The sequence below is a fragment of the Tamandua tetradactyla genome, chromosome Y (assembly GCF_023851605.1).
Source record: "Tamandua tetradactyla isolate mTamTet1 chromosome Y, mTamTet1.pri, whole genome shotgun sequence".
In the NCBI taxonomy this organism is placed as follows: Eukaryota; Metazoa; Chordata; class Mammalia; order Pilosa; family Myrmecophagidae; genus Tamandua; species Tamandua tetradactyla.
In genome coordinates this window covers 2,069,365-2,141,453 of record NC_135354.1, presented here as the reverse complement: position 1 = coordinate 2,141,453, position 72,089 = coordinate 2,069,365, and the positions used below count along the sequence as shown (strand labels likewise).

The 72,089-nt window shown below is 42.2% G+C and overlaps 1 long non-coding RNA gene and 1 pseudogene across 1 annotated transcript; one reads left to right on the top strand and one right to left on the bottom strand.

Annotated features, from left to right (window-relative positions):
* Positions 1-14,836: 14,836 nt before the first annotated feature.
* On the bottom strand, positions 14,837-30,129 carry LOC143672575 (uncharacterized). The gene is made up of 3 exons (XR_013169903.1): positions 30,032-30,129; positions 24,944-25,029; positions 14,837-14,940 (listed from the first exon to the last, which is right to left on the bottom strand). It is a non-coding gene; the product is annotated as an uncharacterized LOC143672575 (long non-coding RNA).
* A 6,428-nt stretch (positions 30,130-36,557) lies between these two features.
* LOC143672477 (acetoacetyl-CoA synthetase-like) lies at positions 36,558-59,041 on the top strand (annotated as a pseudogene).
* The last annotated feature ends 13,048 nt before the right edge of the window (positions 59,042-72,089 follow it).

The following is a 72,089-nucleotide window of genomic DNA, read 5'->3' as shown; positions in this document are numbered from 1 at the left end:
CTCAGAATTTAAAGATAGCAAAGTTTACAATATAAGGTCTAACTTTTATAAGTATTCTTTAAAGAAGCTATTTTTAGGGCTAAATCATTGGACAGTTGTTTTAACAAATCATAGTAGAGGTTTTGTTCTGTTTCACTTTTACACAATTACCAGACTTGAGTTCATTAAAAGAAAAGTATACTTTATATACTTATCTTGCTTCTTTCAATGGCTTTTCTTTTCACAGATGGATCTCTGAACATAGTTGATTACATACATTTTTAGATATGTATTAGAGCAAAGCAGTGCAACTGACAATTTGGCAGTTTTTCTGATTTGTCATTTTAAAGAATAGTTAAAACTATGGCTAACAACATCATATCACTGTTTAACATCATACTGATTAATATCAGGCTATAACATGGACTGTGGGAATGTTGTTAAATTTTTAGCTTTTTATACATTTTCTGAACATATTAATAATATTATTTTAGCTAAACATATTTAACCAACAGGATAGAAAATTTCTTTTAACCACTGTAATACTTCCCATATACTTCTTATGTAATAGATTAAGTTACTTTAGCACCTTACTTATATAAGGTGAAGGAATGAATTGCTTGTAATATTTTTCCGTAGCCATGAGAGGACTTGTCCACTGAAATAAAGGATAATGACAATGTAAACATTAACAAGGATATTTTCCTGATGTAAAATATCTTAGGTACAGTGGGGACTGGTTTGAGGTTGCCTTAAGTGGTGGAGTGCTGACAGATGGAACATATTTTAGTGATATGCTGGGGCTCTGTGCAAAGGTTGGGATAACTTATGGTTTGAGATAGGAGATTAATTAGTGGCTTGGTGCCAGTATTAAACTGGTCATACAGTCAGTTAAAATTTTCCATGCCTGCTGTTGAGGCAAGATTACTTAATCATTTAGGTGAAATCATCCCTCATTGAGGGTGGCATCAAGCTGGGCCAAGTTTATTTGCTCTATTTGGAGTAAGCAGATGTTAGAGTCAGCATTGCTAGCAGCTGAGTAGAGGTTTGGGCCTGTCTTTTTGCTTCCTCATCCACAATGTTGCTACCTATTGAGATTGTATCCTTTCCACTTTGATGACTCTTATAGTGAATAACTGCTACCTGCACAGGCGTTTGTGCTGCCTCAAGGGTTTAAGTTAAGAAATGGCCAAGTAACCAAAGGTGAGATTCTTTGAAATTCAGGTAACCAGAGTTATAAAAACCTATTTATATTTTTATTAAAAAAATGAATTCCTTAAATGGAATATTTGAAGCATTAACATATTTTAAATTTTATTATACTGAAGTTCCAACATTACTAGGTGCATTGCTCAGTTTATGCGACCTGTTAGGCTACTTTAAGAGGAATTTTGAGAATGTACTTATAATATTAGCTTGTTTTTTAATAAGCTTATTTAAATTTAAGGAGAACATACCTATGCAGAATAAAATTGCATTTCTTGAATTCAAAAATTCATCAATTAATTCTTTCTATTGTTCTTAAATTCTATTGTTCTAAAATTTGAAGAACTTTAAAAGTGCATTGACAATTAAGTTTTGGAAAATGTATCAAACTCATTAAATTTGTCCCAAGTCTAAATTTAGGAAAGCTTCTTAATTGGTTGTGTAAACAGAAAGATATCAGGCTGCTTCAGTTTGGAAGTTTTAGATAAAGGTCACAGAATTTTGAGAGTTTTTATGCTTTTCTTTTAACTATTTCTAATTATTAGATTTATTAGAAGTTGTGACCAGGACCATCAGAAAAGGTCCTTGTTTTTTCCAGAGGTAACTCTTTTAGCAGTTTCCTGCTGCTTTTGGGAAATTCTATGGGCAGGAGGGAAATTCCAGTGGCAGTTTCTTTTTGATGTCCCCCTTTCTTTACAGTAATTACAAGACTAAAGTTTTGAATCCTGCCACTTAGAATTTTTTCTTTTATTTAATTTATGCATTTATATCAAGCACCTAATTATTTTCAAGCAATTCAAATAAAGCTCATTAAGGATTTTCTTATTAATTTGCTCTTACTATCCAGAGGTATGAGACTATACATTGAAAATGCATACAGACACAAAGAGGAAATTCATTATTTAAAAAGAAAAACAGAAACACAAATATTTTTGTGAGGGATAAATAAAACATTGAATATATTATTTCATCCCATTTTTACTTTTTTGCAGAAGAATTTTAACTGTAATAACTTTAACTTTCTTGCATGTGTGTATGTGTGTATAAATTCCCTTTCTACCACTCCCCTACATATCTAATAGAAAGCTTGAATCCTCATGAGACACACCACAAAGTTATCAATGATTCTATTTAACCCTACAATTCCATACTGGATGTGTGCCTGTAAGGGGATATTTGTCCCAAATCTCCCACCTTTAAGATTCATTCGCATGAAGGCCCATAATTCACAAGTTGTTTGAAAGGAATTTTATATTTTCTATATTGCAAACCAATAAGAAAAGGGATTGATTTTGGAGCAGTCTGAGTACAAATTTCAGCTCAGACAAATACCAGCATTGTGACCAGGGATAAATTATTTAATATTGTAGTGCAAAAACCAGGAATGAGGCTGCAGCCTCCAGGAACATTTCATGAAGTTAGAACAGGCTGAGACTAAGGATCTATAGTTTCAGGAAGCAGGTTTTATTTGCTATGGCCATAGGTCTCAGGCAGTAACTGTAAAGAAGGATTTTATAAAACTTAACAGTAGCTAACTTTTCTTATGTAAAGAAGGATTTTATAAAGAAAAGAGTTATGGGCCCCATCAGGCTAAAACAACCCGGGACTTCCCAGGGGCGGTTATCTGCTGCCTTTGTTATGCAAGGTTTTCTGCTGCCTTGGTTATGCAAGGTTGTAACTGCCAGAGAAAGTTTATCTAAGAATGCAACTGAGAAGGTTGAGTAAGGGAGTTTTGCACGAGACAGCTGCTTCTTGCAAGAAGCAGCTCCCATGACTCATGCGCGAAAAATGTTTGTTATCTGCTTCTTGCAAAATGTTCGTTATCTACTTCCTGCATAAAGCAGAACCTGTAACTAATGTTCAACCCTCAAACCCCACACCCTTATCCTGGCCCTCAAAAGGCTTCCCAAAACCCAGGTTCGGGGCTCTCTGTTCCTGCGTGTTCAGTGAGCCCCATGCATGTGTGGTAAATAAACCCCTTGCGTGTTGCATGAGAGAACGTCTCTTGGAGTCCTCCTTTGCGCGGCAAAACTCTCAAATTCTTACATAACCTCTGAAAGTCTGAGCCCTGAACAAAGTGCAACCTTAGCTTTTCTAGACTCTTTGGCATGTTAAAGGCAAGGTACACAATTGGCTGATTTGAGAATGGCCCAAAACTGAACCATTAAGGGAGGGGTCCCCACCCCAGAATGTCTTATCTTTCCTACTTGCAGCTTCACCAGTTCCTGAAGGCTAGGGGAGGGGTTTCTATCCCAGGAATGTGTCTTATCTCACTTGCCTGTAGTTTTATCCATTCCTGAAGGTCAGGAGAGGGGGTTTGAGGACTTTTCACAGAGAGCACAGCTGAACTAGAAAGAGGGGAAGTCCTGCCTGCTACAATATCAGTTTGATTAATTGACAGTTTGCGTTTACTCATTGGATCATTATTCTGATTCAGTTAAATAATGCTCTTAAACTATCTAGCACAATTCTCTGACAAAAGAGCACATTTCCCCATTTTTTTCTTTATGCCAGTAATAGGAAAAAAACAGGAAAAACTTTTAAATGGACAAAAAAGTACAAATATTTAAGAATCCTGCCTAGTGCACTGGGTTATGTTTGCCTTTTACAGTATTTAAACTATTTTTAAAATTCTGAAACTTTTAGAAAGCTGTTAATACAAATAATTAGTTTCCATAGAAATACAAATCAGATATTTTCTGGTGTATTTCAGTGGATTATTGCTTTGTATATAGACACATTTTACATCTATTTGGAAATTCATTCTGTCCCTCTTACCTGCCTTTAAATGTGTAGTAGTTTGATTTCTAATCTAAATGAAGTTGCTCTCAGTAATTAAAGAATTAAAACTGTAGCAGGCAGACTTTCCCCTCTTTCTGGTTCAGCTATGCTCTCTGTGGAAAATCCCCAAACCCCCTCTCCTGACATTCAGGAACAGGTAAAACTGCAGGCAAACAAGATAAGACACATTCCTGGAATAGAAACCCCCTCCCCTAGCCTTCAGGAACTGGTGAAACTGCAAGTAGGCAAGATAAGACATTCCTGGGGTGGGACCCCCCCTTAACAGTTCAGCTTTGGGCCATTCTCAACTTAAATCAGTCAAATTGTTTACCTTGTCTTTAACATGTCATACAGTCTATAAAAGCTAAGGTTGCCTTTTGTTCAGGGCTCAGACTTTAAGAGGCTGCTGGGCTGAGCCCTATGGCCATACAAAAGAAAACCTACTTCCTCTAACTTTTGAGCCTCAGCCTGGTTTATTCTATTTCTATATAATATTCCAGGAGCCTTAAAGATATGTATCTGCTTATGCACAACAAAACCATTTAATGTATTTGTTTATATTTCTATGAGAGTTGTGATTTTGTTCTTTTTTTAAAAAGCATCCTTTAGTAAATCACATAGAGAGTAATCCCTAAACCTTAGGGTCAATTTTTGTGAAAGGATCTAAGATATCTTAGTTAATATATTTAGGCAATTTTATTAGTGGCATAAACAACAGAAATCTTCCAGATGTTCTTTATCATTTTATTGCATTATGCTTTCTTTGACAATAAATAAAAAATAAAGCAAATGATCCCAATTTTAGTAGTTATTTCTAAGTAGAATTGACTATTTCAATTGTGCAGTGAAACACTCACATGTATTTCCTTGGCAGTAGTTGTTTTTACCTTCTCATTGAATTTTCTGATACTGTATCAATGATTTTTAACCAAATCTTTGACTTAATTACTTGGCTAATAAAGACTCCAGATCCCCAGGTGCTTGCTGGGTTTTCTTTTCTACCTAGAATTTATCCTGCTGCCCTTAACCTTTACCATCCTGCATATTGTCACCATTCTTAATGCACATCATTTACAGAGCTGAAAGTAGTAAATATTCCCTTTGTTTCCTAATGGTCTTTTCTCTTCTCACCTTTTTTTTTTTTTTTTTTTTTTTTTTAAAGGAAAGACAGAGAGAAGGAAGGAAGGAAGGAAGAAAGGGAAACATCTCTCTTGCTTTATTGTATTTTGTTTCTTTTGTTTTTGTTACATGGGCTGGGGCCGGGAATCGAACCGAGGCCCTCCGGCATAGTAGGCAAGCACCCTGCCCGCTGAGCCACCGCGGCCCCCCCATCACCTTTTTGTATACTCCTCTCTGGTCTTGGAGGAAGGGTGGAGTCCATCTACATAAATTTATAGTGCAGTATTGCACCTCAGAAACACAAATAACATTGTTCACTAAAACTCATTTAATTTACATATATTACCTGGTACTAGCTGATAGAGGATCCCATTATGTAGCTACGTCAAATAGGAGGAATTTGCCTGTATTTCAGAGACCTAATCTTGCAACTGTTTGCTCCATGAATGCAGCAATTAGTTTTTCCTGAAATGTATTACTGATTTTCAGTCTAAGCTTTTAGTCTTGTTCTTGATACAATTTCTGCATCTGAGAACCTGCTTTCTCAGTTTTATGACCCTCTTCTGTAGTTTAAACACCAACATTCTCATAATCAGGCACAAATTCTGATTTTGCTACAGCAAAAGCATTGATGTAGATTATGTATAACTGTGTATGAAGCAGGATACAATAGGACAACTGTAAGTCCCTGATTTCTTACTCAACTCTGAAAGAGTTAGCAGATAACTGCACATACCTTTTTTCTTATCTAGCTCCAAAGGAACTAATACAGAGCTGCAAACTTCTTGGAACAAAACAATTCTCTAAAGCCTCCAAACTCTCCAAGCCATTAAGACATCCCCAAAACATAAGATCTTGTAAAATTCTGGGCCCAAAGCAAAGTCTTGGTTAATAACAGGGAGCTTAGGGTCATAAAAATTGTTAATCATTTGCCCAAAGACAAATTTCAGGTATGTGATGACAATCCATGAATTCTGCATGCTATCTCCCCCTAGAACAAAGAAGACACCTAGTATTTAAAGGTCACAATGGAAACCTGTCAGTGGCAAAACCTTCTTATAAAACAAGCTGGCCCATTCCACTCAGTGCATGTCCCTCCTCTGTCTCTGTTACATGGCTATATATTATCCATTAAAGAAAATCTTAGTCAGAGTGACTAAGGCACAGCAAGTCCTGATTTAGGTGGAGTAAGTACCAGGTTACCCCTGCCTGCTGCTTCTTAGAAATGAGGAGTCATAAAAAATCCTAAGAAGTTAATAGCTTAGTCATAGGAGGTAAGAGTTTTCTAGTGCATTTGAGTTTTCCTAATCTGAACAAATCTCAGGTTAGTGATTTTTTAGTGTATCAAGTTGGAATTTAGTCATGCCCATGATTTCTAGTCTTAACAAGTCTGAGTTTAGCCAGGCCTGGGACTTCAAAGACTGGATGAATGCAAATTCTTAGTCATGGTATGTTTCTTGATGGTCAAATGAGTATGGGTTTAGCCATACCTGGAAGATTTTAGTTGTAGCAAATTCCAGTTTCACAGCAGCAGCCCTACTTTAGCTATGCTTGTGATATTTAACTCAAGTAGAAGTCAGGTCACAGGGGCAAAGGTAATATCCTAGTTTTTTTTAAAGTTTGGGTTGAACAATAACAAGTCTCTCTTGAGTTATGCTTTCATTTTGAACTCTCCTATGTCAGGTCTCAGAAAATCAAACTTGACATACAAAATGGATTCTTTGGCATGGTGGCTCCTTCAGTTTCTCTCCCTCAGCAGCTTCTTTGGCAGGACCTGATGTGCTGGCAAGATAGATGAACATGAACAGTCAATGCCCCACCTTCCAGAGGCCAGACAAATAACCATGAGCATGAAGTCATTATCTGCACCAGCCTGATATCTCCCAGTGATGCCTGCAGCTGTACAACACCCCACAACCCTCTTGCTGTGTTTTCTCCTTTAAAACCACAAGCTGTCAGAAAGAGAGTTGGAGCCATTTTTCCTTTCCTTTCACTGGCAGGTTTGCTGGCTCCCATCTGCCTCCTCTTCTCTTACTCTCACTCTGTTGCTTTCTCTGTCAATAAATCTGTTAAGCTTTAACTTGCTGTCTTATGTGGAATTGTAGCAGGCAGGCCTTCCCCTCTTTCTAGTTTAGCTGTGCTCTCTGTGGGAAATCCCCAAACCCCCTCTCCTTGCAGGCAAGTGAGATAAGACATATTTCCTGGTATAGAAACCCCCTCCCCTAGCCTTCAGGAACTGGTAAAAATGCACATAGACAAAAGAAGACATTCCTTGGGTGTGGGCCCCTCAGCAGTTCAGCTCTGGGCCATTCTCAACTTAAATCAGCACCAATTGTGTACCTTGTCTTTAACATGTCAAAGAGTCTATGAAAGCTAAGTTTGCCTTTTGTTCCGGGCTCAGACTTTTGAGGTGACTCATCTTGGCCCTCATGCACATGAGCTAATAAAACCTGCTTCCCAAAACTACAGATCCTTAGTCTCAGCCTGTTCTAACTTCGTGGAACATTCCTGGAAGCCTGTGGCCTCAATCCTGGTTTTTGCACTGCAGAATCCTTACAGACTCTGTGCCTAACATAAATCCTTACAGATTCTGTGCCTAACTAACATAAATGGTGCAAAAATCCTGGGACAGAGGGTTGAATAAGGCTTAGACTTTACAACCCCTTGGGGCTATGTGACCACCTTCCAGTCAGCCCTGTTTGGAGATGGGACTGAGGTTTAAGTTTCTGGCCCCTAAGGGCTATGGGAGCAGCTTTCCAGTCATTCCATTCCACAAACAAGTATGGTCACAATGGTTTCCATGTGATTGACAGCTTGAGTTTCTGTCTCAGACCATCTTAATATGATGCCAGCTCACATCCATGGCATTCAAATAACTACAAATAATTTGGCCCTAGGTAGGTGATGTCTTTCTGCCCATATCTTCCCTTTGAGAGTTTTGTTTGATGTCCCAGGGACACCCCAACCAATATCAGTGTGAAATTTATGTTCATATTATAGAGAACCCAGATTCAGCACTTACAAAATCTGAGTACTCAGTCACAACTCTCCCATGCTCAGGTAGCATGACATTCAGGGAGCATGAAACTCAGGGAGCATTTTTCCCCATGCAGCAGTCAAAACAACTTGGGAGACACCTTAAGTGAATGACTGCATGTGCTTTCCTGGTCTCTGATGATAAACCAGGGATACCTACTTTGTCATCATGAAGGATCATGGTGGTTAGCCTCACTTAAGGTGCCCACCTCAGTGTCCCAGTGACACCCCAAACTGGCATTTGCCTTGGTGCATCTAAGGCACCCCAACCTGCTTTAATATTGCATCTGTTTGGTCCATCACAGCACAGTACCCCACCCGACATCTACTTCAGTATCCCTATGGCACTCCAACCTGCTTTAGTGCAGTGTTTACTTCAGCCCACTTAGCTGTAGTGCCCCAACTCACTTTAATGTGGCATCTACTCTAGCAATCATGGGCAATGTCCTATCAATTCCTAAGTCCATTCTCAGTATACTCCAACTAAAAAGATAATAATAATAAAACCAAAAAACTGAATTTTCTCTGAAAATTGGCTTGGCCACAATACATTTAAAACAAAAATGTTGGCCACAACATGGCACTCTCAATTAACAAATGGTCTGAAAGTTCCTACTCCCCAGCTTAATGAATTTATTCTATTGCATAAGTTTCATGTCTGTTTAATTGTTAACTAATATATTAAGTATGCCAAATATTTAATGCCAAGTGTGGGCCATGGTGGCTCAGCAGGCAGAGTTCTTGCCTGCCATGCTGGAGACCCAGGTTTGATTCCTGGTGCCTCCCCATACAAATAATAACAATAATAATGCCTGTTTGCTAGCTAATGTGTTCAGACTAATTATTAATTGGTGTGTCCTCACATTTATATTAGTCAAAGGTTTATAACTGGTTACTAATTACAGGAATTCTTTTAAAAAGGAACCTTTACTATATTGAAAATTAAAAGCATTTTAGTTATGAATCTATAAAAAGATTTTATTTCTATAACATAATCTGACCTCACTATAAAATGAAAATACTACTACAAGGGAAAAATTGAGTGTGTTATTTCATTCCATTTTTACAAAAAATGAAAATGGGATGAGATTGCATATTCAATCCTTTATTTAACCCTCTCAAAAATATCACTGTGTTTCTGATTTTATTTTCAAATAATAAATTTCCTATTTATGTCTGTGTGCATTTTCAATGAATAGTCTCATATTTCTGGGTAGTAAGAGCATATTAATAAGAATATTTTTAAGCCTAATATCTTTCTATCTGTGCAGCCAATTTAAAAGTTTTCCCACATTTAAACTTAGAACACATTCAATGAGCTCAATATAGTTCCAAGATCTTCATAGTCAATATACTTCTAAAGTTCTTTGTAATTATAGAAGATCATAAAAACAATAGAAGAAATTAAATAATGAATCTTTCGATTAAATAAATACAATTTTATTCAGCTTAAGCATGTTCTCCTTAAATTTAAATAAACTTACTAATAAATAAACTAATATTATAAGCACAATCTCAAAATTCCTCTTAAAGTAGCCTAACAGGTTGCATAATCTGAGCAATATACTTAATAATAATAGCACACACAAAATAATAATATTTAAAATATGTTGATACTTCAAATATTCTATATAAGGAATCAATTAGTTTAATAAAAAAATAAATGGAATTTTTATAACTTTATCTAAATTTTTAAAAAATCTAACTTTTCTTACTTAACAATTTGTTACATCAAAATATGTAAAAAATTTGGACTATAATAACTTTATTAATGCCAGTCTGCCATAAGTTAAAAAAAACATAAATCTTACCTTCTAAGGGTTTATAATCTAGTTATACTATGCACCTATTAAGGCTTTATATATGACAAAGAAATAAAAATACTGAAAGAATTTAAAAAGCAGGGAAATAATATGTGCTCAGCCTTAAAATAAAAGTTAAATGAATATATATATATCATATTTAACTATTAAATAATGTAATTCTGGTAAATGTATAAAAATACAATAAAACAAAATCTCTGCTATGATTTCTTAATATAAAATAACTGTCTAATATTTTCATTTTTGAAAAATGTCCATTTAATATATCTATAAAGAGTAAAACTCAGATTGTAAGCATCAACTACTATCTTTAAATTTTGAAATGCTTTAATTTTTATATAGCCAAGTAATTCCTTGAAACTTTAAGTGTCATTATGACATCTAAAATTACATTTAGTTCTCCAGCTCTGAAAGTTAGCATGACTCCACACAGGAACAATTAAAAAACTAGAAGAGATCAAACTCCAATTGAAGATGTGATGAAACTAATATAATTAAATTTAGGATAAATCCATATACAAGGTAAAAATAATATTGTCTGTATTTCAAAGCTTTAACTTTTGTGTGAGATCAAAGAAAAATAATTATTTCATCCAAAATATGTACTATATAATTTAATATGTTTAGTTAATTAAACAATCTAATTCAAGTTTATTTAGTATAGAACCTGGAATAAGGAACAAAATCTCAATGTTTTGTACACTCTGCATTTCAAAGTATTTAGGGTAAAAAATTTAAAAAGTGTCTGCAAAGTCCCTTAATGGACTGGGAAAAATAAAACTATTAGGAATTCCCCAGGTAGCCAAGGCCTCAATTTTAAGGCTTGCCCTTATGAAACTCGTTTTTATAATAGTAAACTAAACCTACTTAGAATTAATGCCTAAGAACCATGTCCAGAAGATCTCTCCAGCCAAACTCTGAACTTCCCCTCAACATGGGACAAAACTTCTTGGGATACAAACCTGGCACTGGCAGCATGAAATATAATTAGCCTTGGCAACACAGAACATAGCTGTTCCTGGCATTGTGAGACATAAGCTCCAAAGATAAGTCTGGCCCTGACATGGTTGAACTGACCAAAAGGGGGACAAGAAATAGAGTTTCAATTGCTAAGCTATTTCAAATCAAGTCAAAGGTTATTCTTGCAAACTGCCACAATATGGCAAACCCCAACCAACAATGTTCCTAAATCCTCTAAAGAATATCTAATGCTCTGTAAAATTTTACTTACTAAGTTTATTTTTCAGAAACTTAAAACCTTCAAATTGTTCCAGTGCCAAAAAGCTTTAAAACCTGAAAATGCTGAACTCTCATGAATAACCAATTTCATGAACTCATCCCTTTGCCCCTTAAATCTTAATAAAATTGTTCCTTCTTGATTATCCTCCTATTAATTTTCCTCCTAAACCCCTGCCTCTCACAATGTCTACCTAAGTTTTTTCACAGGTCAACAGCAACCATAACTAACCAGTAGGCAGGTGGGAGCCAGAAAAACCTGCCAGCAAAAGGGAAAATACACTCCTGCTACAACAAAATTTAGAAAATGTACTTCTGTTGTAGCAAAAGCATCACTATCAGCCAGTTCCAGCAGAAGAAACCCCCAAACCCAATTAATAATGCCCCAACTCAACTTGAAACAATTTCCTTCCCCAACTTCACCCAGATACAGCAGGAAGTAGTCATAAAAAGAACACGGCATCCCTACTCCTTCTAAAAATTGCTTCAAACTGAGCTTAGGCATCCCCCCCAAACCTTATCCCAGTTCTGGTCAATTTTATTAAAATGAGAAGTCAGGAATTTCAGGTCTCAGAAAATAAAACTTGACATACAAAATGGATTCTGTGTTATGTGGCCCCTTCAGTTTCTCTCCCTCAGCAGCTTCTCTGACAGAACTGATGAGCTGGCAAGAGAGATGAGCACGAATGTGCCAACATCCTACCTGCCAGAGACAAGACCAGATAACCATGAGCATGAAGTCATGATCTACACCAGCCTGATATCTCCTGGTGATGCCTGTAGCTGCACATCACCCTGCACCCCTCTTGGTGGTGGCATTATTTTCCTTTAAAACCACAAGCTTTCAGAAAGAGAGTTGGAAAAATTTTTTCTTTTCCTTCACTGGCAGGTTTCTCTGGCTCCCACCTGCTTTCTCTACCCTTGCTCTAACTCTTTTGCTTTCTCCCTCAATAAAACTATTAAGCTTTAACTTACTGTCTCATGTGCAATCCTTAATGACTCTTTGCCTAACATCCTGGAAGTAGGGGTATGTCTGGGAATGCCATTTTATAAGTGCAGCAAGTAAAGGTTTAATCAGGCCTACCATTTTTTAGTGTAAAAAGTTCCAGTTCAGGTATCTCAGGTCTGGGTTTAGGTGTGACAGCTATACAATAACTCTATGTTTGCACTGTTTAGAAGTGTTGGCCTTGAAGGGTTAGTCATCAGAATTTTTTTTATTTTCAGATTTTCTTTTGGCATGTTTTGCTGAGATCTATATATTCAGTGTGTTTTATTTTGGTTCTATTTGCATTTCACAGTTTTCAAAAATTTTATGTAAACTTTATTATTTACCTTATGCTGCTATTCTTGAATTTGTTTTCACTCTCTTTATGATATGTTGCTTACAACCATTGTGGACCATTTTAATATTGTTAGCCTTTTAAATTGTAACAAATGCATTTTATGGTTTTAGAATTATTCTAAGAATTTTGTCAAATTTATTTTTAAATTTATCCAATTTTCAGAAATATTTCTTAATCTTTTCATATTATTTTTCATAGTATGCCTTTGTATAATTATATTAAATGGTTTTTAGTTATATACATGCAATACTTGTATTTATTTATTTTATATCCTATGCCTAAGTATTTTGTTATTTTTAGAAAATTTTATACATCTTTTCAATTATGTGTTTTTGAAGGATCGCGTTTCATTGTATTTTGCACTCATGAAATTTAATCATGGTTTTTCACTCTTTGCTCTTCCTTTGTTGTAGAAACACAAGATTGCCTAGGACAGCATTGATTACAAATTTTGCTATTCAAAGGGTTAGTTGCATGGCTCATTAGTTCTGCTAAAAATTTGAATTGCATGATTTAACACTGTATATATGAATTTTTACTATTACTTGATTGTAGCATGACTTCTTTAGCCATTGCCTGCAATTTCTTCATGTAATCAAGTTCAGGGTTTAAGCAGAGCACATCCTGGTTAATCTTAGCTTTGATTTCTGAACCTGATTGGAGTTAATCTAGCACTGTAAATGTGAGTCCTATATTTTATGTAGGATTTTCCTAGTAAAAATATCAAACAAAGAAAATATTATATGAGATAATTTGCCAATCATTTAAGGAAGAAAATTAGCTAAGTTCTGTGAGTGGTCAGCCAGAGGTTCCTGCAGGGTGGTCATCAAGTAGGGTGACCATAAGGATATTACATGTTGGGTGAGGCATAGGGGATTAGGACTTCCCCCATGAAGGGCCAGGAAAAGCTATACCAGTTCATAGTTGAGAATGTTCAAAGGCCTTAACAGAAGCCAGAAGTTAGTATATTAGATTATAACTGACCAGTTTCAATTAATTTCAGTTAGAATAAAAATCTTTAAATGGTACCTAATTTATAATTTCTTCTCCTACCTCCATGGAAGTGCTGTGACCTTCTCATAGATACCTCTCACTCTTCACTTTCCTTTATCACAGCACCAGTAATAGTATTGATTAAATTCTTCTGGTGATTAACTTGCCTCACCTACTAAGCCCTGATTTCATCCTTCCAGCTGGTCACTATTACCTCTGTTCTCTACATTCTTAGCAACATTATAGACAACTTCTAGGTTAGTACATAAATTATCTCCCACAGAACACAAATGCTTGTTGAGAACAACATTTCTGTGATTAAGTGGCCTTACGGATGCTGCACTAAAACAGCAAATGTGTTGAGTAGGATATGACTATAATTCATTTTCTTGTCCAAAATAAGAATCATGGAGACCTGGTAAAAATCACAATTGGAAAGCATATCAATGGCCATCAATTGATTGAGCCAGGAAGTTCCATTTCCTGGGATAAGAAAGGAATATCTTATCTGCTATGCAGAAACATTCACATTCTCATTTGAAAATGAACAGTAACTACCCACCTTTCTGAGATTGCATTGTCAATTACACAGACACCAAGATGTCTTCTCTTGATGTGCACTCATTGGAGAAGCAAAGCCCAAAACATGCAAAATTCAAGCAGAAAATTCAAGCACTTCCAGACTTACACAAAATTTGCAGATATACAAGTCACAATCTCTTCAGTACCAATTGAGAGAGACCCAGTCCAACTCACTCAAATATTCAGAGTATTCTAAGCATAGCAGATGGAGCCCTCTTCTCTTAGAGGATAAACTATAAGGAAAGAAATAGATATCCCTCTTTTATAGGTAGGAAAATAATTTTCTCAGTGCCCTACTTTACAGCATTACTTTATCCAGGGTTATGTAAATTTTTAGTAGGTGGTTTATATGGGGACTTGATATAAGGGAGAAGAATGAGTTTCTATAGAGTGACAGAGAGGGTGAAAGGGTAGAGAAGAAGTTATTGTTATCATGGAGAACATAAAAAAAGCAATTGAAGTTTAATCCAGTGTTTAAAGACCCACACATAGAGCCAGGAAGAAGAATACTAGACAAAAGTTGAATCTATCCAAAGGTTTTAAGCAAGATAATAACTTGATCATGACTTATAAACTTTAATTAATTGTAATAAGAAAGAAATTTTAAATGACTACTAATGTACCACTCCCATGGAAGTTCTGTGGACTCCTCTAAGACACACTCATTCTGCACTTTCCTGAATCACAGCACCTGTAACCATAGTGGATTAAACTCTTCTGCTGGCAAATTTGCCTCCCCTGCAGGAACTCCACTATAGGCCCTAAATTTCATCAGATGAACATCATATTTACAAGTGCCCATCATGTTGGAATTACTCTCCTGCTGATGTTCACAGGAACCCCTGGAATAAACAACAAAAAAGTTAGGCCATGATTCCTTGGTATATTGTTCTTCACCACAAAAATTTTGCAATCTGAGATGCCTCTTCTGACAGGAAGGTGTTGTGACATCCAGGATATGCTGGAGCAGAATACAATGCATTGAAGTATAAGAAGTAGAACTAGATTTTTTAACCAGCTCCTTCCCCAGAGTACTTCACTGGCATTTACCCAACTCATCCCATTTTAAGAAAACTGTAGGGAATTAGGAGAATATTTTACCCCTTGCTAGCCTTCCCTGAGAGCCCTCCTGAACATGATGCTATTGGGTGGCAGTAGTTTGGCAAAGGGCACTGGCAAAATCATGGACTACTATCATGTATTTATTGTTATCCCTTGGCAATTCCTGGCCCCATAACCATTTCCCACGAGCAGAAATCAGCCACTTCATTGAAACAGATACACATTCATTGCAATAACTCACCCCCTGTATTAGTTAGGGTTCTCTAGAGAAACAGAATTAACAGGAGATATCTGAAAATATAAAATTTATAAAAGTGTTTCCCATAATCATGGGGATGTACAGCCCAAGGTCTGTAGGGCAGGCCACAAGCTAGCAGCTCTGATGAAGTTTCTCCTGAACTCTCAGGAGAGGCTGGCTGGGCAACCATGAGGATGTATGAGTGCAAGATCTATAGGGCAGCCACAACCTGACAGCTCCAGTGAAGGCCCTCAGTGAACTTTCAGGAGAGGCTGGCTGGCTGAAGTAGGAAGAGTGTCTCTTCCGAGTCCTCCTTAAAAGCCTTTTAGAGATTAAATTAAGCACCACTCATTGCAAAGGCAATCAGCTGTGGATGCTACCAATGTGGTCATGGTTGAAGTCCATGAAGTGTCCTCATAGTAACAGACAGGCCAGCACTTGCTTGACCAGACAATGAGGCACCATCACCTGGCCAAGTTGACACATGAAGTTGACCATGACAGCCAACCCTTGTCAAATTAACAGTTATACAAATCACCATAAACCATACTTAATCTCTAAATAGAAAACAATAATGGACACTTTTTTCCTTTGCCTAACAATATCCAACTGCCCCACATACAACCAGAAATAAATAAAATGTTTCCAAAATATGGTGCAAGTCCTTGGGTAATATTCACTCTTAAACTTCATATCTTACAACTTAAATACTATAATATGAACAAAACTGCTTATGTCATTGGATAAAATAAAGAAGTAAACAAAGATATTTGATTTATATGTAAGTACACAGATACTAAGCAAGAAAGAAATATTCATAATGTTACAGTCATCATGTCTGTAGCTGATCACATGGTCATAGTTCATATTTATCACTAACTTCTTCCATTACTCTTTTTATATTTTCTTCATCTTCAGCAAGCACTTCAGCTGGCTGTGATTCTTTGCCTGTTAGGGCAACCCAAACCTTCATTACTGACATTTTAGAGCCATTGGCAGTCCTGCCCAGATTGCATTGTTGCAATTTTCCATTGATTTTAATAACAGGGCATGGTAGTACTAAAAGATGCCCTAGGGGATTTCCTATATTCCAGGAAAACTCTTCTTTGCCTCCACTGTGTAGTTGCAGTCCTACTTCTGCCTGATAGGGTCATTCACACCAGCCAGTAAAGTAATCCCCTTCTTCAATTGTTGAGCCAGGGGCATGAGTAGCCCAAAGTGACCAGGTGGCATTCTTAGATTCCAGTTCAATGGAATCATTGTTGCTTTTCCTGGTAGAAGAACTCCCCCTTCCAGAACTAAACCTTTAGAGAAGTGGAGCTCAAAGTTACAGGGGCAAAAATTTTCCTAGTGGATCACTAAGGCTAATAGTGATTCACAAGGCCATTCCACTGTTCTATCAATCCAGCTCCCTATGAATGGAGAACATGGTAAGACAAGAGATTTCCTTTAGCATGTGCCCATTCCCACACTTCATTTTCTGTGAAGTGGGTTCCTTGATCATAAGTAATGTGTGTGGAGTATCATGATATTTCTTAAGGCATTCTGTAAGTTCATGGATGTAGTTTTGGCAGAAGCACTGCATGCAGGGAAAGCAAACCCATTTCTACAGTACGTGTCTATTCCAGGTAGAACAAACTACTTCCCCTTCCATAATGGAAGTGATCCAATGTAATCAACCTTCAACCTTGTAGCTGGCTGATGACTTCATGGAATGGTACCATATTGGGGCCTGAGATGGATCTCTGCTGCTGGCATTAAACAGGAATCCAGGAGAAGAAACTAGCAGATGACTCCGTGTTCACCATGTGCCCTTCCAGATGAGAGAGGAACCTGACCATGTTCACCACATACTTTTCCAGGTAAGAGGGAAACCCTGACTGTGTTTGCCATGTGCCCTTCCACCTGAGAGAGGAACCTTGAACTTCATCGGCCTTCTTGAACCAAGGCATCTTTCCCTGGATGCCTTGGATTGATCATTTCTATAGACTTGTTTTAATTGGGACATTTTCTCAGCCTTAGAACTGTAAATGAGCAATTTATTAAATTCCTCTTGTTAAGAGCAATTCTGTTTGTGGTATATTGCATTCCAGCAGCTAGCAAACCAGATTCTCTCTCAATTGGAAGGGCACATGGTGAACACTGTCAGGGTTTTTCTCTCATCTGGAAAGGCAAGTGGTGAAAACAGTCAGGATTCCTCTCTCATCTGGAAGGGCACATGGTGAACACGGCATCATATGCTAGCTTCCTCTCCTGGCTCCCTGTTTCATGAAGCTCCCTGGGAGGCATTTTCCTTCTTTGTCTCCAAAAGTCACTGGCTTATGGACTCTCTGCTTCATGGTATTGCAGCATTCTCTGCTCTCTCCAAATCTCCAACCTCCAAAATGTTTCCTCTTTTATAGGACTTCAGAAACTAATCAAGACCCACTCAAATGGGTGAAGACATGTCATCACCTAATCCAGCTAAACAACCACTCTCAATTACATCACATTTCCAGGGAGACGATCTAATTACAGTTTCAAACATACAATGCTTGTGTTAGTTAGATTCAGTTGTCAACTTGGCCAGGTGAGCATACCTAGTCTTGTTGCTGTGGACATAAGCCAATGGTACATGAACCTCATCTGTTGCTAATTACATCTGCAGTGGGCTAGGAGGCATGTCTGCTGCAATGAGTGATGTTTGACTTAATTGGCTGGTACTTAAATGAGAGATCGCAACATAGTACCGCTAAGTAGCTCAACATTCCTCATTTCAGCACTCACAGCTCAGCCCAGGCCTTTGGAGAGGCAAAAAGAAGTCACCCCAGGGAAAGTTGTTGGAACCCAGGGGCCTGGAGAGAAGAGCAGCAGAGACCATCCAGTGCCTTCCTCATATGAAAGAACCTTAGTGGAAAGTTAGCTGCCTCTCCTCTGAAGAACTAACAAAATAAATCCCCTTTTATTAAAAGCCAGTCTGTCTCTGGTGTGTTGCATTCTGGCAGCTAGCAAACTAGAACAGATTTGGTACCGGAGAGTGGGGTGCTGCTGCGGTTTGCAAACACCAGACCTGTTGGAATGGTGTTTTGAATGGCTAAGGAAAGACTTTGGAGGAACTGTGAAGAGATTGATGATGAAGTCCTGGAGTGTTTGAAGAGACTGTTGGTGTTAATGGAACTACTACCAATCTTGACAAAGGAGGACACAAAAAGGGGAAAAATTGGAGTTTGCAGAGTGAGAACCATGGAAGCTCGGGTCTGAAGCTGAGAAACCTCAGCCAGGAGAGTGGACCCACCCATATACATGGAGAGGGTGAGTTTACCCTGAAGGGCGAGGATGAGTCTCCCCTCTCATTGCAGTGGAAGAGTTGTGCAGCCTTGGGCCTTGGAAAAGGCGTAGCATGATCCTTGGGGGACTGGGAGAGCCTGGCTGCCACCATGTGGAGGGGTTGAGTGTGTGCCCCAGAAATGGCAGAGAGTCCAGGGGTGGCCCTGATGCCTGGAGAGAGTGGAGCCCAGAGGTGGTCTCCTCGATGTTCCCTGAGGTTGATTTGGAAAAAGGCAGGCCACTGCATAGGCCCTCAGAAAGGGTGGGATTGTCACTTTCTACAGCCAAAGGATAAATGACTTTCAGACTTTGAAATCCAATGGTGTTTGCATGCAGGTTTTCCTTCCAGTTTCTCCCTATGGATCCAGTGTTTATCCTCCTTTGCATATTGGCATCAGATAACTTGTTTGACATTCACAGGCCCACAGCAAGAAGAGAAGTTTTTGCACCTGTTTAAGGTGATGCTTGAAGTTGCCAAGTTGACAAGGGGTGGACATGTGTTAATTAGATTCAGTTGTCAAATTGGCCAGGTGAGCATACCTAGTCTTGTTGCTGTGGACATAAGCCAATGGTACGTGAACTCATCTGTTGCTAATTACATCTGCAGTTGGCCAGGAGGCATGTCTGCTGCAATGAATGACATTTGACTTAACTGACTGGTGCTTAAATGAGAGATCACAATGTAGCACAACTAAGCAGTTCGGCATTCCTCATCTCAGCACTCACAGCTCAGCCCAGGCCTTTGGAGATGCAGAAAGAAGTCACCCCAGGGAAACTTGTTGGAACCCAGGGACCTGGAGAGAAAGAGCAGTGGAGACCATCCTGTGCCTTCCACATAAGAAATAACCTCAGTGGAAAGTTAGCTGCCTTTTCTCTGAAGAACCAACAAAATAAATCCCCTTTTATTAAAGCCAATCCATCCCTGGTGTGTTGCATTCCAGCAGCTAGCAAACTAGAACAATGCTGAATATGGATTAGAAGAAATGACTGTTTTTAAAAAATGGGATTAGGATTAAGACATGGCTTTTCCAGGGAACACACATTCTTTCAAATCAGCACACATATCAATCAATGGATTTCAAATTGCAGCCTCAGAAATAAACCTTCCAAACTGGTCAATTGATTTCTTTTCTTTTTTCTTTTTTGTTTTACTCTATTGTTTACCAATATCTTATTTTTTCTTTCATGGTCAGTTATTTGTGACAAGTTTCCCAAGCCCACTAAACTACAACATAAAGGCCTCTTCAATAAATAGTGCTGGGAGAAAAGGATATCCACCATAACAATGAAAGAGAACATCTATCTCACACATTATACAAAAATTAAATCAACATGGATCAAATACCTAACTATAAGGATGAGTACCACAAAACTCCTAGAAGAAAATGTAAGGGCATGTCCCCAAGACATAGTGATAGATGGTGGTTTTAGACTTTTCACCCAAAATACAAGCAATGAGAGAAAAATAGATAAATGGGAATTCCTTAAAATTAAATCCTTCAGTACTTCAAAGGTCTTTGCCAAAAGGGTGAAATGGCAACCAACTCAATGGGAGAAAATATTTGTAAATCACATGTCTTATGAGGGTTTCATATTCAAAATATATATAGTAATCCTATAAAATACATGTAGGAATGACACACAACACATTAAGGCACACAACCCAGTTAAAAATGGGAAAAGTGAAATGAGAAAACATTTTTTCAAAGACAGAATACATATGCTTCAAGAGCACATGAAAAGCTGCACAACTTCGCTAGGTATTAGGGAAATGCAAATCAAAACTACAATGAGATATCACCTCACACCTACTAGAATTGCTGCTATTAAAAAAAAGGAAAGCTGCAAGTATTGGGAAGGATATGGAGAAATTGGAACACTTACTCACTGTTGGCAGGAATGTAAAGTGGTACAGGTTTGGTGGAGGACAATTTGACATTTCCCCAGGAAAATAAGTAGAGTTGCCTTAGAACTCAGAATCCCACTACTTGGGATATACCCAGAAGACATGAAACCAGGGATGAGAACAGAAACTTTTACACTGATGTTCATAGCAGCATTATTCACAACTGCCAAAAGATGGAAAAACCATAATGTCCATTAACATATGAAAGGATAAATAAAAGGTCATTTTGTTGAGTGAAATATGTCAGACCCAAAAGAACAAATATTGTATGATTTCACTGACATAAATATTTAAAATATATAAACTCTTAGACATATAAAATATTGAATGAGGCTAAAGAATGGGGCAATCATTTAATATGTACAGAATGTTTAATTAGGGTGAGAATAACCATTTGGAAATGGACAGAGGTGATGGTACATGTTATTGTGAGAATAATTAACAGTGTTGAGTAGTGTGTGAATGTGGTAGAAAGGGGAAGTTTAAGGCCATGTTATGCCACCAGAAGGAAAGTTGAAAGTTGAAACATGGAAATGTATAACAGTGAATCTTATGGTAGACAATGCCCATGATTAACTGTACAAATATTAAAAAGTTCTTTTCATGAACTAGAACAAATGTGTGACACTATTACACAGAGTTGATAATAGAGGAGTATATGGGAAAATATACCTATTACAAACTTTGAAAGGTAGTTTGCAGTAATATTTTAAAAATCTTTCATTAACAGTAACAAGTGTACTACACCAATAACAGGAAGGGATATGGAGTATGGGAGGACTTGGGTTTTCTTTTCATTTCTTTTATGGAGCAATTAAATGTTCAAAAATTGATCATGAGGATGCATGGGCAACTATGTGATGGTACTGTGAGCCAGTGATTGTATACTTTGAAGCTTTTGTATGGTATGTGAATATATCACAATAAAACTGCATAAGAAATAAGTAAATGTATTTAAATTTAGGAAAAAATATAAATTTGTAAGAGGCAGAAAATTACTTTTAAGTGAAATATGTAGACAAAAGTTTTACAGTCCATGTTATATGATACATATAGCATCCACTACATCACCAAGGACTGACCTTGCCCCTGTCCCACTCCATATCCCTAGACATCTCTCCTTATAACTCCCTGGAAGCATGACAAATTTTGACTGTTATAACCTTGAATGCTTTCTGCACTGAGTGCATTTTGTTTTGAGAAAAGAGCACATACATAGATATTTTCCAAAAATATGCATGCCTTTGTCCCAGGCCCTATATAATCTAAGGAGCTGCTGCCATAGGTATGGACACCCTAAAGTAAAATTCTTACCACCTGGCTATCCATCTCTAGGTAGCTGCAGTTCTCTGTAAGTTCCCCTAATGCATTCTCAAGGGCTGATAGCCATGAAATTTAGTGTATTTTTCTGCGAGTCACAGCAGGCTCATTGTGGGGTGGATTGTGGATGTCCCAGCTGAGTCTCCCCCTATTTTTTCCTTAGAGGTGAGTCCTGCTGCTGGTTCATGGGATGCAACAAAATATCAAGAAGAGGAGTAGATAATCTACACTTTAAAAAGGGAACAACCTACAAATACAGAAATCACCTATGTGAAACTCAAAAATCTTTGTGCCAGGTAAGAGAAGTCAGGTACAGAAGGAATACACACTTTGTGATTAATTCCATGTATGTTAAATTCTATCACAGGCAAAAATAATGCACAATGACAGAGAGCAGATTAGGGCTGCTTGGGCTGGGTGGGTATGGGGGTAAGACTACAAAAGATTCATTTGTAGGAGTTGAAAATTCACCATATTTTGTATATAATGATGGATACTATGGATATAATCAGAAAAGCAGTAAGTAAATTTCATTTTTAAAATTCAAAGTCTGCTAGTATGGACACATATATTATCATAACTATGTACAAAATAAACTTAGAAAATAAAAGTACACACAGGAATCACATTTTAGAATTTAGGTATCAGATACTATGTTATGTATTTTCAAAAAATATATATTTCCTGAATACAATAGTACATAATTAAGTTAGGAAATTTTGTACATAAAGATTTATTAAGAATAGGAATCAAAACTGCATCATCTAAAATTAGTATTTTAAATACTTTATGGCATTTTCATGCAGAATCCTTTCACTCTATATGTGTATAGAGGTGTATGTATCTCTAACTAGACTACATAAAATTTCTGTTTCTGCTTTTTACTACTTGAGATTAGACAAACAGGGTTATCTTCATCCTGAAATGACATTGAAACATATATATTTTAAGATCTTTGCAATATTCCATGGTAAAGATTTATTCATGCATTGTCAGGAATATTTGACAGTTCTTAAACTCTCAATTCTTAAACAAGGACTTTGAAAACATTTATGTTATATCATTAGGACAGACAAGCAGGACTGGGAATAGAGTGATTGAAATGAATATAAACATTTTAAAAGTGTCAAATCCTATTGAACTATTTTTTCAGGAGAATTCTGAATTCCAGTAAATATATGAAAAAGCCATAAAAGTTTAATATTTAGTGTTTAGTTTTGATTAAAAGTATTTATAAATTGAAGTATTCATATCAGAGTTATATAGTTGTCTTGTTCCCTGAAATCCCAATTTAAAGATTAGATGATTTTACAAGGTTATTTTCCATTTCAAACCTTGATTTCTGCTCATGTTCCATCCATCTAAAAGGAAACAACTTAAATGACCAGTGAGTTATAAATGTTCTGCTTATGTATTAGTCAAAGTACTCCTACAAGTTACTTGAATATATTCACAGAAAGGACAGTGCTCCAGATGAAAATGGCAAAAAAGGCAATTTCAAAGTAGGCAGCAAAAATGATAGACTTCCATAAACATCCAAAACATCAGATCCAGAATGAAAGCTCCCAGGCATTACATCAAGTAGCTAGAATAACAATATTGGAAATAATGAAATCTCAACAAAATTTACATTGTAGCAGTCACAAGGAATCAATGATAGAAGCTCTAGTTCTGTTTTCTTGAAGATAATACATTAAATAAACAAAATTGGATTCAGCAATGACAGGAAAGAACTATCAGTCCATGAAAAATTATGAATGAATTTCAAAAACATTATACTGAGCAGAATAAGACATACATGAAAGGCTATATATAATGTGCTTCTATTTACATGAAATTCTAGAACAAGCAAAATAAGGCTATGATATGGACAAGAATTCAATGAAAAGAGGGTGAGGGCACTTTCTGGGTGGGAGTTATGTTCTATATCTTGAAAGTACTATGCATGTGCATATATATGATAAAACTCACTGAATATTCATTTAAGATTTATATATTTATGCTTACCTCACATTAAAAAAAATTCTGTAAATAAATATTGAACTCTAGTGAATAATCAGCATGATGAAGTATTTAGAAGTATTTCCTGCAATTTACTGATGTCTGCAATTTACTTTGAAATGCACTAAAAACATAATAACTTGATGGATGGATATAAAGGTATGTGATTGAGTTTAATAAACTGTTAATGGAAAATGTTGCTTTAGCATTCCATAATAAAATTTGGAAAAGTAGCAAAACCATAGTACTACATCACAATGTTTTTGCTTGTCTTTTTTTGAATAAGAGTTTCAAAAAAGTATGTGGTATTAAATAGTTAGGTGTTTGATTACTTTTAGGTGTTCAGCATGAAGTTGAAAATTATAACCATCTTCTGGGAGAACCCTGCAGAGGTGCTACTTTGGAGTTTATGTTTCAATCAACAAGATCAGATGGAAAAAATTAGCCTCAGGTTTCTTACAAAGGCATAAGATAGACAAATTTTAGCATATCCACTCAAAGAAATACTACTCAGGAATGGAAAGGACAAAATGTATCAATAGACTAAACCATAAATGTAAATCTCAAAATGGTTATGCTGAAATAAAAATCCTACCCTAATAATGTAATGATTAGAAATTTGTAGTATTCCCAAACATACAACATTATTAATAATGTTTCAGGGACTGAGAGGGAGAGATATCAGAAAAGAGAGAAAGAATGGATGGATGTTTAAAATAGAGCATGTAAACTGTTTTGGGCTTGTTGGATATGATTATTATCTTGATTATGGTGATGCCTTCATAGTTATATACACATATCAAAATTCGAGAAATTGCATATACTGATAGGTACAGTTTAGTATCTAACACATACCTGAATAAAAGTTTAGAAAAAAATATTTGATAAATTGTTAGACTGCTATTTTCCTAACAAAATGGTGCAAATATTTTGAAAAATTAGTTAATATAATTTAACTCTTCAATTTATAAGCTGACTTATGATTGAGAATATAATATAAATCCAAACTTACATTGAATAGGGTGTGCAATTTTCTTTAACATAATTTTGAATTTCATGGACTTAATTCTTCAGAACACTTCCAAAAATACACCCAACCTGTATGAATGAAAGGGAGAAATCTAGTAATCAAAATTCTGTGGTAAAGATAAAAATAAATAAAAGCAAGTACAGCTAAAGTGAGAGTAATAGGCAGTACCTTATACTGGGATTAATATTCAAATAAAAATTTAATATGCAATATTGTTAAGCAAAGTTTTCTAAAATTGTTGAGGTATTCTTCCCACATTCATTTTCAGTCTAAATGAGGTAATATTATGTCAGTTTTTGAAGTACATAAAAGATTTACATTACAGAGAACCTTATATATATGGTAACTAAAAATAAAACATCCTTAGCTAGTTCTAAGCACTATTCTTAAGAAACACAGGCAAGAATTCATCTTGACATCTCATAGTATTGAACCTAAACCAATCAGCATCAGCCATTAAATTGTAGTGTCAAAAGGATTTAAAATTAATTCCTGGGATATATGGTCAAACAAAAAGAGACAAACATATTTACACAAAAATTAGAGTCTGCAAGTGTTTTAGGGTATTCTTAAATTTGCAGCATAATTGTTACTAATCCATATACCAAGCTTCAAGTTCACACAAATGAAAATCTCTTTAGAAAAATACCTCCAAATTCTATATCACATTCATCATCCCTCACAGCTGAGAGGAGTGAAGAATGTGCTCTTGATAAACATACAAAATCACTGAGCAGCCCCCATCTAAAAAAGAGCAGCAGCTCTCAGTGCATTCCTTAAAGATACAGATGAAATGCACAAAAGCATCAATACCATCTGGTCCCTGACAAGCCATGGGCATGCATTTTACATTAGGGTAATTGACTGGAAGTCATTGTGGAAGCTAGAAGTGGACCATAAGCTAGATTACATCAGGCAGGATCACTGAAACTACAATTCAGACAGTTTATGAGGGACCCCATAAGAAATCAATAAGTACTGCCTAATGAAAATGAAACCATACAAAAAGTTAGTTTGAAATATAATATGAGGGAAGATAATATTTTCTAATATATAAATTTTGAGAACTGGAGTGGAGGCTGAGTGAAAATGCACTTTCATACTGAGGAAAATTTGAATGTAAGAACTTTGTAAAGGGAAAAAAGCAGAAATATATGAAGAAAGGAAGATATTCATATTTTATTAAATTTTGACACTGAGATCTAGGTCATATCAACTTCATATTTTGTTTTGGGTGGTATCACATCCTACATATTCACAAATAATTTCACAAAATCAGAGGCCTTCAACCTTTGAAGCAATTTTTATATATAGGCCCCCAAACCTACCCTTCTGATGCCTTAGTTTACTTTGTACATCATCTGTACCAAGGAATTATTCTTTAAATTGAAAAAGGATGTAGAATATTGCCTTAGAATGAATTTTGCATAAGGGATTCATTGGATACAAGTAAATAAGAACAATTACCCTGCAACGGAATACTGTGCAAGGCAGGCCAAATGACTATTTCTTACAGAGTTGTGACTTTCTAGGTAAGACAAAGCCATGTAAAAACTGCCTCATGAGAAAGGCAAGCAAAACATCGTGCACACATACACACTAAGTAGAGATATATTCCATCTGATCCTAATACCATGTTTACCAAAAGTGGGATACAATGATTTGACCTCAGAATGGTCACTGGGATTTTTACAGCTGTTCATGCCAGGGTAGGGGTGGAAAATGAAAAATGGGTGTACTTATCCACATACTCAAGGATGAATTAGAAAAAGAAAATTTAATTATCTATGAAAAATAATTGTAAGAATATGAGAATGAGGATCATAAAAAAATTGCCCCTTATATTAAAATTAAAAGGAACAGATTGGACTTTTATCTGCATGAAGTGACTCCTTTGTGATGGTTTTGTCTGAATAAATGGGTGTTTTCTGATCACTGGTGACTTCCACATCTCACCTTGATAATCTGTTGCATGCCAGAAGATAAAAAACATTATTTATCTCACTAGTTTTCCCAGCTTCTCTGTCTGTTTTCAACTCCTTTCTCTGGTTTGGAGGCTAGATTTGAATGAGAGAATCTTTCAGTTGGTATCATGTATTTCTCAATGCTTTGAAACACTAATGTGACCAATGACCTTTCACTTTTCGGTAAAGAGTCTGCAAACCACATGTCTTACAAAGGGAAGAAGAACTCATCTCCTGCTTGTCATGTTCTCCATATCATAAATCCATTCATTACAAACATCCAACCAAGAAGAAGACATTTATCTGTATGTATTTGTATGCATTTATTTGTATGTATTATGGGCAAAACAGGGCTCCCATTAAACTATATGACAAGGTTAAGACTTTCAGGAATGAGGGTTTCATTGACTAAAGTGAAAAAAAGTAGGAGGAGATGATCAAACAGAAAACTAGATGATTGGATTAAACTAAGAAAAATGACATAAAAAATTGAACATCTATGATTGAAAGAGGCAGAGAGAACAATGAAATGCTTTCAATACTTTCTAAAACAATTAAAAGTAAATTTCAAAATCAAGACTTAGAAAAGACAGAGAAAAACAGACTAAAAGAACTATACAAAATATACTGTAGGCTGCATTATGTTAGTAAATTTAAAATCTACATATTTAAAATGTATCCTTTTAGGAAACTATAAATTACTAAAATTAACTTGAAAACATTAAAATCTTTAGCCGTTCTTTTGTAATTCCTCCATAATTTCTCATAAATGTAATTGAAATATTATAGGAAGTTTCTTCATCTGAAAATAGATGCTGGCAAAATAACAGTGACAAATCTTACTATTTTCAAACCACATTTTCTGACTACATTGCAGCATGTGATGTGTTCTCTGACAATGAAGTGACATGAGTAAGATGGCTGAATAAAAAGTCCAAACCCCTGTCTCCCAACAGGAACACTCAAAGATAGGCAGAGACTGGCCAAAGTAACCAACTGAGCACTCTGTGAAATAGTCAAAGATTTACAGCAACCAAAAAAATGCTGAATCAAGAAAAAGGCAACTTTAAAATGGTAGGAAAACCTCATAGCCTTTTATGAGCCCTTCCCTCACCCATTTCCCAGGTGGTGCAGAGGCAGCTTTTGCTCTCTGTGTGGGATCCTGGTCCTAGGCCTGGAGAGAATAAGGATCACCTTCCAACCTGCCTGGTGGCAGCCTGAAGAACACGTATAATGTTCTGTCTCTGTCTTTCCTTTTCTTGAACACACTCTGGACCCAGAATGCAGTCGTGTCTGTAAAACACCTTAAGGGAGCAAATAGCTGCCTTTATTCTCCCAGTCCTCTGAAATTTCCCATGGGGAAACCCAGGAATGAGTGTGTGATTCTCCCAGGTCCCACCTCACATCTAAAGCCCTGCTGGTTTATATTTCCAGAGGAGGGGAGTTTTGCCTACAAGAATCCTCATCTCAGTGTACAGACCAAGCAAACTCCCCAGGCAGGACATGCCTGGTTTCTTCAGTTCACCTAGCTATGCTTCTTCCTTCACTTAAATGTTAATCAACTGTTCTTTACTTTCACAGCCTTTTGATAGATTTGGTTGTTTTGATAGGTTTGATTTTGTAATGTATCAGTTTGTCTATTTAACTCCATGCCTTTGTTTGCCATATGCTGCCTGTAAGTAGAAATTCCATTCACTTTGCCATGACTAAATGCTAACCTTTCCTCATTAGCTGAGCACAACTGCCATTTTCATTCTGGATTCTATGCCCCCACCTCTACAACTGGAAAGGGACTCAGAAGAGTGAGAAGGTTTTGCTCACTACACTATGATTCCTTTGCCTCAGGGATATAGCAGCTCAAATCCTCTTTGGGTTGGTTGCTCTCCAATGCTTTTCCTCTCCTTTTTATATACTTTTTCAACTTTTGTCATCATTTTGAGTTGTAGAGCATGATCAATAGCAACTGCCACCACATCCAAAGTGGGAATGAATTTAACCATATTTTTTTCATCTTCCTTTCAGAAGTACATATAGGAATGCCCCTGAGGCAACCCCCAGGAGTAGAAGGAATGGTATGACCCAGAAGTTGCTAATACCACAAAAGAAACAACATAGCACAGAAGGTAAATGAATGCTATTTTTTTCATGCAGTGGTGAAAATACCAATTAGAAGATACAACCATTTCCAGTGTTGTCACACTTTGAGAAATATGAATAATATACTTAAGAAAGAAGTAAGTATGCATGGGATGCATTCACATACTTGAACAAAGATCTTGTCCAGAACATCCAAGTGTAAGTGTAATGTCTGGGACTCTGAGCAAAAAACAGGCCCTTACCTTTTCATAAAACAGGTTCATAGAGATAATTCATGGACCATACAAATCCCCAATTTAAAATATACAATTCAACATCCTTAACAATATGTACAGCTCTTTTATTTTTAAAACTATAAAGTTTTTCTTTTCATATTTCAAATATTTCAACCTTTCCTGCATGTGGAGCAGGCAGGACCTGGAAGACACAGACATTTGCCTGCACACATTGGGCCAGAATCAATCCATGCTGGTTAAGAAACCAGAGCTGAGGTCCTGTGTATGCAAGAGGAAGGAGACCCCTCTCAAATCTCCCAAGAAAAACCTGATTTAAATCACAATGTGAAACACAGTCCAATAAAAAGGATGAACGCAGCTATGTTCATTGATGACTTATGCTTGAGAATATATGACCTGGAGACCCCAGCAGGATAAACCAGAAGAGTCTCCAGGATAATCCAATATTCTGGCCCCCTGGGGAACTCTGTAGGTGCTACCAAGAGAGGATGGGAGAATGGGAGGCGGGGTCTGTGGTTGGCGTCTTGGGAATGGGGATGAAGTGAGGGTGTGGCCAGGGGCAGAATTTAGGTGTATGTAATTGAGGGGCAAGGATGAGAGGATTTCTTGTAGGAGAAAGGGACAGGGGCCATTGGTAAGCAATTTAGGCCAGAGAAGAAGGACAGGGACCAGCTTGGAGAGAGGATAGGGTTCACCTCAGTAGGTTAGGGGGTCAGTAAGTCAACAGGTAAGCAGATTGGGAGGATACATGAAGCAAGGTAATCTGGACTCACCAGAGAAACTGGAGGTCTTGGATAGGGGCCCCATTTTACTCCGAGGTTTATCCTGTTTGGCAGCTCCTTTAGCAACCTAGACGCTTTACGTCACCTCCTTCAACCAATCCCCTGCCTTTGCTCCTTGTGCGTCACAGTGGACACCCTCGCGACCCCATTCTAAGGATGCCCCTCCCCCCACCGGATCCACCACTGTGTGCCATTCCCAAAGATAGATTCTCTTTGGAAACTTCCCGAGCTTTCTTACTTCTGAACCTTCCCAACAGATCTCTCCCTCCCTCCCCCTTTCTCTTTGCCTCCCTCCTTTTGTGATATCACAGTTTTCAATGGTTAATCTTAGCTGCAAACCTTATAAAGGAAATACTTGCACGTCTGCAAGCAGCCACTAACTGCATGGGCAGAGTGGAGAATTATCAAACTCTTTTCCCGGAAATTGATAGAAACAGTCAAAAAATCAGAAATAAATAGCAGATAGGAACACCAAAACATCTAAATCTCACAGAGAAATATCTATATATAAGTACATTTTATATCTACACATAAATGTATAGATATAGAGAGAGCAATATTATTATATATAACTGTGGGAGAAATATTATTTCTAAATACATATGTCATTTTTACAAAAATTAATCCATCTTGGCCAACATTATTCTCATTATATCTCAGGGGAATTAAATTGAATGCTTGTTCTCTGAATATAAGGTAGTTGTGCTAGGAATAGATGATAAAAACTAAAAATATTAAATACATTTGGAAATTGAGAAGTACCCTTCTAAATAAAACATGAGTCACAGTAGAAATTTCAAAGATAGAAGGAGTAAAATTTATCTCAAAGGAAATAACGCTGACAATGAGGACTCAGATATTGTCTCTTTCTTGTCTGATGATTTTACTTCACTTTGGGAAAGATTTTTCATCTTAAAATCATTCTTTATAAACTTAAATGCTAAAAAATTGTGACTATGTCACTGATCTTACTACCCATTAACATGGGATTTAAATTGAGAACACGAATGGGAAAAGGAAACCTAGATTCTCGATCATCCACAGAAGTCCAAGCAACTTGGAGCCTACAGGAAAAAGTTTTTCTTTTCTTCTCAGAAATTTGCCTGATGATATCCAGATTTCTTGGCAACACCAGAAGTGATGGGGGGCAAGTGTTGAACTAGTAGACAGTCCCAGGAACCAAGGTGAATAGACTAACCCCATTGCGATCATCCCTTTGGGGCCTTATCTTGACCTAAAGAACCTAAGTGCATTTATTGCATAACTGCTCTCTTATTACATAACACATTCAGGACATAGTAATATAAAAATGTTGTTTTAAACCTCATCACATTTCAGAATTAGGTAAACATATTGTAAATAAGAAACTTTCTATCACTGCTAATATCTCATGTCAACATCAATGCCTGCTCATATTTAGTTGTTATCCCTCTACAAAAGAAGAGTCTGAGGCTTAGAAAGGTCAGAGGATCAGTACCCTACCCAGAACATAGGCCTGGGGAGCAGTAGAGTGGAAACACAAGACCTAGCTTATCTGCACGTGGGGCTATACTCTCAGCCTTTCCAGGCATGCAGTCCATTGTTTCCACTGGACCGTTTCTTGAGGACCAGAAAGCTGAGTCCTCTCTCTCCCTGGACATGGCCCAGTGTGTGATGGCCATGAAGATATTTGCCTTCATTCTGTATTAGCCATCCATATAAAAAAGTGAAGTTCATATTAGTCATCACTTGTTCATAGTGAAACCATACTGACTTGAAGCATCTGTCCTTTCTTTTCTAAATGTATGCATAAACAATTATTTTACTAACTCATCCTCAAATTTTGCTGACATTTGCACAGTTAACTTTTTCTTACTTTTAGACTCATTGTGCCTTTCTTTAGGATTACTTAATAGTATCATATGGGCATATCTTATATTATTAATAATATATATATCATATATATACATACACATATAATATTTTTTAAAAGAAATGCAGTCACTTTTGTCCTTCCCCATGATAACCTCTGATCTACTATTTCTGAAAATTTATTTCAAGTTATGTCTTATCAGTGAAATCATACAATATTTGCCCTTCTTGTCTTGCTTATTTCATCAAGTACATTTTCAAGTTTTTACCCCATAATTTCTGTGCCTCATAACTTCATTATTTATTTGGAGAAATAAAGTTCCATTATATTTATGCATCATATTCTATTGACTCACTTGGTGACAGAAAATGGGTTGTTTCCATCCTTTGGCTATTGAGAATACTACTTATATGATTTTGTTACAAGTACCTGTTTGAGACCTTGTTGTTTTTTTCCTTTTATTTCGGGGGGACTATATCATTTATATTCATGTAGAGGGGCAATTGAATAGGAATTTCTCCAGCAAAAATGCCTGTTCTTCCAGAAAAAATCTCCATCATCACTCTGCAATGGAAACACATTGAATCCTAAATACATTCACCTCAGAGCCAGGTTAGAATATCTCTGTTTAATTTGCAAAGCTGCTCAAAGCAGATAACATAAAATGCATTGTTTTTTACAATGTGAATTTATTATCTTACCAGCTTGCAGTTTTGAGGCCATGAAAATGTCCAAGTCAAGTCATCATCAAGGTGATGCTTTCCTCCTATACACAAGTTACTAGAACTCCTGGATTCCTCTGTCACATGGCAAGTCACAGGGCCACATCTGTTGGCCCCTCCCTGCTATACTTTCATTTTGCTGCCTTAAGCTTCTTACTTCCTGGCTTTCCCTCTCTTTGCCCGAATTTCATTCCCCTATAAAGGACTCCAGTAAGGGGATTAAGACCCATAGTAACTGGTCAATGAGAGGGAGGGGCAAGGGGCATGAGATGTGTGAGTTTATTCTTCTTATTTCTTTTTCTGGAGTGATGCAAATATTCTAACAATGTTCATGGTGATGAATACACAACTATGTGATGATACTATGAGCCATTGAGTGTACATCATATATGGACTATATGCATGAGAAGATATGTCAATAAAAATATTTTTTAAATAATTTAAAAATTGGTATCATGAGAAAAAATCACCCACACTGAAAAAGGTGGATCAAAATTTCACTTAAGTAGTTTCACCAAAATATCTAACTTACAGGAAAGATTTAGTTTTTTTTTTTAATTTAAATGAATGAACTATATTTAAGTAGATGCAGAAACTAGGATAGAAGCCAAATGGATGATGGAGTCTCTTCAAACTAGATTAAAGCAATTCAAAATAGGTCCAGTAGGGTGCACAGGTGGTTCAGTGGTAGAATGCTCGCCTTCCATGCTTGAGACCCAGGTTCAATTCCCAGACCATGCACTCTGAGATTTAGTTTTAAAAGCACAACTTTCTGGGTTACACACAGTTGCAAGCCACCAAACACTCTGTTGTTTTCGAAGATGGGTTTGTTTCAGTTAATTTTTATGCATCATTCCAGATACTTATCTTCTTCTCTTTTTTCATGTACCATTGAAACAACCAACTCTGCAAGGCTAAGATGCACTTTATGTGACTGTAACCTATCCTCAGCCTACATTTTTCCTTTCCCACCAATATATGGATTTCTATGCTGATACTGAGATGTGAGAGGACCCATGATCATGGGCCAAACATTCACATCCTGGTAACTCTTTGTGTGAATGTGTGTGTAAATTGGCAGTGTTTGTGTATGTGTGTAGAGAGTGTGGATATTGTGAGATTTATGCAAGTTCTCAGTATAGTGTTATGGTGTGTGTATATGATTTTACTGCTTGTGTCTTATGAAAATGTATATGGTCATTTCAGGATCCATGTCAGTTTTATTGATGTTTGATATGGTTAGATAGTATATAGATGTGTGGTACTTGGTAAAATATCCAGTGACCCTATATGTGTTGCTATTTGTGTGTAGTCAGAAGCTATATATCCATTTGGAATATCTGTGTGCTGTGAGCATTTGCATGTGGAGAAAAGGTACATGAGTGTATGAGTGTGTGTGATTAGAATATGTTTAGAGGGTGGTTTGGGGGAGCAGCCCCTGATTCTTGAAAATATGTAGAAAGGGATTCAGGTTCTGTAGTGGTAGCAATAGGAAAACCTTCAGGCATCATTCATTATTCGCCTCTATGGGCTATAAGTAACGGTGTTGTACAAGGTATTCATAGGAGTTCTAGATGATGGGAAATGATCTGGGTGAAGATGTCAGAGACCAACTGTGATGAAGCACCCTGTGCAGCATTAACGAGTCTAGACATTATCCTGTAGACAGTGGAGCATCCGTAATAGGCTGTAATCCAGGAGTGACATAGGTAGAGAGAAGTTATCAGAAGAATCATGTATGCAGGGAAAATGAGATGAAGAGAATAGTTAGTAGACAGTGGCAAGCAAGAATATTGGGGCAGGCGCTGAATTTATGAACTGATTTCTTTTGAACTGCGCCTTGCCCCTAAAGTCTTTTTTTAAAAACATTTTTAAATTGTGAAATATAGCATATATATATAAAACAGCAATAAATTTCGAAGTACATTCTAACAGGTAGTTGTAGAACAGATTTCAGAATTTGGTATGAAATCTCCGATTTTCCCTTCTAGCTGCTCCAAGACACTGGAGACCAAGATAAATATCCATATAGTGATTCAGCAGCCATACTCATTTGTTAATCCTAAATTCTCTATTATAAGTTCACCTTCTCTGGTGATCCTCCTCCCAATTTTGGGGGGGGGTTCTTGGGCTAGCACCTGAAGTCTTTTATTTAAAGCTCTGATTCCTGCCTCCATCTTACTTTATTTCATAAGCAACCTCAAGTTATTATTGTTGAATAATTCATATTTACAAGCCTTCTCTTTCAGACTTGTTTATGCTAAATACTTGCTTTCTGCACTCTCTCGAGAGGTGATCTGATTTTACATAAACCGCACGTGGAGCAGCAGAAAGTTGGCATGTGCCCTGTGGTGGTACCCTTGGCTGTGGTCTGCCCTGCTCTCTGCCTGGTCTTGTGTGCCATGTGCATAAACCATCCCTCTGCACCGGGTGCTGTCCTTGTAGGAGTGGCAGGAGGGTCCCTCAGATGCTGCTGGGCTGGCCTGGGATTCCTGCTCCATTTCAGGCCCACCTTGGGCCATGCAGTGCAGAGCTGAGCAGCCTGGCCATGTCAGGGTGGCCAGAGAATACAGGGAAATGCTCCTCGGAAGGCCCTGAAGAGGAGAGAGGGATGCTGAGGGAGGCCAGAGAGATTAGGACAGCACCTTGAGGAGCCACCTGAGAAGTGACATTTCTTTATCTTCTGCAACACTGCTCTTTGAAAACTGTCCTACCTGTCATTTTATGTCATTTATTTTATATATTTATTTTATAACACAGAGTGGTTAAAATTAAATGTGATGATACAAAGGGGGCCAGATGTGACACAAACCTAGCTGCTGGGGAGGCAGAGGGTTGGAACTGCAGTCCCAGGGCTTGGAAACCTAGAAGGTTCTCCCTTAGCCATTTTGACATGACAACCAAGCACCTAAGCCAGTAGCCACTGTGGATCTGTCCCCTTGGCTTTGTTTTGCAAGAGATGCAGGTGTTTGTGGGAGTGGGGTGGGGTCTTTTCACAATGAAAACTTGTTTTGGGTGTGTTTGTGTCTTCCCTCTTTGCTCTGTTTCCAGTGCCTCAGTCATTAGGACACAGTCCTTAAAGAACTCAGAGAAACCAGAATTTCCATCAGATGCAGGCTGGGGCCTGACTGCAGCAATGGCCCTGGCACCCAGCTTCCACATTGCAAAAGGATTGCTGGGCGGCTGGGCCCTGCTGCCAGGCCCACTTCTCTGTGTCTCCTACTTCCATTTTAGATGCACTTTTTGAGTAACATATGGGTTTGCATCTGGCGGGAACTTGGCCTGCCATTTGCAAGCCTGGAGATGGATTTTTTTTTCTGGTGTACTTATGTGAATCCTTTATTTAGAAGTCCAACTAGAAAGAAATGGCTTCATGCTTTAGCTTGGCGGCCCCAGGGGGCTCTTTGGGCCTCCAGTTCTCTCTTTAGTCAGATGGATGAGTTAATGACTCATCTGCTTCCCAACAGCTGTCTCCCAGGGATGGCAAGCTCCCTGAAGGAGGTGCTGTGCACTTCCTCTCCTTGGGAGGCGCTGTCTTGGCTCGCAGCTGTCTCCTGTTCACAATGTTGAATGAAGCAGTGAACAGATGGTGTGTGCCGCCGCGGGGGTAGCACCCACAGCGAGTAGGGGGCTCTTTGAGCGAGCCCTTAACCTAAGCCAGGATGTGCTGGAGAACAGGCAGCTCAGGTGCCAGGAAGGCAGAGGTGCCCCTCCAGGTTGCCGCGTACCAGAAAAGACGTTCAAGTGATCTTTGGGTGCTGCGCTCCCCCCGGGCCGCGGGCTCTCTTGGTGGGCTCACTGTGCAGGCGCACTGGCGCTCGGCACACGGCTTGCAGCCAGCAAGCCAGGCCCAGAAGCACATTACCTCCCTTCGTGCCATGAGCGCGGCTGGAGGGGACCTTGGGCGGGGCCGGCCGCTCTGTGGGTAGCTCCCTCGGATGGCATGGGAGCGCGCGCCAACACTGTCCCCTCTTATGTGAGGAAGTGCAAGATGTGCACTGGAGCCTTCCCAAGACCTGGAAGAGGTCGAGCTATCACCAAAGCGTTGGGTTCGACCCACCCTTGGGCATGCTGCCTTTCCTGCACCCATGACAGGGGCTTCCTCTGGACGAAGCCAGCCTGGCACCCAGCTGCCGACTGCTGGCCGCTTGGAGGGCTCAGGGAGGCCCCTCTCAGCACCGCCTGGATCCCACCCTCTTCCCCCACCCTCTTCCCCCACCCTCCGCGTCCTCTGGGTATCAGCTGCTAACACTCTCCCTGCCCACGGGGTGTCGCCTCTGATCAGTCCTCTGTAGCCGGAACTATTGCAGTGCCCTCTGACTGGGCAGTGCTGCTTTCTCCTCCCCAGATCTGGCCCCAGCCACTCTGTCCAGTCCCACCCCACCTCTGCAACCAGGCGCTTTGGTCTTCCCGCGGTGGCACACACCCCCCGGGGACCCGCCTCAACACCCTCAAGGCCTCCCCCAGACGTTCGAGTCCCACAGATCTTGGGGTGCCCTTCCTGTGGCTTGCTAGGCTGTGTGCTCCCTGGGGGTGCTGGTGCCCTTCTAGAACCTACCCCTGCCCCCGACCATGCATCACCCCATTTCTGGGCCTCATCACTGTTGACAAGAGTCCGGATGCTGGGGAAGTCTGTCCAGACACCTGCCTGAGCAGCATCTCTCAGGGTGGCCACGCCCTCTGTCTCCTCAGGGGTGTCTGGGCACACGGCGATTACTGCAGGATCAACCCCAAGACGGGGGGGCATTCGTCATCCTCGGCCGCAGGTGAGGGGCAGTGGTGACCTTTCCCTTGGGCCCTGGTTCACCACACGGGAGTGACGCTGGCACCCTGCTTGGTGGCTGGAACCCCCACCTTCCGTTCTTGTCTCACCCCCCAAGGCACCCTTCCCTCCCCACTGTGGTGTGCGGGCTTCCCCCTCTGCCTTTGCACCCGGTGTCCCTGGCTGCAGACAATCTGTCTGCAGGGCACTGTGGTGGGCCCTCCCAGTGTCATGTAGGTGTCGGTGGGTGTCAGCTTGCCGAGGGCCAGGTCCTGGTGTGGGATGGACTCTGGGCCCCAGAGTGGTGGGTGGAAGTGGTGGTGGTTGGGGAGGTCTGTAGTTCAGGTTCAGCCAGCGTCCGTGAGCAGTAGCTTCTCCAGGATTGGGGCACTATGGACCTCAGGGTGCGTATGGCCAGCTCATGGCCTCTGGGAAGGAGGGCCTCTGAGTGGGTGGGCGGGGGCAGGAGGTGATTAGCTTTAAGTTTAGGGAGTGTGTGGGTCTGCTGGGCAGGGCAGGCTCTGTGGGAAGAAGCTTTTCGTGGCCGGTGTGCGGTAGCCATGTGGAAAGGTGGTGACGCCCGGCCCTGTGGCCCCTGGGCCCCGCCCTTTCGGGAGGGCTCTGTGTTCACAGTCTCATTTCTTCCAGTGATGGCACACTCAACCCCAACGGAGTATGATTTGGCAGCTCAGAAATCTATAACATTGGTATGCAGTTTTCCTTTCTCCCTGGGTTATTCTCCAGTTTCCAAGAAGGCAGGAGTATACTAGTGGGGAGCCCCAGGATGTGATTTCCAGAGATCCCCCCTTGTGGTATAACTCGGGCTTGCCAGCCTACAGGTATGAGGGTGGATGTTTGTGAACTTCCACCTTTCCAGACTTGCTTCCTACACTTGCTAGAGTTTGTGAACCTCAGCACAGGGTGGGGTCTTAAGGCACGATCCCTCTGCAGTGCCTCCTCAAGGTGAGCTCAGGCATGTTGGTTAGCAGAGAAGCCACAAGCCCAGAGAGGTTGTAGGACTGTGGAAGGTTGCACAGCGTTAGCAGTGTAGGCCTCATCCAGGCTCCCCAGGGGCAGCTCCTGGGGGCTTCTGCTGGCAGCCAGTGCTGAGATATCTTCTTCCTGCTTCTCTGCTTCCTCCGAAGTCCCCACCATAGGGACTCACTTCTTTTTTATTTTTCAGTTAATTTGCAATTAAGTCGACAATGGCCGCATAAGCACCTTGTGGAACAGTAAAACATCCCAGATAAAACTAAGGTGCTCCCTGAACGCCAGCCCCTGCGATTCGTTTCTCGGTGTTTAAGCGGCTCCTTTCGTATCCGCTTCCCCGAGGGGCTCTTCCTGGGGGTGCCTGGGGAGAGAGGGGGTGCCCTGCTCAGGCCCAGCCATGCCCCGCTCTTGCCGAGGCAAGCCCGACAGTGACAGCGCCCCTCTGTGCCCACAGTGGAAGCCTTTGAGGAGGTGATGGACAGCCTATGCTTGCCGCAGTACAGCCGCAACGGAGAGGAGCACGTGGTGCTCTTCCTGAAGATGGCTGCTGGGCACGCCTTTGGCTCAGCCCTGGTCACGCGCATCCGCGCGGCCATCTACCTTGGCCTGTCGGCGCGCCACGTCCCCAGCCTCATCCTGGAAACCAGAGGGATCCCGGTACGGCCCGCGCGGGCGCCCCTGCCAGCCCCCGGGAGCCTGGCGCGGCGGGTGTCCCCGGGCCTGAGCCCCTCGCCCGCGCGCCCTGAGCGCGGCCCCAGGTTGCCTGGCGACTCGGTCCCAACCCCCCAGTCCTCCCCCCACGCCCTGAGATTGCATTAAGGCAGCTCCTGCGAAATGCCCACCTTCAGGGGGCCGGCCCCCCCCACCGCCCTGCAGACCCCCGGCTTCTCTCACAAGGATGCTAGTGAGCAAATCAGGTTTAGCTTTTAAAGAGCTGCTGAGGCGTGGCTGCTAGCTTTAAATTCAGTCTGTGGAAATGGATTTGAACCTGTTTTAGAGGCGTATCTTCAGAAAGCCGCTCCCACCCCCTTAAACTTTGTTTAGATTTTAAGTGAGAGGAGGGGCTGGCCCTGTTGTATCACAGCTTTAACTTGGCAGTACTTACAAAACAAATGTCCTGTGCATGCCGGAAGTGTGAGCTATGTGCATGTGCACGTGTGTGTGTGCACACTCCTATGCCCCTGTGTGCACACACCAAGCAATCTAAAGAGAAAGGCATGCTATCGTTCATATTTAAAATTTTACTTATTTTTACTGGTGGTAAAATATACATAACAGGAAAAGAATTTTAATCATTTTAAGTGGACAATTCTTCCTCCATAAGTACATTGATGACACTGGGTACCTTTCCCCACTGTCCATTTCCAGACCATTTTCATCATCCCAAACGGAAACTTACCCTCATTTAATAATAGCTCCTTGCTCCCCTTTTCTTCCCACAGCCACTAGACTGCTTTCTCTAGCATTTTCTTATTCTAGTATTTTATATAAGATAAATCATATAGCATTTGTCCTTTTCTGTCTGGCGTATTTCACTCAACATCATGTCTTTAAGGTCTGTCCTTGAAGTGGCATGTACCAGCACTTCTTTTCTTTCTGTGGCCAAATGACTTTCCATTGTATGGAGAGGCCACATTTTGTGTATCTGTTTGTTCGTTGATGGACATTTGGGCTGTTTCTTCTTTCTGGCTATTGCAATTGATGCTGTGATGAACTTTGCTGCTCATGATGTCTGCCTGAGCTCTTGCATTCTGTTCTGTGGGGTATGTGCCTAGAAGTAGAATTGCCAGTCCAGGTGGTAAATTTATGTTTAATGTTCTGCAGAACCAGCAAACTGTTTCCCACAGCATCTGCACAGTTTACATTCCCACCAGCAACACACAAGATTTCTCCACATCTTTGTCACCACTTGTTATTTTCAGTTTTGGTTTTTTTGGTAATAATAGCTATCCTAGTGGGTGTCAAGTGTTACCTCACTTTGGTTTTAATTTGCATTTCTTTAGTGTCTAATGATGTTGTGCTGGTTTGAAAAGAAGTGTTCCCCCTAAGAAAAGCCATGTTTTAATATAAGTCCCATTTCATAAGGTAGAATAATCCCTATTCAATACTGTATATTTGAAACTGTAATGAGATCATCTCCCTGGTTGATGTGATTTAGTTAAGAATGGTTGTTATACTGGATTAGGGGATGACATGTCTCCACCCATTTGAGTGGGTCTTGATTAGTTTCTGAAGTCCTATAAAAGAGGAAACATTTTGGAGATTCAGAGAGACTCAGAGAGGGCAGAGAATGCTGCAGCACCATGAAGCAGAGAGTCCACCAGCCTGTGACCTTTGGAGATGAAGAAGGAAAATACCTCCCGGGGAGCTTCATGAAATAGGAAGCCAGGAGAGAAAGCTAGCAGATGATGCCATATTTGCCATGTGCCCTTCCAGCTGAGAGAGAAGCCCTGACTGTGTTTGCCATGAGCCATCTCACTTGAGAGAGAAACCCTGAACTTCATCGGCCTTCTTGAACCAAAGTATCTTCCCCTGGATGCCTTTGATTGGACATTACTATAGCCTTGTTGTAATTGGGACATTTTCTCGGCCTTAGAACTGTAAACTAGCAACTCATTAAATCACCCCTTTTAAAAGCCATTCCATTTCTGGTGTATTGCATTCCAGCAGCTAGCAAACTAGAACAGATGTTGAGCCTACTTTCATGTACTTATCAGCCATGTGAGTATCTTCTTTGAAGAACTGTTGTTCAAGTCATTGGCGCTTTTTTTATGAAATATTTTTATTGATAAATCTTCACACGTTCATTCCATTCATGGTGTGCAGTCAGTGCTTCACAATATCATCACATAGTTCTGTACTCATCACTGATCATTTTGTTTTTAAAGAGGAATTTAATAAGTTGCAAATTAACAGCTTTTAGGCTGAGGAAATGTCTCCAGTAAAGCAAGTCTATAGAAATGTCCAATCTAAGGCATCCAAGGAAAGAAACCTCAATTTAAGAAGGCTGATGAAGTTCAGGGTTTTTCTCTCAAGTGGAAAGATACCTGGCAAACATGGTCAGCCTTTCTCTCTCAGTTGGAAGGGCACATTGTGAATGTGGCATCATCTGCTAGCTTCCTCTCCAGCTCCCTGGGAGGCATTTTCCTTCTTCATCTCTGAAAGTCGCTGGCTGATGGACTCTCTGCATCATAGTTCTATGGCATTCTGCTCTCTCAGAATCTCATGGCTTTCTTTCATCATTCTCTAGCTTTTTCAGTGTTTCTTCTTTTAAAGGACTCAAAAACCAATCAAGACCCATCTGGAATAGGTCTCCACCTAATGAGGTTTAATACCCACACTGATTGAGTCACATCTCCATGGAGATAAGCTAATTAAAATTTCCAACACGTAGTGCTGGATAGGGATTAGAAGGAATGGCTGCCTTTACAAAATGGGATTAGGATTAAAACATGGCTTTTCTAGAGTACATACATCCTATCAAACTGGCATATTCCACCCTCTGGACCCTAAAAAACACATGTGTTTCTCATATACAAAATACATTAGTCCTATCATAATATCAGAAATCCTTAAACCATTTCAGTAGCAATACAAATGAAATACAAAGTTAGAAGCAGTACGAACTCCTGTCAAAGTTAGTTACAGGCATAGTCTGTTCTAAGGAAAAATTATTCTCTGGCTCTAGACCTGTAACGACAAGTTATTTGCTGCCAACATACAAAGGAGGAACAGTCATGGGATACATACACCCATTTCTATATGGGGGAAGGAACACAGGGGTCACCGGACCCATATGGTTTCAAAAACCCTCAGGGCGAAGTCCATTAGATTTCAAAGTCTGAGAGCCATTTACCTTCGGGGTTTTAGAGAGCAGTAGTACCACCTTTTCCAAGGGCCTATGCAGAGGCCTGCCTCTCTCCAAATGCAAATTTGGGGGACATTGGGGAAACCACCTTTTCCTCATCTCCACCCTCTCCATGCATCGGGACTGTACCTGGGCTCTCTACCATCTCCGGGGTACACGCTCAACCTTTCCCCATGGAGAGATTGCTTTACCCTCTCCAAGGCCTGAGGTGGAAGGCCCATTGCCGCGGTCCAGCCGCAGCAGAGGGAGCGGGCTTGAAGGTGTGGAGGGTCGTCGGCGCGAGAAGAACACCAAGAGACAGCTCAGAGTGCTCTGAGAAGAGTCGCTTAAATTTATTTTTGCTTAACTTATTTTATACCCTTATTCTTGGCAAAAAACAGGTATCACAGAATCATGGTTGTGTCATGGCTTACATTTTAGGTAAGGTTACAGGTTCAGGGAAGCAAAGCGAAAGTACACGTTCTGATTTTCGTAGGAACATTTACATAAGATTTCGATAGCAGCAAGATATTGGCTTAAGCCACAGACATTGTGTTTGCAGTTTTTCTGAGTTTAGACTTTCTGTTCCTATTATTCTACAGGTGAGGCTATATGTCAAGACCTATTTTAATCTGGTTAAAGGTTAGCTTGTTTTGATTAAAAGGTTACATTGTCTACTTAGATTTATTGTTTCATAGCAGTGGACCAGCACCGTGGGGGGGGAGACTGGGTGGTGATAGGTATCAGTTTTTCTAATTCTTTTATTTCCTCTTGAAGTTTTTGGACAGGTTCCCTGAACCAGGGGCAGCATGTTAAACTCCATCTTAACTGTGATTTCACTAACTGTTGTAAAGGATCTCGTTTCATTTTAGGCCCCAAAAAGACACCAAGGGGGGCTTGCTCTTCTAAGTTTTTCTATAAATGATAAAGAGTTAAATCTCACGTGCCTACCATTGACATTTACAATTCTATGGCCATCTTCACTGTAAACTCCTGTGTATGGTAATGGAGGGTCAGGGAATCTTTTCCCATTGACATTAGCAACTTTAGGGGGTTCCCACCATCTGTCTCCAATTTTATATTTCACATTAGGTGGTCCTTGCACGGTGGGAAGTAAATTTCTAGGATGGCTCAATGCAGGGTTTTTTAATTGTAATTGTTTACTTTCTATGGGGTACTTTTCTGTGACTTGTTCTAAAAGCACTTCTGCCTGCCGCATCTGCCGCATGACTTGCTTAATGGGGGTATCCCAACCTAATTTTTCCCAAACAATCATTAACAAAGTTTTGCAATTTGTACAATTTGTATCATTTTTTCCAGTTCTTAATACAAAATTTTTGCTTTCTGATTCGTTTTGATATAATGCTTGGAGCACAACCAGCAACAAGAAACACACAATTAGTGTTGTTAATCCCAGTATTTTTCTATTACACCATTTTATGCCTCGTCCTCTTTTGGGGCGTTGAAGGCCTTGCCACCACCCTTCCTTCCAGGGAACCATGTCAAACTGGGGAGGAAAAAGAGGACGTGGCAGCCCATCCTCTGCCTTTGGGGCAAACTCACCCTCTCCATGGGCTTGGGTGGGTCTGCTCTCCTGGCCCAAGGCTTCTTGACTTCAGATCCCAGCCTCCATGGTTTTGCCTCTGAAGTTATTTTCCTCCATTGTGTCTCTTCTCTGTCCTGCTCAGTCTCAACTGGCAGTGGGTCTCTTTATACAGATCCCACAACACTTTCTTTAGCTTTCTATATAGTAGCTTCGGATTATACCCATCAGACCCAAGGAGTTTCCACAGAGGCTTCCTGGATAACTCTGTGTCTGATCTTGGCTTTCTCTGAAATGCTGATTGGTTCCACACTTAGTTAAATCCTCATGTGAGGCACTGTTCTCTGTGGTCTCCCCTCCTGGAAGCCAAGAATTTTCCAGAGCATCAGTTTCTGGTTTCCTTGCATTCAAGAGTTCAGTTCTCAGTTTATCTCTTTCCTGTTGCATTTCATTATAAGGTGTGAGGAGAAGCCAGTTTGCACTTCCCACATTTAATTTGCAAATCTCTTCTGCTAAATATCCAAGTTCATGACTTTTTTTTTTACTTTTTTGATTAATTAACAGAAAAAAGTAGTTAACCCAACATTTAGAAATCATACCATTCTACACATGCAATCAGTAATTCTTAACATCATCACATACATGCATGATCATTTCCTAGTACATTTGCATCGGTTTAGAAGAAGTAGCAACACAACAGAAAAAGATATAGAATGGTAATATAGAGAAAAAAAATAAAAGTAATAATAATAGTAAAAAAAAACCTATAGCTCAGATACAGCTTCATTCAGTGTTTTAACATGATTACTTTACAATTAGGTAGCATTGTGCTGTCCATTTTTGAGTTTTTGTATCTAGTCCTGTTGCACAGTCTGTATCCCTTCAGCTCCAATTACCCATTATCTTACCCTGTTTCTAACTCCTGCTGGACTCTGTTACCAATGACATATTTCAAGTTTATTCTCGAATGTTGGTTCACATCAGTAGGACCATACAGTATTTGTCCTTTAGTTTTTGCTAGACTCACTCAGCATAATGTTCTCTAGGTCCATCCATGTTATTACATGCTTCATAAGTTTATCCTGTCTTAAAGCTGCATAATATTCCATCGTATGTATATACCACAGTTTGTTTAGCCACTCTTCTGTTGATGGACATTTTGGCTGTTTCCATCTCTTTGCAATTGTAAATAATGCTGCTATAAACATTGGTGTGCAAATGTCCAATTCTGTCTCTGCCCTTAAGTCCTTTGAGTAGTAATACCATTGCTGGGTCATATGGCAATTCTATATTCAGCTTTTTGAGGAACCGCCAAACTGCCTTCCACAGTGGTTGCACCCTTTGACATTCCCACCAACAGTGGATAAGTGTGCCTCTTTCTCCGCATCCTCTCCAGCACTTCTCATTTCCTGTTTTGTTGATAATGGCCATTCTGGTGGGTGTGAGATGATATCTCATTGTGGTTTTGATTTGCGTTTCTCTAATGTCCAGGGACATTGAGCATCTCTTCATGTGCCTTTTGGCCATTTGTAATTCCTCTTCTGATAGGTGTCTGTTCAAGTCTTTTTCCCATTTTGTAATTGGTTTGGCTGTCTTTTTGTTGTTGAGTTAAACAATCTCTTTATAAATTCTGGATACTAGACCTTTATCTGATATGTTGTTTCCAAATATTGCCTCCCATGGTGTAGGCTGTCTTTCTACTTTCTTGATGAAATTCTTTGATGCACAAAAGTGTTTAATTTTGAGGAGCTCCCGTTTATTTATTTCCTTCTTCAGTGCTCTTGCTTTAGGTTTAAGGTCCATAAAACCACCTCCAATTGTAAGATTCATAAGATATCTCCCTACATTTTCCTCTAACTCTTTTATGGTCTTAGACCTAATGTTTAGATCTTTGATCCATTTTAAGTTAACTTTTGTATAGGGTGTGAGATATGGGTCTTCTTTCATTCTTTTGCATATGGATATCCAGTTCTCTAGGCACCATTTATTGAAGAGACTGTTCTGTCCCAGGTGAGTTGGCTTGACTGCCTTATCAAAGATCAAATGTCCATAGATGAGAGGGTCTATATCTGAGCACTCTATTCGATTCCATTGGTCGATATATCTATCTTTATGCCAATACCATGCTGTTTTGACCACTGTGGCTTCATAATATGCCTTAAAGTCAGGCAGCGTGAGACCTCCAGCTTCGTTTTTTTCCCTCAAGATGTTTTTTGCAATTCAGGGCACCCTGCCCTTCCAGATAAATTTGCTGATTGATTTTTCTATTTCTGAAAATAAGTTGTTGGGATTTTGATTGGTATTGCATTGAATCTGTAAATCAATTTAGGTAGGATTGACATCTTAACTATATTTAGTCTTCCAATCCATGAACACGGTATGCCCTTCCATCTATTTAGGTCTGCTGTGATTTCTTTTAACAGATTTTGTAGTTTTCTTTATATAGGTTTTTTTGTCTCTTTAGTTAAATTTATTCCTAGGTATTTTATTCTTTTAGTTGCAATTGTAAATGGGATTCGTTTCTTGATTTCCTCCTCAGCTTGTTCATTACTAGTGTATAGAAATGCTACAGATTTTTGAATGTTGGTCTTGTAGCCTGCTACTTTGCTGTACTCATTTATTAGCTCTAGTAGTTTTGTTGTGGATTTTTCCTGGTTTTCGACGTATAGTATCATATCGTCTGCAAACAGTGATTGTTTTACTTCTTCCTTTCCAAATTTGATGCCTTGTATTTCTTTTTCTTGTCTAATTACTCTGGCTAGAACCTCCAACACAATGTTGAATAATAGTGGTGATAGTGGACATCCTTCTCTTGTTCCTGATCTTAGGGGGAAAGTTTTCAATTTTTCCCCATTGAGGATGATATTAGTTGTGGTTTTTCATATATTCCCTCTATCATTTTAAGGAAGTTCCCTTGTATTCCTATCTTTTGCAGTGTTTTCAACAGGAAAGTATGTTGAATCTTGTCAAAAGCCTTCTCTGCATCAATTGAGATGATCATGTGATTTTTCTGCTTTGATTTGTTGATATGGTGTATTACATTAATTGATTTTCTTATGTTGAACCATCCGTGCATACCTGGGATGAATCCTACTTGGTCATGATGTATAATTCTTTTAATGTGTTGTTGGATACGATTTGCTAGAATTTTATTGAGGATTTTTGCATCTATATTCATTAGAGAGATTGGTCTGTAGTTTTCTTTTTTGTAATATCTTTGCCTGGTTTTGGTATAAGGGTGATGTTGGTTTCGTAGAATGAATTAGGTAGTTTTCCCTCCGCTTTGATTTTTTTGAAGAGTTTGAGGAGAGTTGGTTCTAATTCTTTCTGGAATGTTTGGTAGGATTCACATGTGAAGCCATCTGGTCCTGAACTTTTCTTTTTAGGAAGCTTTTGAATGACTAATTCAATTTCTTTACTTGTGATTGGTTTGGTGAGGTCATCTATTTCTTCTTGAGACCAAAGTTGGTTCATGTCTTTCCAGGAACCCATCCATTTCATCTAAATTGTTGTATTTATTAGCATAAAGTTGTTCATAGTATCCTGTTATTAACTCCTTTATTTCTGTGAGGTCAGTAGTTATGTCTCCTCTTCCATTTCTGATCTTATTCATTTGCATCCTCTCTCTTCTTCTTTTTGTCAATCTTGATAAGGGCCCATCAATCTTATTGATTTTCTCATAGAACCAACTTCTGGTCTTATTGATTTTCTCTATTGTTTTCATGTTTTCAAGTTCATTTATTTCTGCTCTGATCTTTGTTATTTCTTTCCTTTTGCTTGCTTTGGGATTAGTTAGTTGTTCTTTCTCCAGTTCTTCCATGTGGACAGTTAATTCCTGCCTTTTTGCCTTTTCTTCTTTTCTGATATAGGCATTTAAGGCAATAAATTTCCCTCTTAGCACTTCCTTTGCTGCATCCCATAAGTTTTGATATGTTGTGTCTTCATTTTCATTTGCCTCTAGGTATTTACTAATTTCTCTTGCAATTTCTTCTTTGATCCACTTGTTTAAGAGTGTGTTGTTGAGCCTCCATGTATTTATGAATTTTCTGGCACTCCGCCTATTATTGATTTCCAACTTCATTCCTTTATGATCCGAGAAAGTGTTGTGTATGATTTCAATATTTTTAAATTTGTTAAGACTTGCTTTGTGACCCAGCATATGGTCTATCTTTGAGAATGATCCATGAGCACTTGAAAAAAAGGTGTATCCTGCTGTTGTGGGATGTAATGTCCTATAAATGTCTGTTAAGTCAAGTTCATTTATAGTAATATTCAGGTTCTCTATTTCTTTATTGATCCTCTGTGTAGATGTTCTGTCCATTGATGAGAGTGGTGAATTGAAGTCTCCAACTATTATGGTAGATGTGTCTATTTCCCTCTTCAGTGTTTGCAGTGTATTCCTCACGTATTTTGGGGCATTCTGGTTCGGTGCGTAAATATTTATGATTGTTATGTCTTCTTGCTTAATTGTTCCTTTTAATAGTATATAGTGTCCTTCTTTGTCTCTTTTAACTGTTTTACATTTGAAGTCTAACTTGTTGGATATTAGTATAGCCAGCCACTCCTGCTCTTTTCTGGTTGTTATTTGCATGAAATATCTTTTCCCAACCTTTCACTTTCAACCTATATTTATCTTTGGATCTAAGATGTGTTTCCTGTAGACAGCATATAGAAGGATCCTGTTTTTTAATCCATTCTGCCATTCTATGTCTTTTGATTGGGGAAGTCAGTCTAGTAACATTTAGTGTTATTACTTTTTGGATGATATTTTCCTCTAACATTTTGCCATTTGTATTATATATATCATATCTGACTTTCCTTCTTTCTACACTCTTCTCCATACCTCTCTCTTCTGTCTTTTCGTTTCTGACTCTAGTGCTCCCTTTAGTATTTCTTGCAGAGCTGGTCTCTTGGTCACAAATTCTCTCAGTGATTTTTTGTCTGGGAACATTTTAATTTCTCCCTCATTTTTGAAGGACAATTTTGCTGGATATAGGAGTCTTGGTTGGCAGTTTTTCTCTTTTAGTAATTTAAATATATCATCCCACTGTCTTCTAGCTTCCATGGTTTCTGCTGAGAAATCTACACATAGTCTTATTGGGTTTCCCTTGTATGTGATGGATTGTTTTTCTCTTGCTGCTTTCAAGATCCTCTCTTTCTCTTTGACCTCTGACATTCTAACTAGTAAGTGTCTTGGAGAATGCCTATTTGTGTCTAATCTCTTTGGGGTGTGCTGCACTTCTTGGATCTGTAATTTTAGGTCTTTCATAAGAGTTGGAAAATTTTCAGTGATAATTTCTTCCATTAGTTTTTCTCCTCCTTTTCCCTTCTCTTCTCCTTCTGGGACACCCACAACACGTATATTTGTGTGCTTCATATTTTCCTTGAGTTCCCTGATACCCTGTTCAAATTTTTCCATTCTTTTCCCAATAGTTTCTGTTTCTTTTTGGAATTCAGATGTTCCATCCTCCAAATCACTAATTCTATCTTCTGTCTCTTTAAATCTACCATTGTAGGTATACATTGTTTTTTGCATTTTTTCTACTTTGTCCTTCACTCCCATAAGTTCTGTGATTTGTTTTTTCAGATTTTCTGTTTCTTCTTTTTGTTCAGTCCATGTCTTCTTCATGTCCTCCCTCAATTTATTGATTTCATTTTTGAAGAGGTTTTCCATTTCTGTTCATATATTCAGCATTAGTTGTCTCAGCTCCTGTATCTCATTTGAACTATTGGTTTGTTCCTTTGACTGGGCCATATTTTCAATTTTCTGAGCATGATCCGTTATCTTCTGCTGGCATCTGGGCATTTAGTCAGATTTCCCTGGGTGTTGGACCCAACAGGTTGAAAGATTTTTCTGTGAAATCTCTGGGTTCTGTTTTTCTTATTCTGCCCAATAGGTGGCGCTCGTGGCACACGTTTGTCTGCGGGTCCCACCAGTGAAAGGTGCTGTGGGTCCTTTAACTTTGGAAAATCTCGCCGTGGGGGAGGTTTGCCTGCCGAAGTGACTTGGAAGAGTGCCAGCTGGCCCAGGGGTCCGAATGTGGGGAGGGTGCCGGCTGCCGCAGCCTGGGAGAGCGCCCTTCCGAATTTCCTTGTCAGCCCAGGGTGCCAAGTGTGGCGGGAGGGCACCAGCTGCCACGGCCTGGGAGAGTACACCGTTCCCAGCCAGACCGGGGAGTCACATGTTTGGAAGGGACCCCCCCGGTCACCGTTCTCCATGGCCTGGGGATTTCCGATCCAATTCTCTCAGTTGGTCCCGGGTGCCGCATGTGGTGGGGGCACCAGCCACCGTGGCTTGCAGGGACCACCTGCCCAATTCTGCCAGCTGGCCAGGGAAGGAGGAAGGGAGGGACTCCGGCCACTTGCTGCCCCACACAGGGAAGCCTGTGCCCCTCGGCGATCTCACCGGAGTGGTATTCTCCCAGCCAGTCAACCATTCCAGGATGGGGTACGCTGTCTTTTTTATCTCTGTCATGATTCCAGGAGATGTTCTGTATCATTTCTACTCCCCTAGTAGCTGTTCTGGAGGAGGAAAGGTGAGAATGGCAAGGTTTTCGAGGATGATGGCAGAAGAGCCATTGAAGGCAGAAGAGGGCACAGTGGTGGTTGGAGAGCCGCTGGCATAGGAGGAGAAAGGGAGGGATAAGGTGGTGGATGGAGCGCCGCCAGAGCAGAAGGGGAAAGAGAAGGGCAAGATGGTGGTGGGAGCACTGCCAGCGGAGAAAGAGGAAGAGGAGGGCTAGATGGTGGTGGGAGCACCGGCAGAGAAAGAGGAAGAGGAGGGCTAGTTGGCGGCAGGAGTGCCGGCGGAGAAACAGGTTCATGACTTTTAAATTAAAATCTGTCCTCCAGGCAAAGCTAGAGGACAATTTTGTCAATTTTGTCAGATTATCTGCTATTTTAAAACAAGAATCACCTTCCTTCCAGTTTGCAATAACATGTGCCTCATTTCTGTCTGAGGTCTTATCAGCAGTATTTTTAGAGTCCTCATTTCTACCAGCAGTCTATTCAAAGCATTCTAGGCCTTCTCTATCAAGCTCCTCACAACTCTTCCAAAATCTTCCCATTATCCATGTAAAAAGCCATTTGTTCCAATATGTTTGGCATTTCCAAACCACAGCAGCATCTCACACTCCAGAACCAACATCTGTTCTAGTTTGCCAGCTGCTGGAATGCGATATACCAGAAACTCAACAGCTCTTAAAAAGGGGAACTTAATAAGTTGCAAGTTAACAGCTTCTAGGCTGCGGAAATGTCCCCATTAAAGCAAGTCTATAGAAATGTCCAATCTAAAGCATCCAGGGAAAAATACCTTGATTCAAGAAGGCTGATGAAGTTCAGGGTTTCTTTCTCAAGTTGAAGTGCACATGGTGAACATGGTCAGGATTTCTCTCTCTGCTGGAAGGGCACATGGCAAACATGGTGTCATCTGCTATCTTCCTCTCCAGCTCCCTGGGCAGCATTTTCCTTCTTCATCTCCAAAAGTTACTGACTGGTAGACTCTCTGCTTCATGGTTCTTTGGCAGTCTGCTCTCTCAGAATCTCATGACTTTCTTTCTTGTCATTCTCTCTACCACTGGTCATTTTTAGAACATTTGCATCACTCCAGAAAAAGAAATAAAAAGAAAAAAAAGAAGTCATATATCTCATACCCCTTACCCTTCCCTCTCATTGACCACTACAATTTCCATCTACACAATTTATTTTACCCTTTGTCCCCCTATTATTTATTTATTCCTTATCCATACTTTTTACTCATTTGTACACACCCTGAATAAAAGGAACAACAGACACAAGGCTTTTACAATCACACAGTGACTTAAAAGTTGTATCTTTATACAGTTGTCTTTAAGATCAAGCTACTGGAGCACAGCTCAACAGTTTCAGGTACTTCCCTTCAACCACTCCAATACACCATAAACTAAAATGGAATATCTGTATAATGCATGAGAATAACCTCTTGAATCTATTTGAAATATCTCAGCCACTGACACTTCATTTTGTCTCATTTCTCTCTACCCCCTTTTGGTCAAGAAGTCTTTCTCAGTCCCTTGATGCTGGGTCCCAGCTCATCCCAGGAATTCTGTCCATGTTGCCAGGGAGATTTACACCCCTGGGAGTCATGGCCCCATAGGGGGAGGGCAGTGAGTTCACCTGTTGAGTTGACCTTGGCCAACTTTTTAAATGGGTGGTTTGTCTTTTTTTGTTGAGTTATAGGAGTTCCTTATGTATACTGGGTAGTCAATCCCTCTGTTTCCTTGCTGATCTTTTGTCTAGATATTTTGTCAGTTATTGAAAATGTATGTTGAAGTCTCCAACTATTATTATATAATTGGACTGTTTTTCCCTTCAGTTTTGTCTGTTTTTGCTTCATATCATTTGGAGCTCTGTTGTGAGGTACATATACATTTATACATTTTTCTCTTCTTGGTGGATTTAATCTTTTATCAATATATAACATCCTTCTTTGTCTTTTGTAATCTTTTTAACTTAAAATCTATTTTGTCTAACAGTGTAGCCACTCTGACTCTCTTTTGGTTGTGGTTTGCATGGAATATCTTTTCTACTCTTTTGCTTTCAACCTCTCTGTGTCTTTAAACCTAAAATGAGTCTCTTACTAACAGTATACAGATGGATCCAGTTTTTTTGTCCAGTCTGCCAATCTCTTTGTTTTAACTGGGGTGTTTAATCGATTGGCATTTAAGGCAATAACTGAGAGGAAGGGCTTACTTCTGCCATTTAGCTGTTCATTTTCTGTATGTCCCACGTGGTTTTTGTTCTCTTCAGTTGGGCATTTAGTAGCTGTTTTTGTAGTGTTCCATTTTGATTCCTTTTTTTTACTTTATAATTTTTAGTTATTTTATAAGTGTCATCTTTGTAATTACCATTAATGTCTTAAAGTAATAACATAGTTTGACTAGTATTCACCTAGTTCCAGTAGTATAAACTCTCTCCTCCTCCTATGTATCGCCATCCTTCCCCCTGTATATTGTTATTGTCGCAGATTTTATTATGCCTGTTAACGTAGATTTTAAATACCTTTTTTATATATTTGTTTTTTAAGTCTTATAGGGGAAAAAAGCAGTTTCACATCAAAGTACTTTTATTTCTTCTTTTTAAAAATATTTTTGAGAAACCTGTCCACATCCAGAGTACACAGTCTGACTGTTCCATGCGGAGTGTGCAGTCAGCGGCTCTTAGTGTCATCACACTTGTGTATTCATCACCATGAGCATTGTCAGAACATTTTTGTCACTCCAGAAAAAGAAATAAAGAGAAAACCCCATAACATCCCCTACCCTTTACCCTTCCTTCTCACTGACCACTAGTATTGCAGTCTACCCAAATTTCTTATCCCTTTCCCCCTATTATTTATTTATTTATTTGTCCTTATTTTTTTACTCATCTATCCATAGCTTGGATAAAGGGAGAGTCAGCCATAACATTTTCACTTTATTTCTTCTTGTGGCTTTGAGTTGTTGTCTAGTATCCTTTTATTTCATCCTGAAGGACTCCCTATGGCGTTTTCTTGTAGGGTAGGTTTTCTGGTAATGAACTCTTTCAGCTTTTGTTTATCTGTAAATCTCTTATTTTCTCCTTTCAGTTTTTAAAAACATTTTTATTGTGAAATCTAACATACATGCAGACTCCTTCATTCTTAAAGGATAATTTTGCCCACATATCGAATTCTTGGTTGATAGTGCTCTTCAAGGACTTTGAATGTGCCATCCTACTGTCTCGTGGCCTCCATGGTCTCTGGTGAGAAACACGCTGTTAATCTAACTGGGGATCCCTCATACACAACATGTCGTTCTTGCTGCTTTCAGAATCACAGAATCTGCCTGTGAATTTTTACAGTGTTGCTCTAAGGTACCTTGGTTTAGACCTCTCATAGTCTGTCCATGGCTGGGTTATTTTGAGATTCCTGGATGTATATATTTGTGTCTTTATCAGATTTGGGAACTTCTGGACCATTATTTCTTTGAATACTTTTTCTGCCCTTTTCTCTCTCTCTCTTATTGTCCTGGGACTCCAAAGATACATATGTTGGCACACTTGGTGTGTCCCACAGGGCCCTCAGATTCTGTTAATTGTTCTTCATTATTTTTCTTTCTGCTGTATAATTCCAGTTGTCTTGCATTCAAGTTTGCTGGTCCTTTCTTCTGCCTGTTCAAATCTGCAGTTGACTCCATCCAGTGAATTTTTCATTTCCGTTACTATTGTTTGCAGCTCTAAAATTTGTTTGTTTCTCTTCATAATTTGTAGTTCTTCATTTTGTTAGGATACAATTCTCCTAATTTCCTTTAGTTCTTTGCATATGGATACCTTTAGCTCACTGAACATATTTTATACAATTATTTAAAGTCTGACTAATAGTTCCTGTGTATGAGCTTCCTTGGGGGTGATTTCTGGCAAATTATTTTTCCCTGTGATTGGCTCCTACTCTCCTGTTGCTTTCTGTGTTGATAACTGAACATTCTGAATATTATCTTCTTATGACTGTGGAAATCTACTCCTGCTCCTCTGGGATTGCTAGGGTTTTTTGTTGCCACTTTTGCTAAGGGTTTGAGCCTTCAATTTGTGACTTTTCCAAATTGTTTTTACTTCAAAACAGGGAATGGAAAGAGAAAAGAGAGTGGAAAAAAGATGCTGCCCTTTTCAGACATCTGTGCTCTTACAAGGTAGCTGACAAAGAGCTGAGATCAGCAATCAGACCACACCCCTCTGTTTTGGGTGTCGGTCCGTACAGCCCACTGTGTCATAAGCAAGCTGCACTCATGGCTCCTTGCTCCGTGGTGGGGATGAGGGGTGGTGGCTGCCTGGAGGCTGAAATTCACTGACAGCTACCGTGGTTGATGGGCCTCCTCCCCCAGCTTTCCCCATGTTGTGCGGTGTTCTGACTCCAGAGTTTCAGGAGAGTTTATTCAGACAGCTGCTGTCAGTTCAGTGGTTATCTCGTGAAGGGGCCCTTTCCTGGAGCTTCCTGCTCTGCCATCTTCCCACAGTCTCCTGCAGTTTGCATGTGAAGCCCTTGGAGAATTTGCTCCCTAAGGAGAAGAGCAGAGAAAGCCCTACCTGGTCAGTGTGCAGAGCTGGTTATCAGTGTTGTCCAGGAGTGGTGCCAATATGAGGGCTGCAGCCTGGGAAGTAGGGGGGCCATGTGGTCCCCTCGACTCTGAAAGCCCCAGAACAGGGGAGGGCATTCTTTTGTGCATTAGAAAATGACTCTAACTTTCCCAGGGTGACTTCTTTCTGCATCTCCAAAGGCCTGGGCTGAGCTGTGAGTGCTGAAATGAGGAATGCCGAGCTGCTTAGGCTGTGCTACCTTGGGCTCTCTCATTTAAGCACCAGCCAATTAAGTCTGACGTCATTCATAGCAGCAGACACGCCTCCTCGCCGACTGCAGATGTAATTAGCAACAGATGAGGTTCACGTACCATTGGCTCATGTCTGCAGCAACAAAACTAGGTATGCTCACCTGGCCAAGTTGACAACTGAATCTAATTAACAACAATTACTTACAAGAAGAGCCTTATAACTTGAGAGCTTTCCAGCTTTATTTTGGGTTTGTGGCTCTCCATGGAGATGTTGACCCTCTCAGGGAGAGAAGATATACCTTGAATCAATGCCTTATGAAGATCTTGGGTTTTTCTTCAGTGAGTTCTGTCTGCATCTGGAACATTCCATGGAATTAGCTGTTTACTTTTTGTCCTCTTTGTTTTCTTTTTTGAGAATGAGCCTGTCTCCTTTGTGCCAAAATGATTATTCCCAAATTGTATCAGGAGATAGAGTGCAGTTTATTAGAAAGAGAGGAAAATAATCATGTTTCTTTCCATTCTCATCACGGTTCTTGTCGGCCTTGCTGGGGTACCCACCTCAGTTCCCCACTCATCCCCCAGAGAGCGCCTTCTGCTTTGGTGGTCTGTGAAGTCCCTTTGAGGGTTGCCTGAGATTTGAGGATTTGGGACCCCATGCTCACTGATAGGGGTGCAGGAGGGGCCTCGTGGAAACTGGACGCATGGCACACCAGGGAAGGTTGATGGCGTGCCAGCCTGTGTGGGTCAGGAGGGCTGCTGGCCGACCTGGCTTTCTGTGGGGCGCTGCGTGGTGGGCGCTGTACAGCTCGTGTCTGGGCTGTGGGCAGCATCCCCTCTGTTCCCTTGGCTGATTGACATTTGCCGCATTTGGTGAGAATCTCTGTGGTCCTGGAGACGTGTGGTCCTCCATTTGCGGGCCTCCATGTGTGGACTGTCCTGCCCTGCCCAGGACCCGCCACCTCTTGCTGGGGCGAGCCTTCGGGTGGCACCATAGTGTCCCCAGCCCCAGTTCCTGCCCCCTTGCGTGCGGCGGCTGCAGCCCCTGTTGGGAGAGGGCATTGCCTGCCTGTGCACGGGGTCCGCCGCTCCTGCTGCCCGCAGCATGCTCAGAGGCCTCTCCCACTCATCCCAGCTGCTTCTCCCTCAGAGTCCCCTCTCCTCACTGATGCCTTCCCTAACTTCTTGCTCAGAATAGCCTCCTTCCTCCTCTTCGGCCCCCTTGTGCTGCTTTTTCTTGCTTTTATCACTGCAGGTGTTGGGTTATTGCATCTCGTCTGTGATTTTCTGTCTAGATTTCAGGCCACTGGAGGTCACCCCTTCTCCCCAGAGCTCCGCACACTGCCTGGCAAACTGCAGCGGCTTGTAAGGCCCAGTGAATGAGCTGTGACGGGGTGAATGAGTGAATGAGCTGTGTTGGGGTGAATGAGTGAATGAGCTGTGATGGAGTGAATGACTGAATGAGCTCTGATGGCATGAATGAGTGAATGAGCTGTGTTGAGGTGAATGACTGAATGAGCTGTGTTGGGGTGAATGGGTGAATGAGCTGTGTTGGGGTGAATGAGTGAATGAGCTGTGATGGAGTGAATGACTGAATGAGCTCTGATGGAATAAATGAGTGAATGAGCTATAATGGAGTGAATGACTGAATGAGCTGTGATGGTGTAAATGAGTGAATGAGCTGTGATGGGGTGAATGAGCTGTGACGAGGTGAATGACTGAATGAGCTGTGGCGGTGTAAATGAGTGAATGAGCTGTGATGGAGTGAATGACTGAATGAGCTGTGACAGGGTGAATGACTGAATGAGCTGTGACGCTGGCCCTCCTGACACCCTGCTGATGTGGGACAGGCTCTTTTTTCTCCCATTTTACAGATGAGGAAACCCAAGAAGGTGGGGGTGCTGCCAGGTCGCTGGGACCATTTCCCCCTCTCTTTAACCCCACCTCCAGGGCTCTGGGTCGGTCCCAGCCAAGGGGCCAGGCTCTGAGCATTTAAGCATCCCAGGCTGGCAGGGCCCAGGGACCCAACCCCCGATGACTGTAGACCCTTGTTCCCATGTCACAGTTGAATTGAGACGACGGCAGTGCTCCTGACGGGGACACTGGGCCTTTTTCCTATCCAGGAAGCCTGGGCAGAAGCTGAGAGATGCCGTCTCACCAGAGGACATGGGAGCAGGATTCTGCTAAAACAATGCCTTGTTTATCTCATCTGCTGATAGAAGTTATAAGTCATTAGCTCCCCTTAGGCACACTTGAGGCTTCTGGATAAATCTCAGGAGCTCATTCTGCACCCGAGACGTTTGCATTTCTAGGCCAGGGAGAGGCTGACAACACTGAGTCAGGAAGATGCACAGCCCACTGGAAGCCACTATGTAGGTCCTTCTTTAGTGCACACATCAGCCCGATTTTTCCAGTGAATGAATTTCAATTATGTCTTAGGTGAAAAAAAAAGTTCCTGTGTGGCAAGACACCAGGGTGCTGGCAGCTCTATCTGGCTGTCGCTTTAGGAGTTTCCTGGTCCAGAAGTGCCCCAGTGCCATTGAAAACCCATTTGGTCAGAGATGGAGCAAACATACAGGTAACTCCAGAGTGGGCCTCCACGAGGGCAGCGGGTTTGACGGTGGGAAGGATTGCCACCATCTCACACAGTGTGTGGGAATATTCTGTGGGTGTTTGGTGGGGTCTCAGATGAGGCTTCCTTTCTAGTTACAGGTAGGTGGAGTCTAATTTTTCACTCTTGAAATAATAGCAATAGCTAATCTTCGTTTTAAGCAACTGCACCTTAGTAAAATTTATACCCCCTTTAAGCAGCAATTCCTCATTTCCCTTTCCCCCAGACCCTGGTAGCTTTTAATCTCCTTTCCATCTCTGTGAATTTGTCAGTTGTAGATATTTCATGTAGGTATACTGACACAGCATTTCTCCTTTTGTGTCTGGCATACTGGCTTATTCCACCCCAGATGGTGGCTTCGAGTTCATCCATGCAGTCGCATTAAGCAGCGCTGCATTTCTTCTTATCACTGAGGCATATTCCACATTTCTCCGTTTATCTGCTGGCAGAGCTGAGCTGGTGTTCACTGCAGGCCACGGTGTGCCAGGCCCGTGTGTGAGCTGTGTGCATGAGCCCTGGGGCCAGTGCAGCTGCCCCCTCTCAGAGAGGTGGGTAGTTTGCCCAGTCACCCAGGGATGGGGGCACACGTCACCCCAGAAGACTTCATGCGAAGCCGCCTTCCTTAGGATGCCTCTTAGGATTCAGGCATGAGTTGTGGATTTCCACTCAGGTCGGATATGCCTTGAAGACCGAAAAAGAGGCGCTTTTACCATTATTTTCCAATCCAGATGGGATCATGGGGGCAGGGTCCTGGGGGTGCTGCCGTGCACGCCAGCCAGCGGTGACACAGCCAGGTGGGTTCCGGCAGGGCCGCTGCTTGCACAGCCTTGGAAAGGCGCGTGTGCCCCCGCGGAGCTCCCTGCAGCTTTGAAATCGCCTGCCTCCCTGGACCGCCGGGCTGGGGGCACACGGGGACGTGCTCGGGCTGCTGTGAGCTGGGGGTTAAGGATTGGACTTTGAGATCGGTTTTCAGCAGAACAGATTCCCCCCAGTGGAGAGGGCACAGCTGTCCGCCCAGGGCATGTGGGTACATTTGCAGCATATCGTGCAGCCTGCGGGGGCGGGTGACGGAGCTGAGAGCCACTTACTCCCGGCCGCCCCTTGTGAGCTCCGTCCTCTTTGGATTTGGAGGTGCCTAGACATCAGAGCTCAGGGGGTTTTCCCTTGTCGGGTTTAAATGCTTTTCTTTCTTTCTTTCGTGTCTCCCGCCTCTTCCTTGCAGTACACACTCAACAGCAAGAAGATGGAAGTGGCTGTGAAGCAGATCACCGCGGGAAGAGCATAGAACACTGCAGCACCTTCTCCAACCCTGAGACCCTGAATTTGTTCCGGAACATCCCTGAGCTCCAGGACTTCTGAACCGGACTGGCTTGTGTGCCGTTTCACCACGTGCATCTGTACTGGAAATCCTGTGTGTTCAAGAAATTACTCAGACAACCATGGCTCCTTTGCATTGGGTTCCACAAAGGAAATTTGCACCCAGCGCTCTCTGGTGGGATGAGAAGCAGTTCTGGTTCCTGGTTGAGTCTGGTGGGTGACTGGTCTTGCACAGGCAGGTGTGGGCTCCTGACTGTCAGGCGACACAAGGCCATTTGAATCCCTTTTTTCTGGATTACAAAATGTTGGAGGAAGTGCTATAAGGAATGTAATAGAATAAATCTATATATGTGTATGTATGCCCCACACTCCCTTGTTTTGTGTGCAGCCGCGCTGGGCATCTTCTCTGAAGGAGGTGACTGTGGACGTCTGTGCACGGAGGTCACATGCAGCTGAGAGCTATGCCCTAGAGGAAGGTTTGGTCTGCCTGGTGGGGCCTTACCTGGGCCAGTCGCGGTCCCTGTGGCCACTGGACCATGGGCACCTCTCGGCTGAAGCCAGCAACCCAGTGCGGGGGGTCGACATGCTCACCTGGGGTCTCCACCACCCTGGGGCCTTCCTAGCTCAGAGTGGGCAGCTCTTCCCTGTTGCAGGAGCTGGCTGGGTCTTAGGCCCAGTGTCCAGGCTTGTTGCTGCTATCCCTGCAGGGCTGATGGGTGTTCGGGGGACAGCAGTGCTCCCAGCCCTGTGTTCCTGTGCCCTACTGTCTCCTGTGTGTGACTTTTGTCTTGGTCTCTGGGTGGCTGCTCCACCTCTCGCCTGGCATCTTGTGCCAGGCAGGAAGGGGGTGAGATAACACGAGGGTCGGCTGACAGCAAAAGCCCTCGTTGGCGGGAAAACCCAGCTTCTTGGATGCCCCGATGGGTTCATGTCTTCTTTTCTCTGGGGTAAGGAGGGTCTGGCACTGCTGTTTTCACGAGGCCAGATTGTTACCTTGTTTTGTTCGTCTCCGGTCACCATGGGGGCAGCCTAGTTCACAGTGGGCGGCTTCCATCAGCACAAACCAGATCATCCCACTGCCCGGGAGGTGGGTCTCTGCAGGCTGTGTTTCTGCTGCTGGTCCCAGGGCAGAATCCGTCCCCTTCTCCAGCCTTTGGGGGCTGCCTGTGCTCCTTGGCCTGTGGCCTCTTCCACCAGCATCACAGCCAGCCCCAGCTGTTGGGCCACCTCAGTCTGCATGACTGTGACCCTGGCCTTCCTGCCTTCTGCTCATTGGTGGCAACCCCGTGATGAAATCACATTTTCCCACATAGCCCCCCTCAAGATCGTTAACATAGTCAGGGATGCAAAGTTCCTTTCCCAGAAAGTCATGCGTTCTCAGGTTCTGGGGAGCAGGCTGTGGTCATCTCTGGGGACCGCCATCCTGCCTACCACACCTGCACATGCAGCCAGGTCCCGGAGGTGTAAGAGCAGCGGGGGCAGGCACCTGCAGCAGGAGCCCCAAGTGGGGGAGCTGCTGCCTGTCACCAGGATGGGTGCTTCCGATCCCCAAGCCCCCCGGGGGATGAGACTGCCACCACCCGCAAGACCCTGGCCCCCTGTGCAGTGCCAAAAGGCTCACTTCCTCTCGCCATGGGCCACACAGGGGGAGCCATTAAGGCTAATTACCGTGCCCTTTCCTTCCAGCAAGATGTCACTGCTGATTGAGCACACGTGTCCTTATTAATAAGCCACACTGGACAGCTTCATTAACGAGTGACAGATGGCTCACACACACGCTGTGCAGTGCTATCCTTGGCCATGCCCTGGCCAAGCGGGCATCTCCCCCCACCACCCGCCAGCCAGCTGCCCACTCATACCCAGGAAGGCCACAGGTGCGGCAGGACTCTGGGCCTCCTGCAGCCTTCAGGCCCCTCACACCTCCGTCGGTCCCACCAGGCATGTGTTGGGAGCTATGTTGTGTATATGTGACAGGTGGCTGCCAGGCGTCTGTGCTCCTGCTCAGCCCCGACCCCCTGGTCCTCCTGGGGGCCCTTTCCTCCCACCTCCAGGAGCTCCCTGGCAGCTGAGGGGTTCTTCTCATTCTCCCCACAGCTGGGCCCCCCTTCTGGCCTGGGCAGCCTCTGCTAAGAGGACCTGGAGTCCTGGGAGCCCAGGCTGCTTGGTGCAGGCACCTGTTCTCTGCTCTAGCCTCCATTCGGTTAACTCCCTGGGTTCCAGGCCCTCGAAGCCCAGGCCAGGTCTGCTCACTCCTCAGTGTTCAAGCATCTAGCAGAGCACTTAAGGAAAGCTGTCCCCAACCTCCTGCCCTACCCTGACACCATCTTAAGAAGACTGTCCTGAGGACAAGGCTCTCTTAGGGAACAGAACGCTTTTTGAGGACCAAGCCACGTTCCCTGGGCTCCAGCCTTCAGATGGAGCACCCCACATAGGTATATGAGGGCCAGGCCACTGCTGCACAGAGACCCCAAGCTCAGCAGCTCAGTGCAGCAGCCCCGCAGTAGATGGGGGCCCAGAGCAGGTGACTCAGTTTTGCTTCACGGGGTCATCTTGTGCCCCAGGTTTCTTTGTGTGCACTCACTGTCCCCTGGTGAGGGGGTGTCATGCATGGGGCTGAGGTCATCTGGTCACATTCACTCTCAGCCCCATGGGAATGGGTCACAGAGGAAGTGGCCCCACCCATTCCACTCATGTCCATAGACCAGAGCCTCACCACGAGGTTGCACCTTGCCAGATGTATCCCACCACGTGCCGACCTAAGCTCCGGCGATGGATAGAGATGGTTCTAGCGAAGGGATGAAGTGGAGGGTGGGTGTGGGGAGACTGGCAACCCCCCAGCCCCTCGTGACCGACCCCTCTGTCGCCGAGCACTAGCCAGCAGGATTGCTTCACCTCTGAGTTTGATGTTGTGGGTTTGAATTGTGTCCCCCAAAACTCATGCTCAATTCCTAACCGCGGTACATGTTTATTTGGAAGTAGGGTCTTTGCTGACATTTTCAGGTAAGGTGGGACCATCTAGGGTTGGCAGGGGGTGTTCTTATCAGAGGGGAGACACAGCCCAGGGGAGAAGGCCATGATAAGACAGAGGCAGAGATTGGAGTGATGGGTCTATGAGCCAAGGGACTCAAGGGTGGCTGACAACCCCCAAAAGCCAGAGAGGCCAGGAAGGATCCCCCTACAGGTTTCGGGGAACATGGCCCTACTGGCACCTCGGTTTTGAGCATTGACCCCCGAAACTGCCAGACAATAAGTTTCTGTTACTCTAAGTGCCCAGTTTGTAGTGTACGGTTGTGGCAGCCCCAGGGAGCTCAGGCAATTGTGTGCTGACCTGTGGCCGGAGGGCTGACCTGAGAGTGAGAGGGGCCTTTAGAGGAGGTGCTGGCTTGTGTTTGCATCCTTGCCTGCCGAGCAGTAGATCGTGAGGCTTGTGAGACAAACTTGGCAGTTTTTGCACCACTCTGGCTGTGTGTGTGTGTGTGTGTGTGTGTGTGTGTGTGTGTGAGAGAGAGAGAGAGAGAGATTCCCCCAAAGCCTGTCACCTGCAGGGAGCACAGGGCTGTGGACACAGGGGCACGTTGCTTCTGTCTCTCCTTAGGGGGAGGTGATGAAAGCCTGCTCTCTGCTCCCAGGAAAGACACAAGGATGACCCCCGTCCTTGCTGAGCCCTGTCCCCTGGCAACTGCTTGTAGCTGCATGAACTCAGGATGAATCCTAAAAGTTTCTGGGTCCAACCAAGCGCCTTTTCTTGAGGGGTTCTGCAGAGCTGGAGGTCCAGGAACTAAGTTACTCATCCAGCTGACATGCTCAGTGCTTGTCGCTGGGGCCCATGGTCCTCAAGGGAGTGTCCATCTTTCAGTGGGGACAGATGGTCAACCAGAAAACCACAGACCTCTTGTTATTTGACAGGGAAGCATTCTTGAAGGATACACTTTAGACAGGATGCCGGGAGCAGGCAAGCCTGAAGCCTTGCCCTGAAAGGTCAGATGCACCATGTGAAGATGGGGGGGGGGTCAGCCAGCCAGGCAGAGGAAAGAGCACACACAAAGGTCCTGGGGCAGGAATGAGTTAATGAGCTAGAAGAACAAATGAGAGGCCATGTTTTTTTTAGATTTATGATACATAACCATATACAAACACAAATATTCTTACCATATGATCATTCCCTTCTCGGTATATAATCAATAACTCATAATATCATCACATAATTGTATATTCATCATCATGATCATTTCTTAGAACATTTGCATCAATTCAGAAAAAAGAAATAAAGAGGGAACAAAAAAATTCATACATACCATATCCCTTACCCCTCCCTTTCATTGATCACTAGCATTTCAAACTAAATTTATTTTAACATTTGTTCCCCCTATTATTTATTTATTTTAATCCATGTCAATCAGGTAGATAAAAGGAGCATCAGACACAAGGTGGTCACAATCCCACAGTCACATGGTGAAAACTCTATCATCACACAATCATCTTCCTGAAGCGTGGCCACTGGAACACAGCTCTACATTCTCAGTCACTTCCCTCCAGTCGGTGAGGCTGTTTTGAGAATATAGAGGGCAAGGGAGCAGGTGAGAGAGACCAGGCCACCAGTGGTGGGAATGGATTGTATTGCATGGGCAACTGGGAAGCTGCAGAGGGTTTTGAGCTTGGCAATGATAACATCTCGTGAGCATTTGCTCTTGGGTGCCTTGGGAGGAGGAGCAGAGATGGCTTGGGTGCTGGGTGGGTGGAAGATGCCCTGCCATGTCCGCTCACCAGCCTTCCCTTTCTTCTCTCTCTCTCTTACCATAAATGCAATGGCGACTGTGCACAAAGTAGGAGATTAGTTCTGGTTCATCACATAAATGTTGATGTTGTTGAACACAAAGCAGAGAGGATTATGAGCAGGTCTCATTAGACCCAGGGAGCCTGCCTGACTTTGATGGACAGCGGTTCTTTCTCCCCAAGCCATGTCTGCCCTTTACATGGGCATAAATGATTTTGAAAGGCCTCCTGCCATTTTGTCCCCAAACTTTCAGCACCATCATATAAGCACATAAAGTCTGTTAGGAAAGTGTCTAAAATGCATTCCAAGCTGAATGCAGGCTGTCTTGTCATGGTTTCCATGCTGGGGAATGCTCTCTGCCATCCCCAGAGTTAGTGGATGGTCTGATAAGCTCATTAGCTGACCTCTGGAGGAGAAACAGCTGTCGGTTAATCCACTGTACTCTAGAACAACTTCCAAACTTTTTCATCTTGGGACTCCCTCCCATTCTTTTTTCTACTTTTTTCTTTCCCTGTTGCAAAGAGCTAAGCCATGAGTCTAGTAGGGTTTTCAGGAGATGGAAAGGAGTGGTCCTAGGGCCTTCCACTCTGAGGGTAGCCCATGCTCCCGGTTTTCATTCTCTGGGTCCAGAGTGTATCAGCCTCGCCACTCCTGCTCCTCAGTTACCTGCTGGGCGATTCTTTTTGGTGTCTGCTTCCTCTTTTCAGTCATAACTCAGGATTCTCCTGGCTTAAACAAAAAAGGGTACTATGGGCTCGCATTTCTGAAAACTTCAAGTCAGGCATGGCTGGATCCAGGGGCTGCAGTGAAGTTATTGTTCTCTTCTCTCCATCTCAGCTCTGTTCTCTGTGTTGACTACGTTCTCAGAAGCCTCTGCAGCCTTCGATCCTCACCATGTCAAGCAGGGCAGAAACATTTTTGCCAGTAGTTCCAACACAGGTTTCCACATCAAATGCCATTGAATGGTTTGGATTACCTGAACCAACGACTGGCTGGGAGGAGAGAATTTTTGGTGGGCCAGGCATGGGTCCCAGTCCCCCACTTGAAATTTCTAGAGGTCCATGTGGAATCAGCCCCAGGCAGTAGCAGGGACTGAGGCTAAGGAGAGGTGGGTCCTGGGGAAGCCTGTGGTTTTCCTGCAGGAAAATGGAGGCAAGAACCAGCCTCTCCATTCCTTTTCATCTTTTCACAGATGCCCATCCTTTCTTTGCTTCCCTTGCTCCTTGCTTCTTCCTTTCTATATTTGCTTTCTTTCCTCTGTCTCTGCTATGTTCCCTGCCTCATCCCCCAGCATAACAGAGTCTCAGGTTGCCCAGAAAACAAGCTCTGCCTAGAGACTATTGTTAGCATGAATTTCCATATTTGGAAAATGGGGAAGAAATGTGCACTGTTTTTCCATAATACCGACCCTGGAGAATAAATCTCTTAAATCGTAATTTTGCTTTAACAAGTTGGCAAGACTCTGGATTCACACTCAGCCGCTGTCCCCCCCAGGTTGAGCCTGCATACTGCCCTCAGGCTGGGCCAGGGACCCCCGGCGAGGGGTGCCACACAAGGGAAAGCTCCCCTGTCCCAGCCCATGGGCCTGCAGCTATTCCTGCCTGCAACCCCAGGCTCTGTCCCTCCTCACCCTGCCCCTTCCTCCTCTCAAGTTCTCTCCTCATTCCTTTGCTCTCCTTTCCTCCTTCCTTTTCTTCTCTTTCCCCCCTTCCTCCCTCCCCTTCTCCTTTTCCTCTCAGCCTGTCCTTGCCTCTTCCCCTACCTGCCTCTGTCTCTCCTCCTCCCTCTACCCTTTCTCATCCCTGCAGTCCAGTTGAGTGGACTTCTGGTCAGTTGAGTAACAAAGGCCCTGGACTAGGGCCTTTGGAGACTGGAGACCCCAGTTCAGTGCCGGCTCTGCCCCTTAGGCTAGTCACTTCACCTCTGTGTGCCTCAGTTTCCTCACTCATGACACTTGCCAGGGCTGGGGGGCTGCAGGGAGCACAGGTGTGAAGGGCGTTGGAAAGAAAGGCCCTGGGCTTGCTGGAGCCAAAGCCCTGCCACTCCTCCCAGAGTCCTGGTCAGTCCCCAGACCCACTGCACTCATAGGTGGGCTCTGGGCCCCTTTCCACGGGAAGCCTTCCCTGCTGCACCTGCTCCTCAGGTGACCCCCCTCCTGCCCTGGATTGCGGCTTGGACCTGTGACCTCCTGTAACCCCCAGAATATGGCAAAAGTGAAGGGGTTGTGCAGAGCTGGTTGTGCTGGTTTGAAATGATGTATGGACTTTGGAAAAGCCATGTTTTAATCCCACCCACAATAAGTCTGCCCCCACAAGATTGGGTTAAAAGAGCATGGCTTGGGCAGGCCACAGTGGTTCAGCAGGCAGAGTTCTCACCTGCCATGCTGGAGACCTGGGTTCGATTCCTGGTGCCGGCCCATGTTAAAGAAAAAAAAAAAAGAGCATGTCTTTTTTTGGGTACATAGCTGCATCAAGCCAGCACAAGGACTTCCCTAAACTCTGAGACTCCAAGCAGTGGGCAATTCCAGCTTTGAGGAAGCAAACGGCCGTGAATTCTGCAGTTGCAAGAAACTGAGTTCCACCAGCACTGACAGGATCCTGGAAGCATAGCCTTCCCTAGTCCTGTCTCTTGATGAGACACAGCGGCCTTGTGCTTTGATTTCAACCTTGTGACATCCCAAACAGAAGGCTCAGTTGAGCCATGTCCAGACTCCTGGCACATGAGAATGGCGAGAAGATAAGACAGTGAGATGATAAGCTGGTGAGACCATGAACCAGGTGCTGAGTGAAGCCACCCAGTGTGTTGGTAATTTGTTACATGGCAGTAGAAGACAAATTCAGCCTCCTACTGGCCCCACCTCAGCCTGGGCACCATGCTCTACTTAGTACCTCCAGAGTCCTGAAATCCTGCAAGCCTGTCTCTTCAGCCCAAGCTGGGTCCTTGAGGACAGGAATCTTCTTTCTTTGGGTCTTCTCTGTATTCCACCCCCCAATCCCAACTGCAGGGTGAATTCAATGACTAGATTGCTTGAATTGGGATTAGCACTGTGCCACTGAGCACCCTTTTTGATGCAAGGAACATTAAGACAGCTCATGCCACCGGCTTCAGGCACAGCGGGATCCAGGGACTGGGACAGCATCCTCAAGGATTCAGCCTCCCTCACCTCGCCCGTAAGGGCAGTGGGGCCTAGTGGTTCAGAGCAGGGACCTGGAATAGGGTTGTCACTCGAATTTTAGATAAATGTTTTAGAATAGATATTTTTTTCTCCAGCACTTGTATCTTTTTGCTTATTTTTTGAACAGATCTATTCACATACCATGCAATCCATCCTAAGTAAACAATTAGCAGTTCCCCATACAATCACTTGGTTATGTGTTCACACCATCATCTATATGAGGACATTTCCATTTCTTCCACAAAGAAAGAAGAGGAGGAAACAAAAGAACAAAAAACAAAAATAAAAAGGAGAGCCACCAAGCATCCCATACCCGTCCCTGGTATCCCCCTTGCATTAATATTTACCTTTGGTATATTGCCTTTGTTACATTTAATGGAAAAGTATTACAATGGTATTGTTTTATTCCCCAAATGTCTACTTTTTATTGAATTTATTAGTGTTACAGAGTTCGTGCGTGGCTAGACCATGCCTGAGAATTCAAAGAAGGAAATGGTACAATGGACAGCCTCATCTACCAATCAGACAGTGTATTAAAACTTGATTCATGTGCATTTTTGATAATTTCACAATCTTTTGAAAAGTGGTAACAAGAATTGGAATTTTAAATCTGCTGGACTTCAGATTTCTAGTAGAGAATTCCATTAAATAACATTTCCACATATTCATCTAAGTTCATTCCTCAAAAACATAATACCCAACAAGATTTTGCTGGAAAAGATGCATGCTTTCCAGGGAAAATATGTGGCTCAGTGTCCAAGAGATTATTTAAGGTTTTTGGTTCCCAAATGATGTCTTCAGTTTAACCAAGAATCCCTTGTGTCTCTTTTAATCATCCAAAGGTACTGTTTTAAATGTACGTATATCCCAAATACTGCATAGGACATACTTATGCCAAAGAAGTATTTCTCCTTTATTTAAAATTCAAACTTAACCAGGTGTCCTGAAGTTTTGCCAAACCTGGAAAACCCCCTCTGGAACCATCTGCTTGCATCTGAGTTATGTCTCTGCTACTTGTGACCATGGGACAAGTTCTCCCCACCCATGAAAGAGAGGACAAGAAACAGCAGGTGCTCCTGGCATAGAGTGGGTGCATGGGACATTTTATCTACTGCCACTTAATAATTTCTTGTCGTGACTTCCTTCGGTGCAGGCGTCCAGTTTTGGCAGCCCCTAGCTCACCGTCCCAGAACTTGGCTCCCCTGCCAGAAGGACAGTCACTTTCTTTTTCTTTTTTAACTTCCAGCAAAAGGCCTGGGAAGGGGTCTCATTGGCATGGCCTGGGTCACATGCCTGTCCCTGAACCAGTCACTGTGGATGGGAGAATGTGAGGCTCTGAGCTGTCACTGCCGTGGCATGTGATGTCCTCTAAAGCCAACTGGGGATAATGTGACCCCAGGTGCTTGGAGACGGGTGGAGAAGGGGGCTGCCCCACTGGATTCTAAGTCAGGAAACTGCTCGCACTGAGTTCTCAGCTTAACCAGCTGACTCCATGCTTGCAGCTCCCCAGATGAAAACAAATGGATGCAAAATTGTAAAAGAAGGCCTGTTTTAGGGAGAATATTGAATGCAAGGATTTCCTATGTTTGGGCTTCAAGAGTTCCCACATTATACTTTCAAGGAAAAGAACATTTTTTTTCTCGTTCTGAACGTACACATGTAATGAAGACAAATGAGACGTATTTGCCCAGATAGCAAATACAAGAATTGGATTTGGAGGATCAGCCAGACCTGAATTGAGGCAGCCACCTTCTGAGGAGAAGCCTCTCCATATGGGACAGATCCAGCTTGTAACTAGAGGTGCCTTGGAGGCTAACAGCTTCTCTTTGAAGAGAGAGCTAAAGAAAATGGCAGCAAAACTTTTGACACATTTTTACTCTCGGGGGAAGCCAGTTGTGGTGGTTAATTTTACATGCCAGTTGGGGTTTTGGTCCCATTGCTTGGTCAAGCAAGCACGGGTCTGATCATTACTGTGAGAGTATTTTATAGCTGGATCTGCATCTATAATCAGTTGGTTGCATCTATGGATATTGCATCTACAAGCAACAAAGGAGATTTCCCGAGAGAGCAGGGGTGCAGAGCAGGAGCTCCGGGTGCAGGACTCAGCCTGCCGTCCAGCCCTACAGGGTCTCTCGTGGGAGCTGTGCTGGGAAGAGCTAATGAATGTCAAATGGCATCAAGCAGACTGTGGTCCCCGCCATTTTGGGGGTGATGGCCTGGGTCCCGTCTGTGCATTCGCAATGGAAGCCAGACTGCGGGGGGCCAGTAGCATCAAGCTTGGCTTCGTTGGATCTTGGCTGTCCTGTGTCTGAGGATTGTGCCTCCCATGGGCCCAGCAAGCTGTCCTGGGATGACAGGGGCTGGGCCCCAGGATACCAGAGTAGTGTGTTGCTACGGCAACATAGGTAACCCCCATTTTGCAGATGGGGAATAAGGCCTGTGGCATGTCTGACATTGCAGTCCAGCAGCCTGGCTGAGACACTGGCCTTGACCCTCTCACTGAGCCTTTGGGGAAGAGCCCCAGGAAGAAGGGAGAAAATCCCTCTTTGGATAAACCTCTTTTTGTGGTCCTTTTCTATGTAGTTCCTGAATGTCTAGATTGATTAAGAAAAAAAAAAAGACCATGCAGTGAAAAAGATCAATCACCCATATCTGGTTTCCAAGTCGCAAACTCTCTCATATGCTTGAGCCTCTAATTAGATTTGGAGTGAGAATCAATTCATATGGCATGAAATTTTAAAAGAGAACGTTGCATGAATGGTACTTCCCATTATTCTAGCTTGATTGAAACTGGGTTTTTTAAAGATGCTATTTATACTCCTTAAGACAATGGAACTTTCAAAAGGATCCCGACTCTTGAGTCTTCATGTGTGATTCTTAGAGAAGTGGAAATTTTCAGATTTTCATAATGAATGTGTCTTTTGTGGTTTTCTCTTTCTCCCTTTTTTTATTTTTCTTTTCTTTTTCATTTTTAAAATAACCTGACTCCGCAGTGTCTCTCTTTGCCACTTGATGGGGACCTCAAGTTCTTGCCAGAGTATGTATCCCATAATTGCTTTCATGTTCAGACACAGCAAAGGCGTGTAATAAAGGGCTGCCACATAGCTGTGACAATTCTATTAAGCCTGGCTTCTTGCATGGCTAACCTTGCATATTGAATCCAGGCAGGCCAGGCCCTCTGCCTGGCTGTTGGATTTCATGTCCCCAGTTTAGGGAGCTGCCCGGGGGAGTGGGGGCTGTGACCTGGGGGCCTGGACTCAGGCAGTGGGCAGCCCGTCCTGCCCTGCACCCCAGCTCCTGGCGGGGAAGGCTGGGGGGCCTGTGATGGATGGACCTCTGCCCGCCGAGGCATTATTAGCTACTCTGTCAAGGTGACAGCATGACTCTTAATCTTCCATCTCTGGCTTGAGGTTTATTTTTAGATGGGGAGTTAGCCAGCCTTCCCCAAGACACACCAGACTGGACCCTGGCTGCACAGTTCAATGACCGGGGCAGCTTTGCAACCCACTGGGTTCCATGGGGGAGCCTCTTGTGGGTCAGATCGGGTCCCCCGGAAGGGTGTGGCCAAGTCCTTCCCCAGCACCTGTGAGTATGGCCTTTGGGAACAGGGTCTTTGCAGGTGGAGGAGGTTCAGGTGAGGCCATTGTTGCCCTTAGAAGGCAGAGGGAAGACACCCAGGTGCGGGGGAGGGGCTGCGTGAAGGTGCGGGCAGGGTGAGGGGCAGACGCCAGAGCCAGGGGGGCAAAGTGGGACCCCCCTACTTCAGAGGGAGCACGGCTCTGCCTTCACCTCAATCCAAACTTCTTGCCTTGAGAACCCAGCGAGAATGAGTTCCTGTTGCTTTAAAGCACCCAGATTGTGGACCTTTGTTGGTCCACACGGGCAAGTGAAGGGAGTATATTATTTGTCAAATTAAGTGATTTTTTGGGGGGGTGTTATGGCTGCCTCAGGAAACTAAGACACAAACTTCTGGAGTGCAGGGTATGTTGTGTCTTGTTGCACGTGGGGATTACGTAAATTAATACATGTGTAATGGGAATTGACCTATACTCTTACAACTTGTGCCTTGGACTGCATGTATTTTATGTTGCAATGATAAAATACTGATTCCCAGGCCCTACCTCAAGAGATACTGATCCTATTGATCTGGAGAAAAGCCCGGGCATTGATTTTTTTTTTAGGGTTACATTGAGGAATTTATGGCCCAGACACAATGGCAGAACCCAGGTCCCAGAAACCCTCGAGAGTAAGAGCACTGGGGACCCAAGGACAAGTGACGTGCTCTGCAGAGGCCAGTGAGTTCTGATCAGTGGTGACATGTAGTGTTTCCCCACCAGAACCTTTAACTGGTGACAAAATACCCAGTGGAGCTCTTCTCCCCTGGGGAGCATTTGAGATGGGGCCACCCTGCCAGCCTAGTCTCTAATAATGATGGTGGAAAGATTCCCCGACCTCCAGTTTGCAGTGGGAATGAGAAATCAGCCATAGCTGTTTAAAGCCACTGATGTTTGGGGTTGTTTGTTACAGCAGCAGAACATAGTCTCTCCTGACTGGTACATGCTCTTTCCCTGCACCTCAAATTCAGGCTAGGAGGAGGGAGGCATTCGAGGGGTGGATGTCATCTGAGCAGAGGCTGGGACAGGGAACTGTGTGCCTCATGGACTGAGACCTGAGAGTGTCTTTGGGTAGGGAGGGAGGGGTCATCCACGGGAGAGGTAGCACTGCACAGGGCGGCGATGGCCTCAGAGCTTGACAGGAGAAGGGATAATGTTATTTGCCAAATTAAATGACTTTCCCCCCTTCCTTCATTTTCCTACCTTTCCTTGGCCCATCCCCTTGTCAGACAGCTGCAGAACCCCATGTACTTTGCATCAGGGAAGATTTATAAGAGCGCAGACAGAAAGAGACAGACAGATAAAGAAGTTACTGCACAGCTTTTGCTATTTAAAAGTCTAGTCTTTAAGGGAATTGAAAGGACACTTAGCACAGACCAACAAATTGGTGTGTGTGTGTGTGTGTGTGTGTGTGTGTAACAGGGTTGGAGAAGGGGAAACCATTGGAGGAGAAACTGCAAGAGAGAAGACATTGGTGGGTATGAGTGATGTGTAGTGTTTCCCGGCCAGAGCAATTAACTGGTGACA